Here is a 70,500-nt window from a genome sequence, read left to right on the forward strand (position 1 = left end):
TTGTTGACTAATTAGGCTCAAAACGTTTGTCTCGCAAAGTACAACCAAACTGTGCAATTAGTTTTTGATTTCGTCAATATTTAGTACTCCATGTATATACCGCAAGTTTGATGTGACGGAAAATTTTCTTTTTACATAGTATCAAAGTTTGTATTTTGGATAACTAAACACACCCTGAGCTCAGCTGCAGATAGGCCACTGACTGCACTAAAATTCAGATAACAGTGAACTGAACCGTAGTGGCGGTGCACCGAGTCCACGAGCGCCTATAAGCGGATAATAAAAGCGTCCCCCACCTTCAAGCTCCACACCTCGTCTTCCTCTCCTCCGCGCTCCCGTCCTCTCCACCTCTCGCTCCCACCTCCCACCGCCACCGCCACCACAGCCTCCCCCCTCGCCACGCGTTCCCTCCCCGTGCATGAAACCCTAACCCTAAACCCCACCTCACTCCCCGAGCCATCCCCTCCCCGCGGCGATGGCCAAGGCGCTGCTCTCCTCCTCGCTCCTCTCCGCGCTGCCCCGCGCCGCCGGGGGCGGCCGGAGCAGGCCGCTGCTGCTCCCGCCGCTCCGGCCGCGGCGCGCCGCCTCCGCGTGCGCGGTGAGGGCGGGCCTGCACGGGCTCGACTCCGTCGGCGGGCCCCACCTCCAGGCCGCGCTGGAGCGCGCCGAGGCGGCGCTCTACACGCTCGCCGACGCCACGGTCGCCGCGGTGGACGCCGCTGCGGGCGCGGGGGGCGACGCCGACCAGGCGGCTGCGGCGGTCCAGAAGAACGGCGGCTGGTTCGGCTTCATCTCCGAGGCCCTCGAGGTCGTGCTCAAGGTAATGATTGCCTAGTCAATGGACGGGCCCGCGGCTGCTGCCACTTACCAGATTCTTTCTGCGGAGAATTGAATCGCGCCCGAATTATGAGTTGTGGAAGTGGGACTTCCTGGAGAGTCGAGGGTGAGCACTGAGGGTGTGTACAGTGTACACTGCTAGTCTTGAGCTTCCATGCTCTTGTCTTTGTGAACTCGCCACAACATTGGTCAGTAGGCAGCAATGTTTGGTCCTTTTACCAATTGGTAGTGTTCATTAGGGCTTCTTAGAGATAGAAATGGGTGTTCAGGAAGCTTGTGCAGTTCTACATGGGTTTAGGGAGGCATTTTGCCTCCAAGGGTTTAAACTGGAAATGGTAGAGTTTCGGAGTTATATGGTGTCATACTCATAGTTCACTAGTTAGAATGCTAAGTTTCATAACACTGAAAGCATTGAAATGCTGATACTATCTGAGTCTCACCATACAGGTGCTCAAGGATGGTCTCTCTGCAGTCCATGTGCCATACGCCTACGGGTTTGCCATCATTCTGCTCACTATCATTGTTAAGGTGGTGACGTTGCCTCTAACCAAACAGCAGGTGAATGTTCCAAGATATTTGAATAAACCTGTCCCGTCTCTGGTTCCTGGTTATGGATTTGGTGGATTGATTGCTGTGCTTGTCATCTATTTTAGGTGGAATCAACTCTGGCAATGCAGAATTTACAGCCGCAGATTAAGGCAATCCAGCAGAGATATGCAGGCAACCAGGTTTGGATAGCTGTTGGCCATTTCAATCATCGATCATGCTCCTTACAAGCTTATTTTGGCCTTACCTTTTTTAAATTCTTTTCTTTTGTGTATTTTGATTTCCTGCTTCTATATAATTCTTATTAGGAAAGGATACAGCTAGAGACTGCTCGGTTATATAGGCAAGCTGGTGTCAACCCTTTAGCAGGTTGCTTGAATTTTTCCCTCCTAAACCATACTGACTATTTTATTTTGTGCTTGGTTTCTGAATAGGAATCCTTTCTTGTCATAGTTTTTTTCTTTCTGATATAGTCCTCTCTGCCTTGCAAAACCGTGCTTTTATGACAGCATCATCATGATATTATACTTTTTTTCTGACAGGATGTTTTCCAACATTGGCAACAATACCTGTATGGATTGGTCTTTACCAGGCACTTTCAAATGTAGCAAATGAGGTAAGTTTAGTCCAACTGCTTTAAGCTTGCTTGATTAAGGGTGGCTTTTTGGGCTGAGTGTCTTCTATGGCATGAAGGGGCTGTTCACAGAAGGATTTTTCTGGATTCCGTCACTGGGAGGTCCTACAACAATTGCAGCTCGGCAAAGTGGTTCTGGAATTTCGTGGCTCTTCCCATTTGTGGTATTGAAATTCATCTCATTAACATATAAATTTGTTGTTCAATTCCTGGTTCTGAAAAATAGTTTGATCTATTGCACTTGAGTGATCATACTAGCATGTTGCAACATTGTACTCAATTTAGATCATACTGATGTGTTGGAACAGTGGCATGTTTCTTTTCATAGTTAGATAGGAAGCACATTCGATGGCATTCAAACAAACAAAAGCTTTCCCATGTGACTAACAGTGTTATTAAGGTGTTGCTTAAGCGCCAAAGCACTGCACGCACGACGCCACAGCAGATGACTCGCCTTAGATCTGTGTGGCGTCCGCCTTACGGTTACAGACAAGGCGTCCAAAAAACGTCGGCATCCGAATCGTGCCAAATCGATTGTGGTGTGCGGCATTTGAGTGATCTGGGCGGGAAAAAAGTGAGATCCATGGAGAACGGCGGCAAAAATCAAGAGAGAGCGAGTGCGGGGGAGAAAGAGAACACGAGAGAGAGAGGGAGAGGGAGAGGGGGAGGGGGAGAGGGGGAGGGGGAGGGGGAGGGGGAGGGAGAGGGAGAGGGAGAGAGGCGGAGGGAAGGGGAGGGGGAGGGAGGGGGGGAGGGAGGGACACCTGTGCCGATGCATTCTGCCCCGCCGCCGGGAGATGTTGCCGCCCACCTGCTGCCGAGTGAGCGGGAGAGGAACAGGAAGCTGCAGCTCACCCGCGCCAACGCATTCCTCCCCGCCGCAGGGAGATGTTACCGCCCGCCTGCTGCCGAGCCGTGCGGCTGTGCCCTCTTCCCCCTCAAGAACGGCGGCAGCTGTCGATCTAAGAGCACTGAGCAGAGCAGTGCATCTGGAGAGGGGCGGAGGAAAGCAGAGCAGTGCATCCTGGCAGAAGCGGAATGGCACTGCAGGGATCGGGAGTTTGAGAGATGGAAAGCTTTCTAGATGAAGCCACGCCAGGAGGGGGAGGGGCACATGGGCTGCCTGATGGACTGGGCCAGCCCATTTCTTACTCCTATTTTATTTTCCTTTTTCCCTTCTTTTTTCTTCATCATCTACTGCTCTAACCTGCTATTTAAAGTTTTCCTTACATTCTTAAGGCGTCACCTTGCCTCACGCTTTAGTCGCTTAAGTGTAAGGCAGTAGTCAGTCGCCACGCCTCGCCTTACCGCCTTGATAACCATGGTGCATAATTTAAATTCCATTGCCTCTTTAGCACCATGGCTGAAATAGTTGGCCATGCAGCAATTTTATTATTATTGTATATCAGAGCCTGACTATACAAGGGTCTATAAGCTTTCATGATTGTGGTATGCAGATATGCTAAATGCCTAAAATATAGTTAACATCTCAACCAAATTATGCAGGATGGTCATCCTCCGCTAGGCTGGCATGACACGATATGCTACCTTGTATTGCCTGTGCTACTTGTTGCTTCTCAGTATGTCTCTATGGAGATCATGAAGCCACCTCAGGTGAATGCTTCCCTGTATATTCTTTCATTGGTTATAGTGGCAATTATACACTGCCATGGCTTAACTTGTGATCTATGGTCTGCCGCAGAGTGATGACCCATCACAGAAGAACACACTGCTCATTTTGAAATTTCTTCCATTTATGATTGGCTGGTTCTCTTTGTCAGTGCCATCAGGATTGTCTATTTATTGGTATGTGCATCAGTCTCTTTTATTGCTTCATACAAGATCATGAGTTCACAACCCCTTCCCTGCTCACTGAATTTTACAATCAAATTACCAATCAAATCCACGGTTATTTTGTATTGACTCCATGTTTTCCATTAGGCTTACAAACAATGTCCTCAGCACAGCCCAGCAAGTGTGGTTACGGAAAATGGGTGGAGCGAAGCCTGTAGTGAGTGAGGGAGGTAGTGGGATAATTACAGCAGGACGAGCAAAATGCTCTAATGCTCAACCAGCTGGAGAGAGGTGCCTTTGAACTTCATTTTGATGCTTAAACCTCTTCTGTCTTGGCTATAATTTTCACATACAATCTCACAAGCAGGTTTAGGCAGCTAAAAGAAGAAGAGAACAGGAGAAAACCCAGCAAAGCACTTGCTGCAGGAGATTCAAATGCATCGTCATCAACATATGACATGGAGGATGAAGAGTTAGATGATGAGACCACAGAAGAGGTACTCTTCACCCTTTTTTTCATTATTATAGTTGGGCGGTTGTGAGGCTAGTCATATTGAAAAACACTCCTTGTCCCTACAGCTCCTAAAAAAAATGTGAAATTCATCCTCTGTTACTCATGTAATCCTGACAGCAGGGAGGGCCTGTGGAGGAAGCATCGAGTACTGGCAGTGACAAGAAACTTCCAAGCTACTCAGGGAAGAAGGGCAAAAGATCGAAGAGGAAGCGCATGGTGCAGTAATCGTTACAGCCTAATTGGATGCAATTTTTGTCACAACTGGTAAGTGCTATTCCTCAGGTATTGTTCATGATAAATCTGTCACAAAGAACCAGGGTTGAACTTCTCTGTTCTGCAAAATTCATAGATGGTTCCTACTGTTCCTTTTTCAGTAAATTGAAATTTTCTTGAAACTCCTCTAAACAGAAAAGCAAAAACTTAACGGTCACTTCCAAATTATATAAAACTAACCAATAATTGAACTTTTTATTATTCTTCTTTTTGGAAGAAAGGGTACATAATAATAGTTTGCTATTGCAGGTTAATTCAGTTGACCAGTTAGGTGCCACAGTTGATCTCGGAGACAGTTTTGGTGGTCTGTTGGAGGCCTATATTTGAGGTGCAGACAGATAAACAATTTCCGGGGTCACAGGTATTTGCTGCTAAGCTATGCAATGAAAGTAGCTCAGTATATGACTATATGCTAGGCCTGAGGGTAATGGTCAGGAGAACAGGAGTCGGGTATATGCACAAGCAGAGAGACAGGAATCTGTAGAAGTAGATAAGATACTCTGGTGTATTCGTTACAAGTTGGGTTCCAAAATTGGGCAGAATCTGGATATCATTCATATGTGTTGTATTTGTTTTCCTCTTGTAACCTAATAAACCATTGTTTGGACTTTGGAGGGTATATTGCGCAAGCTGACAACCATCCAGTCATACAAATCAGTTTAATTCAACCTGTCAGAATTGTTTAGAAAATGAACTTGCGCAATACAGGCAGCAGTATGCATTTGGTTCTTTACAGTTATGATACCCTACTTTCTGTAGTGGGAGTGTTGTGTTGTGTCTGAGACAGCGAAGAGGCAGGCTTGGCTTGAGAGACCCCAGGGGTTGGTGTGCTCAACTGCAGCCGTCGCATCTGTTGCTCATAGGTGCAGAATAATCATAACCATTATTTCTACAGGATTTGCAAAAATAGTATAATGGTATGGCCACTTTAATCGGCGATGACGAAATTGTTGCGCAACCACGCACGCCCATCCGAGTTTGGAGTTCGGAGTTCCTCGTCTTTTGGCGATCAATTTTTGCTGCTAATTGTTATGCCATTTTTTTAAAAAAAAGTTTTCCTCAACAACTTGGTCCTAAGGTATTGTGTCGAATGAGGATGTCTGAATTCAACTTTGACACACGTTTGTACTTCTTTCATTCAAAGTTTGTTGCTAATACGTAACAACTTGGAGGAAATCTCGAACTTGAATTCGTACCCCAGGCATTCGCCTCCAGAGCGTTGAATGGTGTGTGTATCTCTGTACGTGTCATGCTCATAAGTCATAACATGGAGGTGACCATGTAGTTGCGAGCAGTAGCCATGAGCCCATGATGCATCTACACCGTTTTTTTTTTCTTTTCTTCGATTTGATCTCGCATCTAGACCGGTTCTGTGGCTCCATACAAAAGCTCCGACCAATGTACCTGCCCACTGTTCTCCCCTCTCCCGCCTCGATCGCTTCGGTTCGGTTACGCAGACAGTGACGCACGTCGAGCATGGAGGTGATTATGGTTGAACGGAAGCGGTTAATCCATCCTTTGCTTTTACTTTGACAATTTGCGTACAAAGTTAAATAAAAAAACGGAAAAATCGGAAACGGAACCGAATATGTGGGATCATGGGATGTTCCCATTTTTCACCCACAGAGGTGATCATGAGTCATTTTAATTTCTGCGAGGCTTGCTATCTTTCCAGACATGTGTTTTTGTAAATTTGTGTTGTGTTTGTTGCTGGTGATAAGTTACTCCTGTGACAGGACAGGATTGGGGAGGCTCCGTTCAACTCACCATTACCCTTTTTCTATACTTCCGTAAGGACAATGAGCAGGCAGCTGACGATCGCCGGCGACGGCGAGAGACGAGGCAACTGAAGCTATCATGCACGATGCATGGCTCCTCAACCTCAATGCTGAGCTGAGACAGAGACTGAGACCTCGAGAGGGAGACGGCGAGGCGTGCAAGAAAGATTAACGACGGTGCCGTGGTGTCTCGTCCCCGACACTGACCGCGGCAAAACCTTTTTTTTTTAACAGACGGGGGAGTCTCCTGGATACTCCTAAGAAAAAAGGTGAGGCGTCGTGCGGGAGCCGACGCTCGAACCGCGGGCGGGCAGCCTGAGCCCCTGCTCAGCTGACCTTCTCTGACCGCGGCAAAACTCGTCTCCTCCTTTCCGTCATAACGCGCGGCAATGACCGACGATGACGTCGTGCCATTGAGTTCAGCCGCCGCGCCTGAACGAACTACTCTTCGTCAGGTTGGGCACTTGTTTAAGTCGTTTTTAACATACAACAACTATGGCCCTGTTTAGTTTTCAAAAATTTTCAAGATTCTCCGTCACATCGAATCTTTGGACGCATGTATGAAGCATTAAATATAAATAAAAAATAAAACTAATTACACAGTTTAGACGAAATTCACGAGACGAATCTTTTAAGCCTAATTAGACTATGATTGGACACTAATTGCCAAATAATAACGAAAGTGCTACAGTACCATTTCCCAAAAAAAATCGCTAACTAAACACTACCTATATTCCCTTTCGTTGAATATAGAGCAACTTATTTATGTTGTTTTGCCCTCTTTAATTTTGCAATAATAATGTTTGCTGTTCAGCCGGTTCTAGGCAACTCTGCTCTGTTTCTTTCTCTCAAGTCTTTTTTTATTTGAGGGAAATCGGAGCTTCATTAATCATGATCAGGGTTACAATAACTGTTTATAATGTCCGTAAGACCAGATGGGGTTATAGGCCACTCCACCACCTGAGAGTTACGGGACACCAACCGAGCACATGCATGAGCTAAATTATTACAAGTTCTACTAAAGAAACATAGATTAAGGGAGTGTTTGGATCTGGTGACTAAATTTTAAGAGGTGTCACGTGAGGATGTGCAAGCTGTGCAATTAGTTTTGTATTTAGTCTATATTTAATACTCCATACAATCGATGGAACAGCAACTAAAGTTTAGGAGGAGAAACCAAACACCCCTTAAAACCATGGAAGCTCCGGCTAAGATCTTACATCTGTCCGATAAGAGGTTAAATCTCCGACTTCTGGTATGATCGATTGACCCACAGGTTGACAAGTACTTGGCAATCAGTTTCTAATTGAACACTCTGAATACACAGCTCTCGCACGAATTGCAGGCCAATGAACTCTCAAGTCTTTGCCAAGGAAATGAACTTGCGCACGACCATACGCTTTTCTACTATTTGGGTTGGGAGTATGACCTCGGATACCCACGGCAGATTACATGGACTGCGCCTCCAGGTGCAGCTCAGCCCACAAGACGAAGTCTTGCGGGGCACGACTCTGCTTGGCGCCTCCCGTAAGACACCGTGAAGATATCCTGAAGATACTACGAGATCTGTTAGCATACGTATGATCCCAAGATTCCTGTAATCTGTTATTACTTTCCGGTTATCTCTCAGATCTAACCGATCTGTAACCGTGCCCTCCGGACTATATAAGGCGGGCAGGGACCCCTTCCAAACTCATGTAATATCATACGATAGTTAATACAAACCAACAGACCACAGGAGTAGGGTATTACGTCATACTGACGGCCTGAACCTGTCTAACTCGTGTGTCTCTGTTGTCTTCTTGTTCTTGATTACACGCCTCTCTGCCGATCAATCTACCTTCGTGAGATACCCCTCGGAGAACTGCCGACGATATTCTGTCGATAGTTGGTGCGCCAGGTAGGGGTGTGCGTGCTGTTTCCTTGTCGAACAGATGGCTTTTTCTACAGGCTCTTCGTCCCTCCCACAGCCCGACCAGATCTTTACGGTCGGATTGATCTCATGGATCATCAACGCTGACGGAGTCGGAGAGCTCATCGAGTCGACACAGATCGATTCTGTACCGATCACCCCAACACCTGCGACTGTAGATCTGATCTCGAAACCGCCTCCGAGGTCGCCTTCATCGACAACTCGCCGTCTTCTTCCTCGCTACCAGAGGAGGCAAATCAACAATGACGATCTGATAGCATCCATCGATCAGGTTGGTCAGAAGCTCACCGATTGCCTCTCCATCGCCGAATTGGCTCTGGACACTCTGGTTCAGCGCCGACCACCCTCCGATCCAGATCTATCGGAGGCTGCTCGGGAAACTCCAAGGGTTACGGCCCTACCCTTTAGGTTCACCAACGCCGCCGCCGCTTACCAAGATGCCCTAAGAGGTAGATTCACCGACCAGGTTGGAGATGTCCATCCTCCCGCCGACCAGATCGTCGACCAGCCTTCGCCAGCCGTCAACATGCTGCATATCGGTCGATGCCCCGAAACATCCCTCCAAACCATCCTGGAGGAAAATCCGGACTCTAAGTCCCAAGGCTCTACGGAGACCGTCGTCGAAACCACCACTGAGCTACTTCCTCTCCCTCCTTTCCATGGCGACGCAATCTTCAACGTCAGAGTCGACAACCCCCCTTGGAACGGTGAAACCGAGGAGGAACGCGCCGCTCGCGAGAACCAAAACGTCAACCATGCGTAGCGCCGAGCAAACGAGGCTGCCCTTGCGAGGGTCGAGCAGCAGCTTGACTCACAAGGAAGGCCACTCCAGCGCAACCTCGACGATGAGTTGTCCGTGTTGATGGCCACGATGTCTACAAGACTCCAAGCGCCAATCTGGCAGTGGCCGCCAATGAGCTCGCCCGGCTCCCGTAGACACCAGAGGTCGCCAAGGTCGCCGCCATGCTTAAAGCGGCACACTTTAAAGCTCTAGTTTGGTTTTGGTTAATTGATAAAACTCTAAGTGCTAACCTAATTTATCAAGAATAATTATGAGATAGGTAGCACTACTCTAAGTGATGAAGCAATGGCAAAGATCATGACAATGGTGATGGCATGGTTATGGTCAAATGCTTAATCTTAGAAAAGAAGAAAGAGAAAAACAAAAGGCTCAAGGCAAAGGTATAAAATATAGGAGCCATTTTATTTTAGTGATCAAGACACTTAGTGAGTGTGATCACATTTAGAATAGATAGCCATACTATTAAGAGGAGTGAAACTCGTATCGAAATGCGGTTATCAAAGTGCTACTAGATGCTCTAATTCATTGCATATGTATTTAGGATCTAGTGGAGTGCTAACATCCTTGGAAATGTTTGTGAAAATACGCTAACACATGTGCACAAGGTGATACACTTGGTGGTTGGCACATTTGATCAAGGGTAGTGAAGTTTAGGTGCAAGAGTAAGAAACTCCACCGACGGAGTGTCCGCCCGTAGAGTGCGGACAGTTGAAAGCTCTAGTTTGGTTTTGGTGAATTGATGAAACCCTAAGTGCTAACCTAGTTTATCAAGTGATCATGACATAGGTAGCACACTTCAAGTAGAAGAAGCTAATGAAGATCATAGCATGACAATGGTGATGGCATGGCGATGATCAAGGGCTTAAACTTGAAATGAAGAAAGAGAAAAACAAAAAAGCTCAAGGCAAAGGTATAAACCATAGGAGCTATTTTGTTTTGGTGATCAAGACACTTAGAGAGTGTGATCACATTTAGGTTTGATAGCCGTACTATTAAGAGGGGTGAAACTCATATCGGAATGCGGTTATCAAAGTGCCACTAGATGCTCTAACTTATTGCATATGCATTTAGGATCTAGTGGAGTGCTAACACCCTTGATAACATTTGTGAAAATATGCTAACACATGTGCACAAGGTGTTTGCAGGGTTGAGATGGGTTTGGGTCCCTCTCTCCCTCCCGCCGAGCTTGCGAGGCGGGATTCGACGCTTTTGGAAAAATGAAATGCCTATTTTCTATTGCGCCGGATGCAAAATTTTTGGTGGTTGGCACAGTTGAGCAAGGGTGAAGAAGTTAGAGTTGAAATAGAGTTGGTTGAAATGATGCTGACGTCGGTCTACTGACCGGACGCTGGATCTGAATGCACCGGACGCTGGCAGGCTGCGTCCGGTCGCGCTGACGTACGGTGACACAGTAGCTGGAATGTGACCGGACGCTGGCTGCGTCCGATCGCATTCGACCGGACGCGTCCGGTCATGCTCGGGAGCTTACTGGAAACGACCGGACGCTGGGCCTTCAGCGTCCGGTCAGTTTTGATCGGAGCGTCCGGTCAGCTTCGTAGCCGTTGGAATCTGACGAACAGCGTTTGAAGGGGATGACACGTGGCGTCCATCGGACGACCGGACGCTGAGGGCCAGCGTCCGGTCAGTTTGACCGGAGCGTCCGGTCAGAGCGCGTTTTGCCCAGTGAAGGGGTATAACGGCTCTATTTGATGGGGGCTCTATTTATAGCCCCATGGCCGGCTCAAGGGCAGTCTCTTGCACATTTTTCATTGACATAGCAACCTTGTGAGCCTAGCCAAAGGACTCCCACTCATCTACATCATTGATTCATCATCATAGTGAGATTGGGAGTGATCCAAGTGCATTGCTTGAGTGATTGCATCTAGAGGCACTTAGTGATCGTGTTTCGCTGTAGATTTCGCTTGTTACTCTTGGTGGTTGCCGCCACCTAGACGGCTTGGAGCAGCGAGGATCGTCGAGCGGAGGTGGTGATTGTCTCCGGCTCCGATCGTGGTGATTATGAGGGGTTCTTGACCTTTCCCCGGCGGAGCGCCAAAAGGTACTCTAGTGGATTGCTCGTGGCTTGTGTGATCCTCATCTTGTGTTGGTTGTGCGGCACCCTATTGAGGGTTTGGCGTGTGAAGCCGATTAGCGCGTGAACCTCCAAGTGAGTGAATCGCCACAACGAGGACTAGCTTGCCGGCAAGCAAGTGAACCTCGGTAAAAAATCATTGTCTTCATCATTGATTCCGAGGTGATTGGTCATCATTGTTATTCATCTTCGTGATTGATTGGTTCATTCATCTACACGGCGGTATAACCCTCTTGATCACTCTCTTTACTTTACCGCAAACTAGTTGACAAGCTCTTTAGTGTAGCTAGTTGTGAGAGCTTGCATGCTTGGTTGGTGTGGCTCTTTAGTTAGCCTTTGAGAGCACACTAACATAGGGTAATGTCATTACTCTTGTGTGAATTGACACTATCTAAACTAGAATTGTGGTAGGTGGCTTGCATTTTGAGTAGGCTAGCGCAACACTCGCTTCGCCTCATAATTGTCTAACCATTTGGTTAAGTGGTATTGTAGAAATTTTTATTAGGCTATTCACCCCCCTCTAGCCATTAGGACCTTTCAACAGTCCGACGGTGCCACCGGCGCTCTAGACAGAAAAATTGGAGGTCACTGTGAGTGACCGGACGCTGGCCTTGGTTGGACCGGAGCGTCCGGTCAGTGGCAGCAGAGGGCGCGTGTTTTGGTCTTCGACTGGACGCTGGCGCTAAAAGCGACTGGACGCTGGCAGGGTGCGTCCGGTCAGTGCTGACGTACGCTGACGTAGGGCATACAGAAGAGAAGTTGAGTGACCGGACGCTGGGTGAGTCCGGTCGAGCATGACCGGACGCGTCCAGTCGTGAAATCTCACGTTTGGAACCTTACTGGAAACGACCGGACGCTGAGATTCAGCGTCCGATCACTTTGTAACTGACGCGTCCGGTCATGTCATGACCGTTGAGTTCAGACGACTCCTGTTGAACGCAGGATGACACGTGGCTTACATCGGTTGACTGGACGCTGGGTCTAGAGTCCGGTCAGTCTGACTGGAGCGTCCGGTCAGCCCGCAGTGTGCCTAGTAAAGGGGTACAACGGCTCTATTTCATGGGGGCTTCTATTTAAGCCCTATGGCTGGCTCAAGCTCACTCTCTTGCACATTTTTATTAACATAGCAACCTTGTGAGCTTAGCCAATGTCCTCCCACTCATCTCTATCATTGATTTATCATCTTTGTGACATTGGGAGAGAATCCAAGTGCATTGCTTGAGTGATTGCATCTAGAGGCACTTGGTATTCGTGTTGCGCTGTGTATTTTATTTGTTACTCTTGGTGGTTGCCACCATCTAGACGGCTCGGTGTAGTGGTGGAGGATCGGTATGAGCTGGTGATTGTTCATGGCCATCTCCGGTGATTGTGAGGGGAGTTGTACTTTCCTCGGCGGAGCGCCAAAAGTTAACTCTAGTAAATTGCTCGTGTCATTGAGTTACCTCACTTGTGGGTCGGTTCTTGCGGTGTCCTATTGTGTGGACAAGGTTTGTAAAACACCTTTTAGCCGCAGAACCACCAAGTGTTGGTCGATACAACGGGGACGTAGCGTGTTGGCAAGCACGTGAACCTCGGGAGAAAATCGATTGTCTCTTGTCTTTGGCATTCTCCCGGTGATTGGCTATATATTCATCTTGTGATTGGTTCATCCCCTACACGTCGATATAATCACCCTACTCACTTATTTACATTCTTGCAAACTAGTTGATACAAGCTTTTTAGTGTAATTAGAATTGAGAGCTTGCTTTATTATTTTCATTCATCTAGTTGAGCTCTTTAGAGTAGCAAGATTGAGAGCTCTTAGTGAGTATTTACATAGCAAGTTTGTGTGCCTAAGTAATCATTGCAACTAAAATTATTGGATAGGTGGCTTGCAACCCTTATAGAGCTAGAGCAAGTTTGCATTACGCTATTTGTCATACTAATCAAATTGCTCTAGCTGATTTGTAGATTTTTAAATAGGCTATTCACCCCCCTCTAGCCATATTAGGACCTTTCAGCACTGTCAGGTCAATGAGATCCGCCTGGATCAGAGACCTTCATGCTCCACAACCTCGATTCGCCGATCAGTCGCGCAAAGATCTGATCGCTGCCCAAGTCGCTTCACCGACCAGCACCACGATGACAGGCAACCCCTCTAGGGCGGAGCTAGGGGCAACCGCATCGAACATCACCGCCAACACGACCAGGAGGTCGACCAGGACGTCCAAGTGCACCTCAACAATCTTCGAGATGCACGACGACGTATCGACAAACGCCGCTTCGGTTGCCATGAAGAAGTACGTCGCCGTCAAGAGTACGAGCAAGAGTACGGTAACCCGAGCTTAGCTCTCGAGCCACTCAACGCCGGCAACACTGCAGACGATGGCGCCGACAACCTCGAAGGGCCCCCAGCATTCACGAAGGCGCTCCAAACACTTCAAGTGGCCCCGTGGTTTTAAAATCACTGAGGTCGAGCCCTACGAAGGAAGGATGAACCCAACACAGTGGCTACAGGCTTATGTCATTACCGTCCGCGCCGCCGGAGGAGACACCAGTGTCATGGCGAACTATCTTCCCGTCAGCTCACGCCAACCACCATGAACTAGTTCACAAGCCTTGCTCCGGACTCCATCGAATCCTGGGAAGAGCTGAAAAAGTATTCACCGACAATTATATGGCTACGTGTACTCGGCCGGGCACCAAGCATGATCTCAACCGCATCAACCAGAAGCCATCCGAGCTCCTCCGTAGCTATATCAGACGCTTTTTTGAGATGAGAAATTCTATTCCCAACATCACGGAAGCTGAGGTCATCACCGCCTTCATCCGAGGACTCCATCACCGCGAGCTTCGCTCCAAGTTCAATCGCAAGCCGCCGACAGGGATTGGCGAGATGATCACGACCGCTAACCAGTACGCCGACGCCGAGGAAGCCAATGTGCGCTTCAACGAGGATGCGGGCACTCATCGCCCAACACACCACTACGACGACCGCCCTGACGACCGACGTCACAACGACCGCCGCTACGACGACCGTAGTTACCATCGTGACAGCAGCCATGATCGACCAAAAGGACCAAAGTCTGGTCAAAATCGCCACCGCCGGCCAGACCACATCGTCGCCGCCGTTAATGAACCTCGTGCCAAGCGCAACTACGACGAGCAGTACAAGAAGATCCTCGACGGCCCGTGCCCTCTCCACAAGAACGCCAAGCATAAGATGAAGGACTGCCTCGGCTTGGCTAAGGAGTCCAGGACAAGAAGCTGGACGCCGACACCAACGACAGAGCCGGAGGCCGCCGACCACCTGGGAGCAATAACAATGCCTTCCAGGATCACGATAAGGTGGTCGCCACCATCTTCGGGGCCTCGCCTCCACCGAGAGCAGAAGAGAACGGAAGCTCGCCGCCCGCGCGGGTGCTCGCCGTCACTACGGAAGACGCCGCCGCCAACCCCAGCTATCGCCCAAGGTCCGAGGTTCCCATCACCTTCAGTAGAGTCGACCAGTGGACGGATATCCCCTACACTGGGCGTTTTCCCCTCGTCCTCGACGCGACCGTCCAGAAAGTGATTTTCAGAAAAGTGCTCGTCGACGGTGGGAGCGCTCTGAATCTCCTCTTCGCCGGAGCCCTAAAGTAGTTGGGCCTTGGTATAACAGATCTCACACCCTCAGACTCCTTCTGGGGTGTGGTACCTGGCAGGGCATCCAAACCGCTTGGAGAGAAAAACGGGTAAGTACCATGTTCGTTTGGCTGATAAGCCATGGCTGTAAGTATTGTTGACTGATTTATTGTGAGAGAAAAATATTGTTCATTGACTGAAAAAGTACGACTTATAAGCCAAGCGATCAGGGTGAAGATCATTCATACCGCATCAGTGGGTCATCACATCACAATCGATCCTGAATCGCGAAAAAATAAATCAGAATCCATCCTGTGGAACGATGTAAAGAGACATGTATGTATTTAAGTATCCAGCAACTTGTGGGTTAGCGAAATAAACAACGCAGCAGCTGCACGCCTGCACCTGTTCTTCAACAATATACTAGAAGTCTAGAACTGGTAAGAGCACAAGCAAAAGTTGCTTCTTCCATTAACTAACCCTCTTCGTCAGCAACATTTGCTTACTACTTGGCTATAAACAAAGCGCCAGCTTTAGGCATTTGAGAGCTAGAGCCAAGAGGGCAAGAGAGGGGGCAAAAAAAATCGGCGCCAACAGTTAGACGTCCCATTGGCCAGATGGCACTGTCCATATAATTGCAGCTTCCTCCGCCAATCACAAGGGACCGATCGAGCTCTCGCCATCCAAGAATCCCCCTCCTCTCCTCTCCTCTCCTCTCGCGTCCTGTCCTGTCCAAGGATCCGGGCGAGAATCTCCGGGGCGGCGGGCGGCGGGGCGCGCGAGCAGCCATGGCCGCGAACGGAGAGGATCTCCGGGGCCGGCTCCTCGGAGTCCGAGACGACGGAGGAACAGTCTGGTGGGACCGGGACGGCGACCCTCCGCGAGGCCGCCGGAGCATTCGCCCGTGGACGGCGCTGGCCATCGCCGCGGCGCTCCTCGCCCTGGCGGGCGTCGTGCTGTTCCTGAGCTCCGGTAGCGACAGGGCCGCCCGTCGTCCCGGTCCCGGCGTCCCCCGTGGCCCCGCGGGCGCCACGCGGCGGAGCCGGAGCTCGCCGCACGAGGTGGAGTCCGGCGTGGGCGCGGCGGCCGCGGACGACGCGCGGTGCTCGGAGGTGGGCGCCGCGGCGCTGCGCGCGGGCGGCCACGCGGTGGACGCCGCCGTGGCCGCCGCGCTCTGCCTCGGGGTCGTGCACCCCATGTCCAGCGGCCTCGGCGGGGGCGCCTTCGTCGTCGTCAGGGACGCCGCCTCCGGCGACGCCGTCGCCTTCGACGCCCGGGAGACCGCGCCGGCCGCCGCCACGACGGTACGTACTACGTGCGTGCGCTCCGCGCATTGCCTCTCTGTTCTGCTCGTCATTCACTCCTAGTTGGAACCAAGAGCAGGAGGAGAGGACACTGTGCCCTTCGTCCCGTACAGGTCCATGACATGTGGGGCCGCATGATACCTGGCCAGCACCAGTTGGGCGCCTGGGCCCCAAGTGTGTAGGGTTGTCCGCCTGTCGCTGTCTGGTGGGCCAGGTACGCTTACGGTACACACACTGAAGCCGATATTACCAGCCCCAGGCCACAAATTCCGCTGCATTTCGTTTTTGAATTTTTTTTTGGGGAAAGATTTCGTTTTTGATGAGAGGACAGATTCCGCTGCAATTGCCATTGCAAAGACACGCAACCTTAACATTTGCTAGTTTTTCATCTTATAAAGTTGACAAAGGCCCTGTTTGGCTTACCTATAATTGGCTTGTTTTTTTCATCGGAACAGTATTTTTTTCTCACAACGATTTAACTGGAACAGTGTTTTTCAGCCAAGATTCAGCCAGTCGAACATGCCAAAAATCATCACGTGCGTTTGACCACGATGTCACATGCAAACTGCAAGAAAGTTTTTGAATAGGGATGTTTCGTACACCTATCCTCAACTAAACGGCTCCAACAACTCAAAGGATCTTTAGGTGGTGTTTAAATTTACATGCTAAAGTTTAGAAGTATCACATCGGTATTAGCACATGTTTACCATAGCTTTACTGTAGCACCACGTTATCAAATTATAGATTAATTAAATTTAAAAAATTCATCTAAAAAAATAATCGTAATCTATACAATTAAATATTTTTTTAGTTTATATTTAATGCTCAATACATATATCAAACTTTTCATGCGACACTGAACGCTCGGTGGCCTACTCGGCTTTACAGTTCTTACTGTACTTGCTCAGATTTTAAAAAACGAAACAGATCTGGCATCGATTTCAATCTACCTTTTGTTATTAGCCACGCGGTCCAGGCACGGCAAAGATCTGAGCAGCACAGCCTCAAAGAGCGTGATCGGCTGGGGCGGGCTGGGCTGGTTGGCCAATCCTCTTACATGGATACTATTTATATAAATCAATCAGTAGTACTTTTTCTCACGTAAACGAACCAACAACGATACGAACCAATCAACCGAACAGGCAAAAACAATCCCATCAAAATGGTAGCCACGAGTACACGAGGGCTCGGAGAACGCGTGGTGCTTTTCTTTATTATTAGTGGAATGCTTCAACATTACACGTGCTAGTTTTTTATTTGCTATCTACAATCTGATCCAGAACTTGAGAGATCAGAGAGCGGCTGGTATGGTAACCCATCTTGTGTTCGGCTGGTAGATAATACCACCGTAGTTCGATTGATTTTGAACGATTCAATGATATTCTGTCAGAGAATAAGCTAAAAACAATCCAATACCATATCAGCCGAGCACGCCTGGCTGGTAGGTAATACCACTGTAGGTCAGTTGTTTCTCTGCCTGCCATCGTATTGTCGGACGGCCTCAGATTAGCTGCTACCACCAACCATCAATTACATGTGCTACTTTTTTCCTGTACATTTTGGAATGTGTTTTTTTTGGCTGTCGCACTGTAGAAAAAGCAATGCGTTTTTAATTTGTTCTAGACGAATTTCGGCTCTTTAATCACAGATTAAAAATAACTAAACGTTCAAAGTAAAACAATAATTACCGCCTTCAGTAATCTCCAGCAGTCTGGAAACGTGCACAGAATGTTTCCCCGCCCAAAGAGAAAATCTTGAACGAACTAAAAGAGCATGTTCTTACTGTGGCTCCGTTTTAAAATTTTGGAAATTCAAATTTTAAAATTTGCAAACAATCTCGAACGTCGACTTGGTCTATATAAAAGTTGTAGTTATCCATGTGATCTGTAACTTTGTAGATGGTAAATCACATTGATAACTGCAACTTTTGTATAGACTATGTCAACATTCGAGGTCGTTCAAAAAATTTAAACTGTAAAATTTTAAATGTAAGAAAGTTAAAAGAATTTTTGGTAAATAATTTCAAATAAAAATCTTATCAGTTATAAAGTTACAGATTGCATTGAGTTCTATAAGTTTTATATAAAGTTTGTATTTATCTGACTTCGTTCACAAAAGTTGTGAATCTCTTGGGGACAGCTACTAATGTCGGGTGCTTGCAAATATACCTGAGCAAAATGAGCCTGGCCTGACCCGGCCTACGGGCCTGACTTGAGCCCGATGGGTTTTAGCCTGCCCATGAACCTTACTAGATAGGGCCTGAGCAGAGATCCCGCTACCTAGAAAATTTTTTCTTCGCACCGAACCCAGACCAAAATACTTTTTTTTTTTTGCTATTTTGCACTATAAAATATGCAGGGACCCAACCTACCCAGTGGGACGGTCACCCACCATGTCACATACATTTGCAAGAAATAATTAGATAAGAATACAACTCAGATTTATTTTCCTATGAAATTGAACTGATTCTTACGAAATTCCAGTAAAATTCTTGTGCTGTAAACATGCCCTCCTAGGATCTTCAGTGACCTACTCGGCTTTACAGTTCAGATCGTACTCCCTCAAATTTTTAAAACGAAAGCAGAGTCGCCCCAAGATCGCATCGATTGCAATTTGTCTTTTGTTATTTTTTCTGTAGCCACATGGTTCAGGCACGCCCAAGATCTGAACAGCACAGCCTCAAACAAAATCCCATCAAAATGGCAGGTAGCAGTGGCACGAGGGATCGGAGAAAGCGTAGCATTTTTTTTATTAGTGGTCTGTTTTAAATTTGGCTTCAGATGAATTTTACTTCTTTAATTACAGGTTAAAAATAACTTAACGTCCAAAACAAAACAACAATTACCGCCTTTAGTAAGTTCCTGCAGTCTCGAAATGTGCACATAATGTTTTCCCGCCAAAAAGAGAAATTTGAACAAAGTAAAACAACATCTTCTTAAGGGCATTTGGCTCATAAACTTTAGTCGTTGTCCCATTGAATGTTTAACACATGCATGGAATTTTAAATATAGATTATTTACGAAACTAAATTCACATATTAAGACTATTTTGCGAGACGAATCTTTTAAGCCTAATTAGTTTATGATTTGACAATATGTTGCTACAGTAAACATATGCTAATGGCGGGTTAGTTCGACTTAATAAATTCGTCTCGCGGATTACTGACGGATTCTATAATTTGTTTTTTTATTAGTCTCTGAATACTCCATGGAACACCCTTATATGACACTTCCTAGATTTCAGTCACCGGATCCAGACACCTGTTACTGCAGCTTTGGTTTTGTGCAAACACCAGGACATGTACGCCGCGGACCCGACGACAAAGTACAGGGGCGCGCTCGCCATGGGCGTCCCGGGCGAGCTCGCTGGCCTCCACGCCACGTGGACGCGGTACGGGCGGCTGCCGTGGCGGGACCTCGTGGCGCCGGCGATCCGCCTGGCCCGGGAGGGCTACGAGGTGGTCGCGTACGTGGCCCGCGCGCTCAGGGAGAGCGAGGACGCCGTGCTCGCGGACCCCGGCCTGCGCGCCGTGTTCGCGCCGGCAGGGAAGGTGCTGGCGGCCGGGGAGACGTGCCGCAACCCGGCGCTCGCGGCCACGCTGGAGCGCGTGGCGGAGGAGGGCGCCGCGGCGCTCTACCACGGCGCCGTCGGGGAGGACTTGGTCCGCGACGTCAGGGCGGCCGGCGGGATCCTGACGGTGGACGACCTCAGAGGGTACGAGGGGGAGGTGAGCGAAGCCATGCGCGCCGACGCCATGGGGTACACCTTCCTCGGCATGCCGCCGCCGTCCAGCGGCACCGTCGGGATGGCGCTGGTCAGTGCTTGCTCCTGCTGCAACGATTCGATCGATTCAAATGCGAGAAGCGACGTGCATTTATTTTTTTTTCTTGGTTCATTCGTATGATCGATGCAGATTCTGAACATCTTGCGAGGGTACAAATCGCTCGAGTTCTTGAAGGGGTTCCTTGGCATCCACCGGATCATCGAATCCATCAAGCACATGCTAGCCATCCGGATGGACCTCGGCGACCCCGACTTCGTGAACGTGACCGGCGACGTCGCCGCGATGCTGTCGAGGCCATTCGCCGACAAAGTCCGGCAAAGGATCGTGGACAACACGACGTTCCCTCCCGGCTACTACTTCCCCAAGTATGCCTACCTAATTACATTGCTTCCGTCAATTGCAACGGTCATTAGAGAGATTAATGAACTCTGTAGTGGTTTGCGGCACTGGCATCAGATGGAGGCAGCTGGATGACCACGGCACCAGCCACCTGTGCGTGGTGGACGGCGACCGGAACGCGGTGGCGATGACGACGACCGTGAACGACTACTTCGGCGCCAAGGTGCTGTCGCCGTCGACGGGCATCGTGCTGAACAACGAGATGGACGACTTCTCCGTCCCCGCGAAGTGGACGCCGGACCACCTCCCGCCCGCGCCGGCCAACTTCATAGCGCCCGGGAAACGGCCGCTGTCCTCCATGACGCCGCTGATCATACTCAAGGTACAATTCGCGTGCCGCCGTCTGGCTTGCATCGCATGAGTCCGTCGTCGTTCTGACGGCACGAGCACGTCTCGCTTCATATACTGAAATGAAAGCCGTGGACCTGTCCGCAGAACGGCCAGCTCGCCGGCGTCCTCGGAGGCAGCGGGGGCACGAACATCATCGCCACGGTGACCCAGGTGTTCCTGAACCACTTCGTCGTCGGCATGGACCCTCTGGCCGCCGTGCAGCAGCCCAGGGTGTACCACAAGGTATCAATCAAACACAGTCAGGACGGCCATGGCAAGGCCCTGCTTCGCTCGACGAGTGAACAATGTGCTGTTCCTTTTTCCTGCAGCTGATCCCGAACGTGGTGACGTACGAGAACCTGACGGTGCCCGACGGCGAGGTGATCGCGCTGAGCGGCGCGGCGAGGGCGTTCCTGGAGGAGAGGGGGCACTGGCTGAGGAGCACGGAATCGGGCGCCGTATGCCAGTTCATCGTGCACGAGCTGGCGGAGCCGCCGGCCGCGCCGGGCCACGGCGTCTTCCGCGGGAGGCTCACCGCCGTGAGCGACCCCAGGAAGGGCGGCAGCCCTGCGGGGTTGTGATGGGGGCTGGTGCGCGTAGGCTAGCTGCACCTTCCATGCATGTGTATAGATCGTGTCATAGACATCATGCATTGTTATTGTCCATTCACACGGACTCACGGAGAATAGAGAAAGATGACATATTTTTTGTCTCTTTGGTTCATTTATATAGCACAGATGGGAATCCATCAAACTGCTTTTGTGTGAATAAAACTTTTGATGATTTTTCTCAAGCTCGATCGACTTAATTTAAACTTTCATCCATCTTGATCCCCCTGCACCCGCCTCCCAATCCCAAAGAAAAAACTGTTTTCTTCTGCTCTTGTTCTGATTTTGAATGTGATTATAGGATAATTTTAAATGGGCCAATCAATGAAGTCCGGCACACGAATCAGCCTGTCCCATCAGCAGCACAGGCCGGGAAACACACGTCTGGGTCTGGGCCTTACGGATTCATGGGCAGTCCAAAGTGCAGAGGCGCCGCGGCGGATCGCCGGCGAGCGGCTAGTCTTTCTCACGAATGCGCCAAAAGTAAATCGAAATTTCATCTGCTTGTTACGAGATTTTTTGTATGCATGCGCTTCTGTATGCGTGGTTCAATTTGTGAAAGAATTGCTAAATTCTACGCATTGCATTTTCAGTTACAGACTTGAATTCTTACAAACGCAAATTTGAAAAAAATAAATACTACCTCCGTTTCCGTTTACTCGTCACCGAATTTTTACTATAACAATTTGGTAAAATGGTGTTCTTGCCCCTCTCCAGCAGTCCAATTGTGATTTTACCCTTGTTTTTTCAACTTTGTGATTTTACCCCTGTTATTTTAAAACGAACCATCCGTTTGCCCCTGGTTTGGATGTCTGTTAGATGGACATGGAATAAATGAATTAAAAAAAATCAAAATCTCTGCAAACAGAGGCAAAAAGACCATGTTGCCCCTCATCTTATCTTCAACCTCCTGCTCGTCTAGCCACAGGCAAACCACACGGTGTCAGCTTAGCAAGCATGGCGGGGTGTCGGCCGGTCCCAGCCGCGGGGCGCGTTGTGCGGGGGACGGTGGCGCCTGGCTGCGGGGCGCGGCGCTCGCCCACGACCGCGGCGCGCGCAGGGCAGCAACGGTGCCCCGGTCGTGACGCTCAGGTCAAGGCACGTGGGCGTCGCGGCATGGCCGGTGGGCTTGAGGGAGAGGGAGGACCTCCTCGCCCAGATCCACGCCGCCGGAGAAGGAGACAGAGGAGCTCCTCGGTCCCCGTGCCGCGCCGTCGCTGGAGGGAGGAGATAGGGGGCTCCCCGCGCCGCCACCGGATCCGATGTCCCCGCGCCGAGCTGCCACCGGATTCATCGTCCACGCGCCGCACAATCACCGGAGGGAGGAGAGAGGGGGCTCGATCCCCTGCACCGCCACTAGATCTAGCCGGGGGAGCGGAGGAGCGTCGCCGGATCTCGCCTCCCGCCGCATCACCCGCCTCGAGCCGCGAGGGACGCGGCTGCGGCCCTCACCACCGCGCCACCACGAGCTCCAGCCACCGCGAGCTCCAGCCACCACGCCGCCGGGGGGAGGAACGCCGCTGGGAAGGGAGTGGTGAGGCGCCGCCGGGCTGGAGAAGGAGAGGGAGGGGGAGGAACGCCGCTGGGAGGTGAGGAGAGAGTGCGGCCGCCACCGCCGCCCCTTGTGTCGGGCTAGGGAGACGCAGAGCGAGAGGGAGGATAAAATCACAAGGGCATATTTGTCCTTTGGTATAAAAGTTAACACCGTTAGGGGTGGATGACGTAGCAGGGGCAAACCGGTGCTTCGTGAATGGCACAGTAGGGATAAATTCACAAAGTCAAAAAAATAGGGGCAAAATCACAATTTCAATACAAAACAAGGGTACAAACGCAAGAGCCCCTAACAATTTTGACCATACGTTTTTTCTACAAAAAAAATTAGATACATCAAGTTTTCACATATATGATTCTTTATTGAACATGCTTCATTAGTGTTATATACATTGAAGTATCTAAGATTTTTTATAAGAAAAAACAGATGGTCAAATTTGCTACAGTAAAAAGTTACTGACAAGTAAACACAGACGGGACGGAGCTTGGCCCTGTGTAAGGATGGCAACGGGGATGTACCCGTCGGGTATCGCCAGAACGTTCTCTTCCCCGCTACAGAGAATTCATCCTGTCCCCGTCCCCGTTAACTGTCTCGGGTATAGATTCTTGTCCATCCCCGTACCCATCGGACATCGGTCGGGTAACAGATACCCGACGGGTACTACATACCCGATAAACAAGGACACTTGGGGTCGTAGCTTTGCAATCGGAGACGTTTCTTCTTCACCCGGGTATAAAGTGTTGAAGTCTCGGAGATGCCGAGGAGAAGGTGCAAGGTTGCGAGGAGGACGAGCAAAGGTGGCAGAGAGACCGAACTGAGGAAGTGAGGGGCACGAGCGCTCGTGAGGCAGGCGTGCTTGTGCTGCTGGCGGAGATGGTGAGGAAAAATTGAACTAGAGTTCCTAGAACACATAAACTATATATATGATTGTTCAGATTTGGGCCAAAATACCTATGTTGAGCTTTTTTGGGCCTAATACTTGCATGGCAACTCAAATATATGACAGCTCAAATAGTCGGGTTCTCCAACGGGTAACGGGGACGGGTAAACAGGGAACGTTCCCGTACCCGCTATACCCGTCGGGATAGATTCTTGTCCATTTAAATGTCCATGGATAAAGATATAATCACATTCCCGTCTACCTAATGAATCAAATACCCGTCGGTATCGGGGCCGTTGCCATCTTTAGCCCTGTGGGCGTGGGGTCTGGACTCTGGATGCTTGGGCTCGTGGTCGGCAATCGGACAGCAGGGCGAGAGCAACCGGGCGTCGCAGGTCCGACGGGCGGCACGTGTCGGCGAGCCTGACAGCGGCGGCAGATCCGGGCCTCCACGTCCGTATCCATATCCATCCATCCATCCATCAAACACGGAGGAGACAGAGGAGAGAGGAGCGATTATTTTGGACTAGTTCCACCGCTTCTCTTAATTTGCAGGACCACCACCGCCGAACGGCCACCGCCCGCGGCGCCCGCCGATCACCCCCCGGCGTGCGCGGACATGGGGCGCCGCGGCTCCTCCGACCGCCTCGAGGCGCTCTCCCTCGAGATCGAGCGCAAGCTGCAGAAGGTAACCCACCGCTTCCCCGCGTGCGCAGGCTCGGCGCGCTCGCTGCTCTGATTTCGCGGTGCCTGTTGTTCCGGCGCCGGTGCTCGTATCGTAGGCTTGCTGAATATTCCGTCAATTTGTGTTCGTCGCGCTTAATCCGAGGCTCAATCTCTCCAGCGCGCATTCGCTCACGTCGCTTCGCGAGAAATTCGAGGGCGGGCGGGGTGATTGTGGCGGCCGTAGACTGTAGGTTAGGCGAGGTGGCTCCGCGCAAGCAGACAGGGTCGCGTCTGGGTGCACCGTGCTGTGGGCGGCGGCGATGGCGACGGCACACAGGAGGATAATGGACATTATTCTCACCTGCTCGGCTGCTCCTGTTACTCTCGCAGATTACCCCCAAACCACCTTTGTTGCAGCTTTTTTTTTTTTTGGTAGCATTGACTGTCCTTTCAAATATCCCTTTTTCGCTGCATATATTGTGGTTTTAATGTAAAAAAAGGCCAATATTATTATCTGAAACGATTTAGGCAACAAGAGTCGTTTCACTGATAGATGACACATCTGTGTAAGATATATATACTGTCTATATTCCGTTGTTGAGTGGTTGAGATCATAATGTCACCTTCTGAAACTTTGAGGGCTATGTACATCTTGATATGCAGAGGTTGGAAGTTATTTCAAATAACTGTATCACTTACTAGATGCAATAATCTTGTTTTCAATAAAGCTTCCTTAATGAAAAAAAGATCATAATGTCACCTGGTTGACTATCTTCCATGCAGGCTCTGATCTCCAACTCACAGCGTCTTCAGATACTTCAGCAATTGTTTGCTGACATTGCATTGAAGGTGGATGATCGTGCTCGAGGTGCCATATCTTTGCATACTTTTGGCTGCTAATTTCCTCGGTCTTTTCTTTCCATATATATTAGATGCTTAATGCTTGATAAGTTGCTATTGATAATATTGCTTGGAACTAGGAAGTACTCTGCAAGTTGCTTTTGCTACTGCAGAAGTTGTATGGGCTTGCAACTATGATGATATGGTAATCAAAAAGGAAATAATAGAACAGATGTTGTGAACATGCCATTTCCAAATTGTTATATTGAGATAGATACACTAGACTATCGATTCATTTCATGACAAAATGTATCTTTTGACAGAATAGTAAGTTCTTTGCATCTGTCTGCTGTTCTCATATTGGCTGCTTTGAACTGGTATAACATGCACTATTTCTGCTTCAGAAAGTGACAACCTGTATCATTATCTTATGTTTATGTGATGCTAATTACTAGGACTGAGCTCAGATTGTGTGCTCCATGGTTTCTATAGACATGTTCATCAGGCAATACATTCAGTTGGCACATTCACATTATCACATAGGATGAGCAGAGCAATTGAAAGGAATTTAACCAATTTCTCACTTACAACAATACTACAATAGTAACACATTTGTTGCATTTTGGATTTCCTTGAGTCGACAACGTACTATATTTTGTTGTTGTATAATCTCTTTACATTAAGTCACAACTTCCTCTTATGATAAATAAATTCTTTTAAGATTATGCGGTCTACATTCACTGCTGATTTTTATAGACCCTGAGGCACACTTGTGTGCCGTTTCTTGAATCCTAGAATAATGAACTGCATTATACTTCAACAGATGCGATTATGAGTGAGAATGATGATGGCATTGCTCCAGTAGATGAACGGGAAGATGGTTGGCTATGCTTCTATGAGATTCTTGCAAATCATTTTGTTAAAGTGCCTGAAAGTGGCAGGCGTATACTTGAGTTGATAGTGCAACTCTGGAGCCAGTCCTTCGCGTCCAACATATTTGCACTTCTTTTCCACAAATGGGTATGCTGTGTTACTCAGTTAACAAATGGTCGGAGGATGTATATACAGGCCCAATTACATTATTAACATACCATGGTTTCTATTTCGAGTTCATATCCTTTAAAGTAATCATTAAGTTATCAGAAAAGAAAACATGCAGTTTAGGTTGACATGTAACATCAACCATCAGTCAGAAAAGTTAATTTCAGGATGGAATAAAATATAATTTGATTTTCCATTGATTATTCCTTGAAAAGATATGGTTCTCCCAATATAGGTACATCGATATTTAAACTTTTTTTTTTTTACTAATTACAATTTTGTTATGTAGTTGTTCGAAGCCCCTCTTGATGAAAAGGAAATATCGCTACGATATAGCTCTGCTCTTGTTCAAGGTGCTACAAATGTATTTTGGTATGATTGCAAAAATAAAAAGCCATCATTATTATTAATGCTTTTTTAACCTCAGCTATTTTCTGCTACAGTTGAGAACATATCGTGGTTCTCTTTTATTCTTTTTTTTTCTGCTTGAAACTGCCACTGTCTAAATAATATTTTTTTGATAGGATTGACATACAGACAAATACAAGACATTTTCTCTCTTTGTATCATGTAAGTGCTGGCTTGATTCCTCATGATTTATCTCATTTCGAAATTACTCTCCACTCTCCATGTGTATTTGCACCACTTACGTTTTTTTCTTTTATTATTGAACAGTATCTCCTTGAGGATGTTGCTCTAGTCCCTGACCGACTTACTAAAATATCATTACAGGTTATTCTCTCTTCATAGTTCTACTGTACTTCTTTTCTCCTAACAATGTCCAAGGCTATGTTATCTCTTTTCTCCTAACAATTTTCATCATTACTCCATAGGCTGGTAGAGACCTTTTCCTTCTGCTCTCTAGATTCATATTCTTCTATGATCAAGGTAGGTGCCCTTTTTGTATCTTCTTAAGGCCGAATGCTTATTATGTACTACTAAAGTGTTGCAATTTTGGGTATGCAGATCCCTTGCTTTCTAGTTTCCTAGAGCATTTCCCCACTTTTCCAAATTCCTTCTTGGTTGGTGGACCAGCAGATTACTTTGTAATTGAACTCACTGATCTGGTTGGTCTCTTTGTGATACAGATGTGCTATTCTGTTCATCTGATGACGAGGTGTATCATCGTCAGCTAAAACTAACTTCTTTGGTCTTCACTGCAGCTTCAAAAGCTAAAAATTGAGCCAGTACTACTGCACTACCTCTCCCGCATGAGCATACTTCAAGGTACTAACTACCCTGGATATGTTTCCAAAGGAGTCAGGCACACACTAATGTTATGATTCCGTTCATCTGCTGCAAGGTCAATTTTATTTAAGCAATGACTTAATTCATGCAGGGCTGGAACTGAGATTGAGTACAAGCACCAGATTAAAGGCCTGCCTCTACAGCTTCACTTCTCCTGGTGGCCCTACGTACCCAACACGTGCGGTGCGGCATGCAGCCTGGAATACATTGGATTTGCTGTTCCCTGTGAGTACCGCATTTTCTCCAATCTTAGTACAGTTATGAATTCACAGTACTATTTGTTCCTATGGCAATTTGCCTTGAAAGTAAATATGGTTTTATTTGATACATCTATGTTGGTGATACATATTTTTTTCCAGTGGACGCATATGTAGCAAAAAATGCTGAAGTAGATGTCTAGATGATATACTGTGTTTTTGTGATACCAAACAGACCTGGTGATTAAGGCTAGTTATGTCATAGATTAATGGGCAGAGCCCTTTTGCAATCAACCAATCATTGCTTGCTTTCTCTATGTCGTTGCCTCTCCGTTGTTGTCAATAAACTGTCTTAGATTGATCCACATACTTCATTTATTCAATTCACCACTATAATTTGGTAAAAGGATAATATGATGCCTCTCCTGGTTGGTCATCATGGGGTTGTTGGTTGGCTACAGATCGGTCGTTACCCAAGGCATGTGATCAGCCTGTTCTTCCGGCTGCTGTATCCGTGGTACTGGCCTTCCTCTTGCTGGAACTTCGTGATGACCTGTGCCATGACTGTCTACTACTACATCCTAAACCTGCTGGTGTCTAGTTGGGAGAAACTGAGGCGGCCCAGTCACCGGAGAACGCATGGTGAATGAAGACGTGGCAGCCCAACTAGTAGCACCTTGTGTTGTTGTTCATTTTCTTTCGTTTGCGCAAGCAGTGTTGTAGTAAGTAGTAGCAGCTTATGCGTTTGTCCAAACAGCATGTCCTGTATAAGCTGCTGTGTTCGTTCAGTTGTTGATATAGGAAGAGGAACAAGTAAAATGGTAATGAAGGAGAGCATGTGCATTTCTGGCTTCGTTTCTCAGGAACTCATCTGCAGTGTCCTGCACCCATTCATCTCCAAAATCTTTGGACGGACTATGGACAGACTCCAGAAGGATTGCCCAGTAGTACTACTTGCTTTGTGTAGAACTGTAGATGGAAGTTGAGCTGCCTCCTGCTGCTTTTTGTTTACTTGGGTTGCTGGATACCAGTCACACTAATTGATCCAGGCCTTTGATTTATATTTTTTTGGACTGCGTTGAGCTTAACTTGAATGACTGTAAAGATCAAGAGATAAATCTTCTGTCATCCGTTTGGAGGACATGGTCTCCGTTGGGATTAAGTTGCTTGCTGCCAGTTTTTGCACTCCCTCCGTCCACAAAAGATGCAACAATGGTATCCGTGCCGGTTCATCTAACTAAAGTCTCATCAAGTTTATAGTAAATAAATAGTATTAGCATTTATATCTTAAATAAATTTATTGTGAAAATATATTCTATAACTAATCTAACAACACTTATTTTGTATCATAAATGTTTGTACTCTTTATATACATTCAGTCAAAGTATAAACTGTTTAACTCTTTGAAAAACAAGAATTGATTATTTTTTTTGAGTGGACGGAGGGAGTACCAAGGGAAGCAATCAATATATTGCTTGGTACTTTGTACTGTTACATTCCCTGGATAGTGGGATCAGTAGTTTGCACTCCTCATTCTCGCGTTCTGAGGGTCTTCATTCACTTCTTCATGCAGCATGGAATGCTTCATGCGAATACTTCATTTACAGCGACCCTTGTTTACATGTTCAGTACACCTGGTACAGATTCTGGGTTATAATCTTGATATACGGTGGTCATATTTTACTCCAAAGATCTGGCTGCAAAAGAATGAAGGCAGAGCTTGGTTCAGAAACACTGAAACACTGTAGTCAAGTACTGTGCTGTTGGCCCACATGCTCCTCCTTACTGGGGGCTTAGACTGACCTAATCTTGCTGACAGACACTAATGCACGCCCCCGTTTCAGTGCTTTATGAAGGTTCGACAGGTCACCTCAGCTTTGGCGTTCTACTTTTACCCAAAGCCCATGCATTTCTCTCTTTTGCGTTAATCTTCACCCAGAGTTTCTTGCAATGACTAGCTAGTTTGGTAATAACCACTGAAAGACAGCTCGAGATCTTATCTTCTGATCTTCGTTGGTCTGTTCGCTGGTTGGTTTCTAGGCTGATAAGCCCGGCTGGTGCTGATTTGTTGTGAGAGGAAAACACTGTTGGCTGGCTGATAAGCCTTGACTGAAACCAATAAGCGAACATGCTTATAACAAATACTCTTCTGTGTTGGCAGGTGAAAAGGTATAACTTCCATTATTCTTCACCCAAATTTTCATCCATTTATTTATTGGTTATTGATACTGGGCAAAGTCTGCACGGTTGTTCCCCTTTAGTATCCAGTCCTTTCTGGTAAGGCTCCTGCTCGTTGTGGCAACAAGGGTACCACATGTACAGCATGTAGGAGTACGTGTGATTAGTGTAGCTGTCAACAGTATGTCCATCTGAAGCCAGCGTTATTCTTGGAGTACCTTAGCTATCATTCTATTCAGGTTGTGTATGGCCTTGTTTAAATAGGGGTGTTCGGATACTAATAAAAAATTAAATTACAGAATCCTTCATCTCGTAAATTAATTGTAAACTGTGTAATTAGATATTTTTTAGTCTATATTTAATAGACATGTATCTAAATATTCGATAGAAAAGGAGTTAAAATTTTAAAGGGAGCAACTAAACAAGACCTATGTTTCTGATTTGGTGAGCCAGTTATGTTATTAGAGGGCAGAGGCTGGGGTACCCCTCCGGCTTGGCTTCAATTTGGAAGCTTAATTAGGGGACCAGATTCTAGTCTGGCAGGTGCCGTCCCTCACCTCACCCGGGGCTCGAACCCGGGACCTCCGTTTCCGGAGGTTGGTCACTTACCATCTGACCGAGCACCCTCCCCTGAGCCAGTTATGTTAAGCTCACTTTCGTTTCATTCCTCCACCCAACTTGGCAGGCTGCCATTTAATTCTGTGCTTGCTTCGGATTTAGCTGGGGTTATGCCTTGTTTAGTTCTTTCTCCCTAAAGTTTACTTTCTATCTTATCGAATGTTTGGACATATGCATGGAGTATTAAATATAGACTTACTAATTGCACAATTTGCGACTAATTTGCGAGACGAATCTTTTAAGCCTAATTAGTCCATGATTTGACAATATGTTGCTACAGTAACACATATGCTAATGACGAATTAATTAGGCTTAATAAATTCATCTCGCGGATTACTGACGGATTCTGTAATTTATTTTTTTTATTAGTATCCGAACACCCCACACGATATCTCGATGTGACACCCTAAATTTTACACTCTGAATTTAAACGAGGTATGGTTGCTCATAAGAGTCCCACAGTGATAGTGATAGGATAGGATCCACTTACCTTATTGCTGCTTTCAGCAGTGACACCATGGCTAGCTAGCTCGATTAGCTGGTGGTGATGGACCAGCACCATTTAAACCAGCAGGTTCCTGTTTTGGAGCAGTGAGCATCGATCAAGGAACTCCTTAATTAGAGCTTGGATCTGGGATCGTTCTCGTCCGGTCTCCAATCCGGACGCTCGCTCACCTGTCGCCTCCGCGCGTGTCCGTGCGATGAGCCGTGCAGCTAGCGTTAGCTTGCTGTGCTGTGCAGCCGTGGAGCCGTGCAGCTAGCGTAGCAGGCAGCAGCAGCTGCTGCACATGGATGGATGCCTCTATGTGGCGCCTTCAATTTGCCATGTTCCCCCGTGGGCCGTGCATGATGGGGAAGTGCGGCCAACGGAACCAACCATTCGAGACGACGACAGAAGCTCTGCCTTGGCCACTAACTGACTACAAGGAAAAAGAAACCAAAAGCTGAAACATCGCCATTTAATCAAAAACTCTATGGTGGTACACGTACAAATAGAAAAGGAACGGCCACGTCATTATCTGCAATGCAATGCAGGAGGCCGGGACTGACAGCAGCGCCTCGCTGAAGAGCTCCACGTCAATGCAGATGCAGATGCAGATGCAGATGCAGGTGCCATGCTACCTGCTGTCTGCTGAACTAGTGTCCGATCGAGCTCTGAAGGAAGACGCCGGCCGGAGCCGGACACATGGCACTGCAATTTGCATTGAAGCATCTGTCTCTGCCTCCTTTTTCCTCTCAAAATTCCAATCTCCCTGCTCGCTTGAAGTATTTCCAGCGTACTTTTCAACGAACGAACAATATTTTCATCTCACAACAAATCAGCATAAGCCAAATTTCAGCCAACCGTCCATACTGCTAGGCAGTGGCGGATCTACAGGGTATGCCGGGTATGCACCGGCATACTCTGCGGTCCAGCCAACACGAGTAATACATCTGTGTAGGCCTCGTTCGCTGGTCTGAAACTTGGCTGAAACTGACTGAAAATACTGTTCAGCTGAAAAAAAGCCGAACAAGCCGAATATAGGATAAGCCGAATAGGGCCATAATGTAAAAAGAAAAAGAAAAACACACACGATGCTTTGCCTGCCCCCGCTAAGTCCGCTGGGTGCGTTGCGAAGTCACGATCCCAATCCCCAACAGCCGCCGCCGCGCCGCTCTTGCTTCATCTATGGCCTGCCTCACGAACTCGCAAGGCGCGATCCGATGATCTCGTCCTGGCTGTGATTCTACCCATTTCATTCCTGGAAAAGAAGCCAGCGCGGACAGCGGTGCCTACGTTCTGCAGTTCTGGTCGGCTGGCCAACTGCTGCTGCCAGCGTTCTGGGCTTCTGGCCGGGAAAGCATTCAGCAGCTACCTGGACTACTGCTGCCACCGCTGTACTTGTAATTTGTAAAGTACGCAGACTCACAAAGACTTCAAGAATTCAACAGACGACTTGCACAGGTTTGCCAGATTTAATTATTTTATAATTTACTAATCTCTAAACATACATAATTAGTTACATTATTTTTTAGAATTGTTCAAGAAAAGAAACGGAGATATTATCTCTTTTCTAGAAACACGCAGCCAAAAAGGCCGCGACGGCTACTACTACCGCTTCAGATCATTGTAAATCACCTAAATAAGTCAAATAACTAGCATCGTAAGTATTTAACTCTCTTTTATGCCTATAATTTTAACTATATCTTTATCGCGTTTGAACTATTTATGTCATCACAGTTTGTGAAATAGTTTCTGAATTTTGATTTAATCTTTGAATTTAAGACTTGTCATATTGTTTAGTAGATGTATGTATAATTATTTTGCGGATTTGCAATTGTTTACAAATTTCAGTAAATGGTATTACCGAATTGTATAAGATTTTTTTTGTACGGCATACCCTACGATAAAATTCTAGATCCGCCAACTGCTGCTAGGACGAGCAAGGAGGATTTTGATGTCAGTCCAGACTCTAGAAGGCCAGATTGCCTAGTGGTGTACTACAAATGCTTTGTGTTAGATGGAAGTTGAGCTATTCCGCTGATGATTTCTACGTCTGATAAATCAGCTGAAGCTGATTTGTTATGAGAGAAAAATATTTTTCAATGACTGATAAGCCGGATAAGTTCAAACGAACATGACTGCGTTGCTGCCAGTTGAGGTCCTGATTCGGTGTAAAGGTCTAGAGATACAGATATTGGACCATGTTTGGATTCCATGGTTAGAGTTAGTTTGAGTTATTTGGAGCTCAAATAACCCTGAAATATCCAAACAAGTGTGTTAGAGTAGGGTTAAAAGCATCTAACCCATCTAAAAAAACTAGCTCCCCAAGGAGATGCTAATTGGGGTTATTTCTGATGGGGTCCATACTGGAAAGCAGTTTTCTCACCTCTCTAGCCCGCACCGGATCCCATCGCCCGATTTATCCCCTTCCTCGCGCCTCGCGCGACGACGGATGGAGCGCCGCCGCCGCCGGCCCTAGCGCTCTGCGCTGCCGCCCACCGCACCTCGCCCCCAGCGCTCGCTCCCCGCGCTCGCTCCCGGCGCTCGCCCCCGCGCTGGCCCCGGCGCTCGCCCCCAGCAAGCAGGAGCTGCGCCGCCACCAGAGCTAGCTCATGCTTTGTTTTATGGAGATAGTTCCATTTGATAGGCCATTTGATAAATTCATTTGTTGTAATCCGACCAGTATATTTTTCTTAAATTCAACGTGTTTTGGATGCGACATTTGTAAGGATGATTTGTTTGTGTCATTTGTGAGTGAGAGAAGGTCACACAAGAGATAGCCACACCAAATCCTACTGAAAAGGTACTTTAAATGAGCCAAATGATTGAAAAGTGCAATTATTGTCAATCTAAACTTGACATCCAAACACCACATGGGTTAGAGTTAGTTGAGGGCTAGAGTTAGAGTTAGAAACTCTAACTCTATCCAAAACAGGCCCATTAAAGATCTTGAGATACAAATCTTCCGTCATCCGTTTTGAGGTCATCAATTGTCACGGTCTGATGTAATTAAGTTGCTTGCTGCCAGTTTGTTCCTGCTACCAAGGCCGGGAAGCAATAGTATATTGCTTGGTACTATACTTTGTACTGTAACATTCCCTGGATAATAGCCCCGTTCGGTTTATCCTATGTTCGACTTATTTTTTTAATCGAAACAGTATTTTTCTCTCACAATAATTCAGCCATAACAGTATTTTTTTCAGCCAGTTTCAATCAAGATTCAGCGAGCCGAACGGGGTCAATGGACCAAAACTGTGAGGTGGCATCTCTTGAATTCTTCATTTGGACTTTGCACTACTCGTTCTCGCGTTCAGAGGTCGTTCTCGCGTTCAGAGGTTGTTCATGCAGGGTGGAATGAATATATATATATATATATATATATATATATATATATATATATATATATATATATATATATATATATATATATATATATATATATATATATATAAAACTACTACCCTGTAGCTGGCACTATCGGAGACCAGCTCTTTGCTGAGTGTCAAATGGTTTGCCGAGTGTTGTTTTTCGGGCACTCGGCAAAGACGCCTTTGCTGAGCGTTTTTTTTGACACTCAGCAAAGAAGCTCTTTGCCGAGTGTTTTTTTTATACTCGGCAAAGAAAATTTCAAAGCACATTTTGAAGCAGTAAATTAATTCAAATGAAAAAGGTTTTCAACTACAAAGTTGTATATCTCATCAAGATGTACAATGTTTGTTTTGGTCTTTTCTTCATATGACAATGTGAAAGTAAATTTGTTTACAAATCTAACATATCTCTCTTATAGTTTATGAAACTATAAGAGAGATATATAAGATTTGTGAATAATATTAGAACGACCATGTCGGATGAACAGATGACTAAACAACCAAAATAAACTTTGTATATCTCGAAAAGTTATGAAACTTTGTAATTGACAACTTTTTAATTTGAAATCATCTTGTCATGCAAAACTGTGTTTGAATTTTAATTAAATTCAAACTTTTCAAACGACCTCGGATGGAAAAAACAACCAAAATAAACTCTGTAGATCTCGAAAAGTTATGAAACATTGTAGTTGGCAACTTTTTGATTTGAAATCATCTTGTCATGCAAAACTGCGTTTGAATTTCAAAATTTTGAAATTCAAATTTTGTAAACGACCTCGGATGGAAAAACTTCCTAAACTAAAAGTGTAGATCTCAAAAAGTTATGAAACTTTGTAGTTAACAACAGCGTTATTTGAATTCGTTTAGGAGGTTCGCGCGCAGGGGGAGGTCGCGGGTTCGAATCCCGTCGGCCGCGTTGCTGCGAAATTTACTCGAAAAATACCGGAGATGGGCGGGTGCTGGCCGGTGGGAGATGGGCGGGCGCTGGCCGGTGGGGGCCTCCATCGATTAAATTTTTTTTTCATTTTCCCCATTTTCCCCATTTTCCCCCATTTTTTCAGTTTTTTTTCGGTTCCAACTTTGTCGAGTGTCGGGCACTCGGCAAAGACTTTGCCGAGTGTCCGATAAAAGGCACTCGGCAAAGAATTCTTTGCCGACGGATTTTTTACCGGAGGCTCTTTGCCGAGTGCTGCACTCGGCAAAGGCTTTGCCGAGGGCAAAGCGTCGGTCTCCGGTAGTGTGGCTATAAAATAACTTATTCTGTAGCCACTTTGAGTTACGATAATTACCATGTTAATTTACGAGATTATAGTAACTCCTTATTAAGTGGTTTACTGTAATGTTATGGTAAATATCCTCATGTGTTATAGTAACACAACTATCGTAAATATGTATTGACATTATCGTAAATTAGTATATAAAATTATCGTAAATGAAGGTGACTATAAAATAACTTATTTTGTAGCCGGCTACTGAATATACTCTTCATATATATATATATATATATATATATTTATTTTCTAAATGTTCTAAGCTAGCATTGTTCTTGGAAGTACCTTTATTAGCTATCCTATATATATCCAGGTGTGGGTGTGGGGTAATATCCAGCCAGTGAGCCGTGGCAGACACGTGCATGGTGCACAGCCCGGAGATGAGCAGCGTTAGGTTTGCTGTAGTGCAGCCGTGCAGCAGCAGCTGCACATGGCAATGGAGCCTTCAGCCTTGTGGTGTGTCCGCTGCCTTTGGCCGGCCTAGCTACCCCGTGGGGACTGGGCCCGGGGAGTGGGACGGAAGCACTCTGCATGTCTACGTTCCTAGAGGGTGAGTGCGTGCCTGCGTACATGGAATAAGCAAGAGTAAGAAAATGATATGGGGCCCCTCTCTGGCATGCATGCAAGAATTTACCACTTACGAGAACGTTTTCTTCACCATTTACGTCAAAAAATATATATACAGGATCAGAGATTCTTGTCTTCTGTAAGTTAGGACATGCAGTGCAACCTAGTACCTGGCATCCAACGAGGCAACGGCCGAACAGAAGATTCTAACTTGTACTATGTCAGGTCAATGCAACCAACGACACTGACAGAGCAGCCTGCCTCACAGAAATGGTCCACGTCAATGCAGAGGCAGAGGCAGGTGCCATGCTACCTGCCGAAGTAGCAGCGTCCGAGCTCTGAACGCATGCAAAGACGCCGGACATCGCAGATTCCGCAGCGTGTGTCCTTCCTCTAGATTCCAATGAATTCGGCCGCTAGGAGCAAACGTCGTCGTGGATGAGGTGGAGGCGTGGAGCTAGGCTAGGCAGATGGATGGATGCCACTCCAGGTCCAGGTCCAGCACATGCTTGTGGCCGGCCATGGCGGCCATGCCCTCCGAGTCGTCTCAGATTTGTTTGCATTGATCTCATCTCCCCACGCTGCCACGCAGCCCTGCCCAGCCGGCTCTTGAAAGCGACGAGACGACGCCTCTGCAACATAGTAGGAGTGTATATGTGCTCTCCCATGAGACCATGGCCATGAGTCATGAGTAAAGATGGGCGTGGTTCGGATCACCGGTCCATAAAATGTAACCAAATGGGCTACATTCTGACATCAGATAAAGGATTTGGATCGATGGATCAGGAACCGAAAGATCCAGCGGTTCGATCCTCCCCTGTCTGGCAGTACATAAGGCGCGACCTCTCGCTCAGACCTTGCCCAGACGCCGATGAGGGCGCCGCGGCCGGTGCAACAACCTTCCCCGCTAGCGCCCGTCCTCGCCGCCCTCCAATGCCCACTCTCGCTCGCAGCTGCTGCCGGAAGCTGCCCATCGCGAGGGACCCGTCGCGCGCGCTCCGCGAGGATGGCCTTCCACCTGGGGTCGCTGCAATTGTGCGGCTTCCCCCGTTGCCGCCGGTGCCGGAGCCAGTGCCGTCGCTGGCCGCGCTGCTGGTGACGCTGGTCTTGGCGCTCCGGCTGATGACGGTGCAGCTCGGCGCGATGCTGGTCACCGTGGCCGCGACGCCGGAGCTGTCAATGCTGCTGTGCGGGCTCGCCGCGCCGCTCGGTGGCGGGGACGCGTCCCACCTCCCACGAGATGACTGGCTTCGGGACTAGCTTATCCCGGCCGTCGACAGCGACGAAGGGACACAAGTCGGCGATGCAAAATGAGATGAGTATTAGAGTAATAATGGCCTACGGACGTTATGAGATGCTAATGGCTCATGATGTGCATGCACAAGTAGCTTCGCTTCGCCGCCATCCTCGATGCCACCGCCGCCGAGATCGCGAGTGAACCTGCTTCTTCCTCCTGCCGGCGTCCGGCCACCGCTTTGTGGCCACATTAATTAATTTCCCTCTCTGATGCATTGCAAAGCTTTGTTGCCTTGCCTGCGACCCGTAATATCCATTGGGACCCAAGGGATCAGCATGAAACGACGGTGCTCCGACGTTCATTAGATGGATCGATGGTTCTGCTACGGTTCGCACCACGGAGCAACCATCCCCATCTTGAGTCATGAGTGCACGCACACACACACGGAAGGACAGTTTGGTGCCTGCTGGGTGACTGACTGGTGTGGTGGCTACTGAAGCCACTATGCCGGCCGCCGAGTAGTGTGTGGGGGCTGGGGGCGTGGGGTGAGCTTCTGAGCTGCGACCGTGATCGCATTCGCATCGCCCCCGGCCTGGAACTGGATAAGATGCTGAGCTACTACTACTAGCTTTGCCTGCAGCCGCACATGGAACGGGTTCAATGCCTTGCCCTACCGGATTTTTTACTATTTAGCCTTTTTTTTTTAAGTTTCTCTCAAATAGATCCCTGACGGAAAGAATTTCGGAAATGGACCCTTGGCTCAGCGCCAGAGTGACTGGCATCGAGCTCGGCGCCACGGTCATTGGCGCCGAGGTCCCTGAGCACGGGGAAATGGCCTGCCAGGGGCTCAGCGCCATAGTGAATGGCGCCGAGACACCTGCATTTAACCCAGCCTGCACTTCTTCCCCGAGCGTTCTTCCTCTTATTTCTCCTCCGTCTCGGGTTTTTTTCTCGCCACTTCACCCTACCTCACGAATCGACATATTGGACCTTGAAAACCTTGATTTGATCCGTAGATCTTCGAGAGCAAGGTATACTCGCTCACCTCCTTGTTTTTCTCGCATCGATTCGGTACATATTAGTCGGATTTTTGAAACTAAGAATCGTCATCACTTAGGGTTTCATTGTATCCCTCAATATATGTATTATACAACCGTTGGTTGATTCCAAGGCGTGGAAAAAGCTAGCAAACCAAGCCACATGTAGTTATGTTATGGGTTCATTGTTGTGGATGAAATGAGAAACCCTAGGTTTAGGGTATAATGTTAACTGCTTTTGGTTCTTAGAACGAAATTGATTGTATTGTAGTTATGGTTCTCATTGATATTTTGTTGTGATGTTTTTATTTATGTTTGTTAAATTATATCCTTTTGTTAGATGCAAGAAATGTTTCGGGAGGAGTTTTGGCGAAAACGGGGTCGTCCTCGAGAATTATACCCCGACGCGTCTAGCAAAGATGCCCCCGTTCCTCCTGACCTGCTTGTCCCTAACTGTGACTATGGTTTCCCAGCCCATGTTTTTCAATCGAAACATCCGGACACAGCCGCGCGTTGCTTCTACACATGTAGTCGGTTTAATTTAAGAAATTATTTGTGCTATCCTTTTTCTTTATTTGTTTAAGTATGGTACTAATATTTTGTTGAATCTCGTTGTGTAGGACCATGAGAGGTGCTTTTTCTTTCAGTGGATCAATGGTGCAGACAAGTTTGATCCTAGATACCTCTTTTTCAACGATTGGTTTAGAGGGAGACATCCACGTGAGCACTTCAAGCGGTGGGTTCCACCCCCCTAACCCTCTGGTAATTATGGCTAAGGAGAAGCACCTAGCCATAGTTAGACGACTCGAGGAACCTTCTCTGTGCGATTGCGGAGATCGAGCTGTGATAAACCCTGAGAATACGTTGGAGTTTGTGTGTCCAAACAAGCATGAAGTAAGTGCAAAGTGTACGTGTTAAAATCTTGAGCTATATGTGTTCATGTACTAATGTCTTATTATTTAGGTGTATTCAATGACGAAGTGTCGTTTCAAGGAGTGGTTGTATGGTCCTAAGAACCAATGGACCAGAAGAACCGCGGAGGGTTAAGGAAAAGAAGAAAGAACGGGTAATCTACAAAGCACCGCCTGTCATGTGCGAATGTGGTGTAAAATCCAACTATGGCCTAGTCCCTTTGGAGCTTGGAATAGGTCATTATTACAGGCCATATGATTAAGTATAATGAGGTTCGTTATTTTTCTAGGTAAACATGAAATCGTATTTTGTTTGTTTTGCTAAGACATATATGATATAATATTTGTTTTGAACAGAGCACTAGGAAATGCAGTTGGGAATGTTATGATGGTCAAGCTAAGTTCTTGGATGAACTGAAGAAGAGGCAAGTAGTTGCACGGAAAGGGGATATGGACCTGACTACGTCAACCTATTCGTTAAACATTACAAAGAAAAGATGCATGAGTTTGCTAGACAACACGGTATTTGTAACCCGATTGATGTTGGGCTTAACAAATGGCGATTGGAGAGACGGACGACGTTAGAGGAGGAGAGGGCAAGGAATGAGGCAAGGGAGGAGACAAGAGTACAGATGCAGGTCTTGAACGAGCATGTTGCTACATTATGTGCCAGTGAGTGCTTGAAAACCTTTTTTTCATTGCGTGGTTTTAAATGTAATATTATCGCGTTGCTAACTGATTGCATTTTATACATGAAGGGATTAGGTTGCAGCGGGGAACATGCTGCAGAGGTGGCTCGTGCAAGGTATGAGGAGAAGAAGTTAGATGGCCATAGATCACGAGCTGGTCGCACCGTTCAATCACCGATTGTGTTGTGTGATGACGGAGACGAGGATGAGGACGACACTGGCAGACTGAGTGAGCCCATTGCTCTAGTAGAGGCGGGCATACAAGCGCAGGAGGCTAAGGACGACACTGGCAGACTGAGCGAGCTCATCTCTCTAGCAGAGGCGGACATTCAGGCGCAGTAGGCTAACGACGACACTAGCAGACTGAGTGAGCTCATCGCTCTAGCAGAGGTGGGCTTACAGGCAGAGGAGGATGATGACACGTTCTTCACTTAGGCCGCAGCGGCCGTAGATGAAGCGAAGGCTGCTTACTACAAGCGACAGGCAGGTCAGAGCAACGCAGTTGAGCCTAGCCACAGCAATAGGGTTGTAGTAGAGGACTGGTACTCGGATTATGAGTTGCTTACTCAGTACGTTTCAAATTGAGGATTTGGAAGTGCATTTGCCCCTATGTCTATTGTCGACACTTAGTTGTAGTATTAATATGTTGTGTAATGTGGCATAGTATCGAACTTTTTATTATGTGGTTGTTTTCATTATCAATGGTCTTAATATTCCGCTTAATGATACGGACGTATTTCCATTTGAACACGTGCTGCAAAAAACAGTTAACGACATACGGCATTATACAAATCAACACACGAAACACATTAAATGGCATGTGACTACATGTACCGAACCTGGGTATAGATTTTCTTTGACTAAACCTAACATGCCTTAGGTAATTAAACCATGCCTTCAGTAATTAAACCTAACATGCCTTAGGTAATTCAACCTGGGGTTCTCCACAAGAAAAAGATAAAGTCATCCTAGTAGTGTGGCCACATAGCAAATTATGTTGCACCTTCTCCATAGTAGCCTCCCGTTGTTGGTGGTGGTGGTGGCGGGGGTGATGGGGGAGGCCCCTTTTTCTTGTGGTTAGGGCAGGTGCAATATGGATCATTGCAGAGTGCCTCCTGTGAATCGGCACCATTGTTGTTGTCGTCCTGTTCGTCGTCCTTGTAACCGCTGCTAACTTCCCTTTCTAGATCGAAGATACGGTCTTGTAGGTAGTAGATGTACTCCATATGCAGATAAATAGGTCGAGGATCGACCCACCTACTGAACCCACAGTTTTCTTCGGCCAAGGAAGACTACAAAAAGTATGTCGTGTAAGTGATATACAAGACAAACATATTGAAGAAACAAATAGTAATAGCAATTACCCATGCTCGCGGGCATTTGAAGAAACGACGACCTCCATCTATTCCCTCGGTGAACATCTGCACTAGGCAGTTCCTCACCATGCATGCATTTTGGCCACTCTTCTTTTCTTTCATCGTATCCTCTCAGTGGTGCCTCTTTGGTGAAATCACTTTTGCTCTCAACTAGGAACCTCTCATAAAGAGCTTCCTCAAAGAAATCAGGACCAAGAGGACCCTCCCACCCCTAGGTAGTTTTCTTCCCCTTTCCTCTCCCTCTGGACGACCCTCCAGACATTGGTACTACAACGAAAGCAAATGCTGAGGAGTGTTCTTCTTCCTTGTTGTTTGTGTGAATGAGAGGGAGTGAGTGGTTATTTATAGGTTGAGAGGAGGAATGGAGGCCTGTCAATGTGCCATGTCAGCGATCCATGTGCCTCTTCACCTCAGCCCTTGGATCAAACAGTCATAAGATGGATGGTGGAGATAGAGTTTAGTTGTGCTTCCTTGCATGTTGTCCATGCATCTGAAAGGTCTATATCAGTGATGTGATAATTCGATGCTATCCGTGTATCTGAAAAGTCTATGTTTATTGTCTGAAAAGCATAGATTCATTCACTGTTGCTTGGTAATCCTAGATTCTTCTACACAGCGTATGTACAAATATTCCTAGATTATACATGTAATAAATTTATAGTTAATCTATGTACTACATTTGTGCCTTTGTACAAGTGTAGTATGATTAAAGGTTCACGCAAAAAATTCGCAAGATACGGTCTTGTATTAGGAGCATCCACAGTTACAAACAGAGACATCAATATATATTCTAAACATTTAATCATCCAACAAGCATAATGCAACCACAACGAATATCACAACCAACATAATATGTCATGCAAAGTCCAAATAGTCCACAATGTCCATACAGTCCCGAATAGTTAAAGAAAAGTAAATACAAAATTCACAATAGTTCATAGTAACACCTACCACGTCCCTCACTGTCTCCTACTCTTGCCCCTACCCTTGTGACCCAGAGCGCTGGTGCCTGGAGTGTAAGGGTCACGCGAATGGCTGTCGCCTAGTGCCTAGAGGCGGTAGTAGGATGAGTCGATGGAGCATCATGGAGCTGAGAGGGCCCAAGCTCATCGTGCCTCTTGTCCATGTCATCGTCGTCGGCCTCCTCGTCCTCCTCCCCGTCCCCTGTAGCTGCTTGACTAGAGGAACCCAAGGCTCCTCTTCCTGCTGGAAGGATCGTACACGTCATGCAGTCGTGTTTGTCCTGCAACCACAACGACCAGCCGCACGGCAGTAGACGACGTGACAGCCTCTATTGTACAAAACTATGTTAACTGAAAGAATATAATGTATTAATGATTTGTTTGAAAGAATATTTTTAATCTTACATCTAGGAAGCCAAGTATGTAGTCATCATTGACTCTCGGCCGAACGCGCTCGATCTCTTCAACTGAGCTTCTCAGTGTATTGCCCTGCAACAAAGTTTTCAATAATAAGACTTCTGAACAGATAGCATTTAGTTTTGTTTTCTTTTGTACAAGAATGTAACTTATTATAAGGGTTATACGGCTCGAAGGTTGCAATAACTACAATAGATAACTCCTAATGTCGGTCTAAGAACGCATAATGTATTGTTATGTAACTCAACGTAACAAAATAAGGCGATTGGCTTACCACTCTGTCCAAGATCGGTCCTGCCTTCCACCTACCTTCCTGCACGAGTGGACCGGTCGTACGTCATGTCATGTCTTCATCGTCGGAGGACTCGATGTCGGCGTAGTCAGTTTCGGTCCACTGTAGCCTAAGCCTGCACCTTGTCGAATGCTGGTACCAAGCTTGGTACCACCTGAACTCACAGTTTGTGTGCGGCTCATTGTTGTCGTCCAGGTTGTCGTGCATCTCCTCCCATTCCTCAATGTAGGACTGGTGGTGCCTCTCCCAGTCAAAAATCTTCTTGTTCCTCTGACGATCCAACCTGCACGTATGTCATCGTTACATTAATCCACGTACGTGGCACCATATTATAAGAAATGGACCATCATCATGAGACATTTGAAATATCAAAACACTTACTTGTGTAAGTCAACGCCAGTCGAGAACAGAGGCATAGGCCAAAGCTGTCTCACTCCAAATTGGCGTGCAACCCTATCTAGGCAGGTGGTACTCGACAGCATAGAAGCAGATTAGAGGGCACCTCATCCTATAGAAGTAGTCGTCGGCCCCACATACATTGCTCAGCTGAAAAGGAAGTGCGTCCTCTCCACCATACGGCTCCCACTCCACCTGCAATCATGTCCAAATAAGATGTTAGATGGTATACTAATCCTTTTAAAAGCAGCATGGAAAATAAAATTTACTTACACTAGACGCCGTCAGCGAATCTAGCTCGTTCGTGTACTCAATGTACGCCCGGTCTATCCTCGTGTGCGAAACCCTGACCTGGTCCCAAAGGTACGCCCACGTCGGCTGGCGACTTGGAGGCTGACCTTGGAACCACTCACGACGAGCTAGTACCTCTGGATGACCAACTAGAAAACGAAGCCCACATCCACAGCTGTAATAGGTACACGCATCCACCAAGTGATGGGTTCGTCCGTAGACCGACGACACCCCTCGCACAGCTGCCGGTATAGAAAACACAAGACTATAGAGCCCCAGCTGTACTGAACCCGCCTGGTCCCAGTCACTAAGGCAAGTGGATCCACATCTAGGACGCATTGTCACCCGTCGTGTCGGGAAAGAGAACGCAAGCAAAAAGGTGTAGGATCCACGCCCGGTAGTAGTACCCAACCGTCTCCTCATCTATCCTCCTCGGGGCACTATGCGAACTCTGTACGTAGCCATGAGATGGGAACTCTAGAAGTGCGAGCCCCTTGCTCGCCAAGCTCACGCCCAAGGAAGGCCTCCACTCGTGCTCTCCAGCTCTCTGACCTGCACTGCCCGGTGACTGGGTTCCCATGAATCCTTAGGCCTAGCATCTTCTGACAGTCCTGAAGTGAGACTGTCATCTCCCCGAAAGGTAGGTGGAAGCTGTGAGTCTCCGGCAGCCACCTATATTTAAGACCAAGCAAGATTACTTGTCAAAAAGTCAATCGCATGAACAAATGGCCATGAATGGAGGCAATGATTCACTTTAATACCTGTCTACCAACGCAGTTATCGCCGCTGAGTTGAACTTGGGCAACCCACGACGAACCTGAAAGGAGATGACATCTAGGCCAGCTCTTTGCAGGAAAGGAGTGTACCTATCGTCGTACCGAATGTCCAAGAACCCACTGTGGGTCCTAGAACGAAGGTGCGGAAGGTCCTGCATCGAATATAACATAGTCACATGTTACTTCACGAACACATGTATGAATAAAACTTATAGATTATTACCTACCCCAGCGCAACTGAGACGTCCTCGGTGGGTCTCCTCGTACGTCGGGTCGAGCAGGTGGAATTGCTCCATCCTACAAAAAAGTGAATGAATTAGAATTGCAATGTACAATGAAACATGAACTTATAAATGTATAAGTAATTGACACAAATACAAGCATAAATTGAGACATGCATAATTAAATATATGATAAGACAAATATAAAATAATACTATAAACCAATAGTCCTACCTCACTAATCTGCCAATGGCAACTTCGTGAGTTGTGGCCAAGTCTACCGCACTTGCCGCACTCGTACTGCTCAGGATCAGTAACAAATGGAGTTCCTCTCCCATGCCTAGTTCTTCTGGATATCTGATCCATAACCATCCTATGCCTCGTCCTCTGCCTTGATCCATGCTTGTTCCAACGGTAAGCTAGATCCGCAATGTACTTCGGCCCATCATATGGAGGCCACTCTCTAGGGTCCTGGAAAGGCACGAAGCGGGGGCTCCATGTGTTCACAAGCGTGTTGACACTGAACTCGTGAGGTATCCTCCTCTCTGATATTATAGTTGCGATGCCTAGCTGCTGCCACCAAATGCGAACATACAAAGTGGTATTGCCTTGGTTTACCATCAAGTGCACTTGAAATCTTAGAGGACAACCACATGTATCCTCGACTCTCGGACCTCACCGTCGGATGTTGTACCGCCCCTATGCTCGACCTGATAAGTCCCTGTGGCATGGTCAAAGCATGCAACCTCATGTGTGCCAGCCCTTTCTCTTGCCTTCTCTAGGTGTGCCTTTGGTTTCGGAGCCCATATCTCTCCATCACTCCTCAACTGCAATGCATGGGCAGTGTCTATCGTTGAACCAGGCAACAAGCTTATAGAAGGTGAATTGAACAATTGCATTCACGGGCATACCACGTATCCCCAATAGCAACTTATTGAATGACTCTGCCATGTTGCTGCACTGAAACTCGTACCTCCAGCCACCGTCGTCATGAGCTCTCGTCCATTTCTCCAAATCCCTCATCAAACCTGTGAGCCATTGTCTACCTTCTGCATTTGATGCGGTTCTGACCTGCTCCAACTTTTCCCTAAAGTACTTGTCCTCAAGCTATCGAGCAGCCTCCTGGAACAGATCAAAGTTTTTCTTGACACCGTCCTTCCAGTAGTAGATTCTCGACAAGGTGTCGAGTACACCAACGATGGTGCAAAGGTGCATACCCCTCTAACTACTCTCGCACAGCATTAAGTATGCCCTGATGCCTATCAGATATGATGCCAACCTCCCTGCCAGGGCCAACCACGTGTATCCGGACTAGCCTCAAGAACCATCCCCAACTGTCATTGTTCTCCTTCTCAACCAAAGCAAATGCCAAAGGAACCAACTTGTTGTTCGCGTCACAGGATATGGCTATAAGAAGTGTGCCCTGGTATTTGCCAATCAAGAACGTACCATCAATGGAGAAGATAGGACGACAGTGCCTAAAGGCCTCGACACACTGAGGAAAGCACCAGAAGGCACGGAAAAATATCTGCCTCCCATCCTTCCATGCATTAGGTTTTGGGATGTACTCATAATGCATGCCTGGATTCACCGCTTTGATTGCATTGAAAAGAACTGGCAGCTGCTCATACCCATCCTCCCTAGTCCCCATATATCATCTTCCACGCTCGCTGCTTAGCCTTCCATGCTTTACCATAAGTTATCACATATCCTCCATACAACGCCTCAACGGTCCTGATAATTGTTCTCACCTTCATGTTGGGTTCTCCCTGCAAAATTCCCATCAACCGCTTGGCAATGAGGGTAGATGTCAACTGCCGATGCCTCAGTGTCAGCTCATGGTCAGCACAATTGTGTGGCCCAACAACTTTTGTGATCTTCCATTTTCCGGTCACCTGTTGCTTCCTTGCACAAACCCTCCATGGGCAGCGTTCCTTGTCACACACAACTATGTAACGACGCTCCACATATGAATGCAATACCCTATAAGGCCTCTTTCGTATCACTGCAAAAGCCTGCAACCACCTCTTCAAAGCAGGGAGGTCATTGAACACCCTCCCCTCCTCAATTACCATGTTAGGACCGGCCTCAGGAGCTTCTAGGAGCTCATCATCACTGTCCTTCTACAAACGCCTAGATCAGAATGAGCAAGATCACTAAACTCATGAACTCTAGGATCACGGCGGTCGGGAAAGATACGCCTCATCATCTCAACATCACTCTCCGTCAGCTCTCCAACAGGACGATCATCATCAGAATCAAGAGCCCTAGCCATCTCATATGGCTCCGAATCATTCATAATTTCAACATTATTGGAGCCACGAAATCCATCTCCAAAGTGCACTTGCGCAGCAACATGGGGCACATCCATATTCTCAGGAATGTCTCCTGCAACGTCATTACAGAAATGAGGAAAGAATGAAAGAAATAGATGTAAGGAACGGGATAAGCTCCCAAAAACCATGCGGTTAAGACACTTACTCGGATGATTCTGTGTCAAAGGGATCTCATAAGGAGGATCTGCCACGAAAACATGAGTATGACAACCATCTCCAAATAACGCATTGGGGGCAGATTGAGCATCAGGAACCGTAGGCGCAATCTGCACATGCAGGTAAGGTTCCGGAACGGGAGGGTCGATGTGTGCCGGATGATCCATTGCTGGGGTAAACCCATGAGGGATTGGATCAACTAACACCCGACGAACAACCACGTCCAAACATTGCAGCTGGCTCTTCATAGCCGATCTCACATAGTTGTCCCACTGATCCGCACAACCAATTGAGATCATTCGCCTGAAGATGTTCGGAGGACAACCTAGGTGCAGTACACCATCAACTGCAATGTCATCATCTCCAAAGCAATGCAGCTCCTCCCGAGCCCTTGCAACCATCTCACTAAATGAAGGCCTATCATTGAATAGCACAGGCACGCTTTGCATGTCAAGAAACTCAACATATCCATAACGATCGCTTTCAACCGTGCCTCCATGATATATGGTCACTAGGTTGTCCATCTATTTAAAAACGTAACGAAACACATGTCCTTTAGTCCAAATTAGACGATAGATAGTACCTAACAAGTACTTTCTAACTACAAACTAAGTAATCATGATAATAACTACGTATATATTTATAGTGTACTCACTAAATAGCAAGATCATATGTAGTTAACTACAAATATAACTACATATCTAAGTAGCTATCTAACTATATCTATTTACTAATGTATCTATGTTTCTATCTATCTACATATATATCTCACTAAATCAACTAACTAAGTCATCACAGTATAACTAGTAAAATAACATACACCAACTAAATAGGTACATTGCATATTCATATTTTTTACCTTTTCGGGTCGACGGACGATGGGCGTAGGTCAAGGCGAAGATCCGGGCCTGTGGTGGCGCGGCCAACGACAGAGGTGGCGCGCGGCGGTCGCGGGGTGCCCGGCGCTCCGCGCGGACGAGACCGGCTCGACGGGCGCGGGAGGCGGGGCGAGGCGAGGGCGGCGGTGGACGTCGGCAAGGCGGGGTGAGGCCGGCGGTGGAGGGGGCAAGGCGGGGCGAGGCCGAGGCCACCGGTGGAGACAAAGGCGAGGACGACGGTGGAGGGCGTGGCGGCTCGGCGCTGCAGCCAACCAACAGGGCAACAGCGCGAGGGCACGGCGGCGCGGTGCGGGCTCGGGCGAGGGAGCGGCGGCGGCGGCGCGACGCGGCGAGGGCGCGGGCTCGGCCGGCGGAGCAGCAGCGGCGCGGGCGGGCTTGGCCGTGGCGTGGGCAGGCACGGCGCGGAGCGTGCTCGGCGCGGGCGGGCGCGAGCGCGGCGCGGCGGTGGAGCGGCGACGGCGCGGGCAGGAGCGGCTAGGGCGAGATGGAGAAGAAGAACGGCGGCCGGTAGATATTTAGGGGCTCGGCGCCAGAGTGACTGGCGCCGAGCTCGACGCCAAGATCTACGGCGCCGAGCTCGGCGCTAGTCACTCTGGCGCCGAGCCCCTGGCAGGCCATTTCCCCGTGCCCAAGACCTCGGCGCCAGTGACCGTGACACTGAGCTCGGCGCCAGTCACTCTGGCGCCGAGCCAAGGGTCAATTTCCGGAATTCTTTCCGCCAGGGGTCTATTTGAGAGAAACTTTCGAAAAAGAGCCAAATAGTAAAAAATTCGGCCTTGCCCTATCGCCCCTGTGGATTAGAAATGGGCCCCGTTCATTTGAACTTATCAGCCGGCTTATCAGTTAGAATCTACAATATTTTTCTCTCACAATAAAATAGCTTCAGCTTATGCATCAGGCCAACAGAGCCCATACATGCCTGGTGCCTCTCTCTCTCTCTCTCCACGATGATGGGATGAAATCTAGTGACCACAGGTAATACGTGTGTTCCCTCGTTGTTGCTCCTTTGCGATTCTATATATTCAAAAGTTTTTCTCTCTCCCACCACCTCCCTCCTTTCTTTTTTTAGAGTATTCAGAATTATACTATAACACTTGATGTTCATTCTTTTGTTTCTCTAAGCTGAATTAGAAATTTCATTTGCTATGATTCTATCTTCTCCTTAGTGAAGTGTGCTACATACGCATACATACATGTATACGTAATTCATTTTCTTTTGTCATGTTCGACCGGAGCAGACAATTCATCATTTAACCAAAGACATAAATCAGAAACATAATCCATGATCCAAAACGTGAGATGCACGCAACGTAGCCTAAAACAATGGAGAATTATCTGAAAATAATATCCATACTGTTCTCTCTAAACTACTAGCGACCAAAACAATGGCAAACCCAGTACCACGTATGTGTTTATACGGCTGATAGTCTAAAACGGTTGTTTAGCCCATTTATACATAATTTAAACATCATAAAGTGGTACATCGTTTTCATTTAATCAGTTGTTTAGCCCGTTTAAACAACAGTTTTATCTATCTGAGTGTCTATTTAGGCCGAATGATGGCTAAACAACAAGTGACCAACCGTTTACCGTTGAACACTTATGATAACACTAGTTTATAAGTTTATATTTCCTCTGTCATAAAATAACTATACATATCAAAAGTCAACATTAATATGTTCTAATATAGGCAAAGGAGAACTAATACAACACCTTAGGGTACGTTTAAGAGGGATTCAATATATCTAAGAAACATTTTCGGAGAGAGGTAACTGCTTCTCAAGTGAAAAATAGTGTTTTCTGTTTCTGTAAGAGCTAGAGTGGTTTTGCAGGGATTACGGCTCGGAGAATCGTTATTACCAACCAAACACGCCATTAATATAATTGATCGGTTTATTACTCTGTACATTGTTTCTCTATAGATCATGTATCCACTACGTTGTTCAAATAGGAACCAAGTGAGAAAAAGATTATGACCGACTTATAAATCTTAATGCGTGACTTCAATCCGTGTTTAAAAAATGTGCTTATCCCTAATCATCTGTTTAAATAAACTCTTCTTAGGCTGTCTCTAATAGGAGATCCAAATTCAAAATAGGTCTCCAACAGAATACCAATATAGAAGACTTATTTTGTTAGGAGAGGTATAACCCAAATCTGAATATCCTCTTTCTTAGAGACTCATTTGTAGAAAGAGTTCTCTTTTAGGTCTTGTGGTTGAAAAAGACTAAAAATAGACATTAAACCCTTTACGTATAGCGCTCCCCAAATATGAAATATGTGTCGTTGGAGGATAGTGTCGTTGGAGACAGGATAACAACTCACACGGAGCGAGGAGTCACGTGATTCATGAACAGCTCCTCCCGCTGTAAGGCCCTGGTTGGTTTCCATAAGTCAGGTGACTTATTAAGTTAGGTGACTGAAAACCAGTGATTTATAAGTCATGCATGTTTGGTTGTAGATGACTTATAAGCTCAAGCCTGTTAAATCAAAGGTGTGGGCTCCACGTGAAAAAAGGGTGGCTTATAAGTTTTAAGCAGGGGTGAACCAGCTTATTTCTTATAAGCAGAGGTGACTTATAAGTTGATGGTATTTGACAAAATCAGTCACTTATTTCACTTTTTAACTTATAAGTAGATAAACCAACAGGCCCAACGAAAGGAATTCTCATGTGGTGGTTCTCGGTCTGAACTCTGAAACTCTTTTCTTTTCTTTCACGGTGAAACAAAAAATCGAAGACATTTCATTATCCTCTCTGTTCCTAGAGAGCTCTCTGTCCCCTGGTGTCCCAGACAAGCAGCCTATTCGGTTCATATTTTTGCTGGTTTGTAAAATTCATATGGTTGCTGATTTGTAAAAAAAATACTGCTGCTAGTTCATGTGAGAGAGGCAGGGCCAGCTCGCACCAGCAGATCGGAGTCCAATCCCTTTCCGGCCGGCCGCCTCCGTGCTCTCCGTCTCCCTCCCCTCCCCTCCCCGCCCCGCGCCCGCGTTGGCGTTGCGCTCACTCCCCAACCAAACTGTTACCCGCGTCCCCCAACCATAAATAACATCACCCCTCTCCCTCTGCCCTCTTCCCATGCACGCCCGCTCCCGTTTCCGCCCTCCGCTCCACTTCCCGCCGCAATAAACAAGTCGAGGTGCGGCGGTGGTGCCGGCATTGCCGAGATTTCTGTGATTCTTGCACTTCTTGGTTGTCTATCTATATCTACTACGGCTTCGTTGGCTCACCTCTTGTTTTCGTTCTCTTCTTGGCTTGCTTCGGTTGGGCCGGGGGTTCGGATCGTTCTTTACTGGAGTAGAGAACGAGAATTCAGTCGGCGGCGATGGGTATCCTCTCGCTCATCACCGGCAAGGCGGGCGCCAGCGGGTTCGGGTCCGCGTCCACGGCGGAGCAGGTCACCGACGGCGTCGATGCCAGCCGCCTCACCGTCGTTATCACAGGTAATCCGTTAAACCACCGGCAGATTCGTAGAAAAGAAGATTCCTCTTCTATAATGATGATGATGCTAGAACATACTGTTTCTTGCGTTGGTGAATGTGTGGTGCTTCCTGCTGTTATGTTGCTTGACTTGATGAAATTGAAATTAGCCGGTTTTATTTCCTCTGTGATTGCCGCTGCTTTAGATTCTCGACAACTTCCCTTTTTGGGCGCTTGATAAGGAGGTGTGGGTAGATCTTCACCTGCCACTACTAATTTGCGTCGCAGGTCAGATGCGCACCCCTGATTTAATTGCTGGTTACATGTTGTCACTGGGTTTTCTCGCAACTGTACTGGTCGTTGTTTTTTGTGAACTATTCGATGGTCGAGTTTACAGTTTAGATTTATGAGTTTGCAGTGATATCTTAGTGTACGAAATTGACTGTCAACAACTTGTTGCCACTAGCTTTCTCACAACTGCACTAGTGAATGTTGAGATGTACGCCAAGTTTTCCTGTGAACTATAACTAACAACTAACATCTCCAGTCTAGTTCGAGAAAAAAGAGAGTAAAAGCTATTATATTAGATGATGGTTTCCTATTCAACACTCTGGTTACATTACAGTGGGATGATGGATTTATCTTTTTACTTTTTTCTGATAGATGGATATTTCTTCCTTTCTGTGTGCAAAAGGAGAGTTTGAGCTTGGGCCCACGTGGTCCTTTGGCACAATCATTTTTGTGTGGCCTTGAATCATTTGTCCATAGTGTAATGTTGTCTGTTCTTTTTCGAAGAACCTACTGGCAACTGTACCTGCTTTTGTTGCAATGGATCTTTTGTTTTCATGGTTGTTTGATATATTTTTATCAGAATTGCCTACCCCAACTTGTTTGGGACTTAAAGGCTTTGTTGTTGTTGTTGTTGTTGCCCGTGTCTCACCAGTGGTAATATAAAATCAACATTATATTGAACTAGTTTGTTGACTTCCTATATAAGTCTTAAGTACCTTGTTTTCAGTATATATTCTCTATGTGCAAAAAAAAAGTTGTTGGGAACTGAGATGACGTGGCAGCAACAACCTGCACCAATGTCTCTATCATTATTCTGATGAAACCACAATTTGTGAACTGGAGCACATTTCCATCTCTTCTTTTCTGGCACATAATTTCTCACTTCAATGTTGTTTCATATAGTGGGAAGTATAATGAAGTCAACAATGCAGGATCCTTTCAGTTAGATGGCTATCATCTTCTATCTTTTTTCATTTCACTATAGTATTTTGAGGGCTCAGTTGTTCGCTTAACTTCACAAAAAAGTTGGAACGCCTATTCCTTTTCCCTTAGTTGTGCGTTGATTATTTGCATTTATTAAAAATCAATCCCAGTAATGTTCATTCTTGCATGGAAAATTTCCTAAAAGACTTCAGATTAGTGTGTTGATTTTCAAATAAAAGGTCAATACACACATATATTTAGTTGACAAGGATTCATTTACTGATTTCAAAATTGATAATGAAATTGTTGGTAGAGAAGGAGAGACATGAAGCTTTGTTGGGATTTTTTTATAGTGGAGTAAATTTGATGCCATTACCACTTATGTTTGTTGGGAACTTGGAATGTATGAAAGTAGAGTTGTCGGTGCAGAAAGTGACAAACTAGTGAATATTTGTAGTTTTGCTGTACGTTGTGATCGGAGGTGGCCTAGCACTCAATGACACAGGATTTATACTGGTTCAGGCAACGTGCCCTACGTCCAGTCAGGGTCGGTCGGTGACTTTATTCCTGAGCCCAGGTGCTCGAAATTTGCTATGGAGTTACAAACAAGAAGGAGAAAGATGGGGTGAACCAGAGGCCCGGTTGGTTCTGGTCGGAAGGGCCGAGAGCGATGGGGACTCCACTATGAGCTTGAGATTTGAACTTGGCGGTTCAGTGGTTGTGAGCTATTGGACTAATGAATCTAAAGGAACTGAGTTTGGATCGATCGGTCTCTTTTGTTGGAGGAAGCGCACCCCCTTTTATAGATGAAGGGGACGGCTTTACAAGTGAGAGGGAAATGGTGCGTATGCTACCGAGCCTTGTTGTCCACGCTTACTGAGCCTTGTTGCCCACACCGGCGGCTACCAGATAATGGTGGGCGCCTACAATACTGTTGATGTCGCTGTAGAATGTCAGATGCACACGGGAGGTCGTGCTGCCTTTTTCAGGGATGGTGGACGTCGATACCTGTAAATACTGTTTGATGCCTAGAGGCATGTGAGGAGTCTCGCTATGTTCACCCGGTACGGTAAATCCTGGTGCCCATACCGCTATCGATGTCCAGAGATGCGTGGGGGGTCTTACCGTATGGGAGTTTTAGCGGCCCCTACAATACTGTAGAGGGAGATGCCGACGCCTACAATACTGTTTGTGTCAGGGTGGCTGTAGAGTACTGTTCCGTGCATGGTATGATCCCTGGTATAGTGGTTTTGACTTGTGAGCCTTGTCTTGCCTTTCTCCACACGCCTTCTGGTTCCTACCGAACGGGCGTCCCCGGTCGGATGGCTCCAGTCGGCTCTGAGTGCACCGGTCGGAGAAGAGCGGTGAGCAGGGTTCTTACGAGCCCCGGTCGGAGGGACGCGGGGTCGGAGTCAGAAGTAGGGCTTGGGGCAGGCCTTCCGATCGGAGAGGCTGTCCGGAGACGGCTGGAGCCTGAATCGAGCGCTCCGGTCGGATAGGTGGGCCGAAGTAGCTGACGAGCGGGCGTTGCTCTTCTTGGGCCTGGCCTTCCGGTCGGTTGCTGGACCGTTCCTTTGCCCTGTTGTTTTTAGACTCTTGGGCCGAGCCTTGGTGCAGAAGTCGGTCCCCGAGGGACCCCGGGTTTATGAACCCGACAAGAGTAGTTCTGAATTTTTGGTCAAGGGTGTATGAATGCTCAGGAAGCCCAAGGTTGGATTAAAAGGGAGGTCGCATTGGGATTTTACCATTACAGCAGTTTCTGCACTATTTTCTTATCGTTTGTGTTATTTTAGCAGCTTTAGCCCTTATTATTTCCCCTGTTGGTTTTGTTTTATGATTTTGGCTACAGTTGCTGTTTGGTGTTATGCTTCAGTTCATGAGCCCCTTCATTTATCTTAAATCAAAACGAAAATGGCTAATGCATTGTTAAACTGACTCCTTATAAGTGGCCTTATTGGATTAGGGGTTAGAGGAAATATGTATTAGCAGTGATTAATATTTCTTATTCATGAACTGTGGGTTTTTGTTTCTTATTCATGTGGCTTAGGATATTTCATTTCTTTTCCTCAAGTTTGTAAGCATTCCTTTTACAGTTTTTACTGCCATCATTTATAGTTAAGTAAAATTAAAGTCAATCACAACAAGCACTCATTTCCAAGATGTCAAAAATCTATTGATTTCCTAATTCTATTGAAACTTGTATTTTTTTGACATATATCAGGAGGAGCTAGTGGCATTGGTCTGGAGACCTCAAGAGTCTTCGCCCTGAGAGGAGCCCATGTGGTCATTGCTGCTAGAAACACAGAAGCTGCATCAGAAGCAAGGAAGACCATCATGGAGAAGAACCCAACAGCACGCATTGATGTTCTGAAGCTTGACCTCAGCTCCCTCAAGTCTGTCAGGGCTTTCGCGGACCAGTTCAACTCGATGAAACTTCCTCTGGACATCCTGATGTAACCCTCTTCACCTCTTGTTATGCTTGTTTTTCTTTGATATACATGAAGTTTGCTTTGCTTTGGTTAAATTTATCTCCAGCTTATATGCATATTCGCCAATTTTAGTGCTTTCCTCTTTGCACTGAATGAGGAATCCTTTTCTGTTCCACAGAAATAATGCAGGTGTGATGTTCTGCCCTTTCCAGCTGTCTAAAGATGGGGTTGAGATGCAATTTGCGACCAATCATCTTGGTATTCTCTCACTAACAACATGTCTTACTTAAAACAGCTAAAATGAGTCTCATTGTCCGGTACTGACTTTTGTTTTATCAGGACACTTTCTGCTTACAAATCTCCTCCTTGATACTATGAAAGCCACTGCCAAGTCTACGGGTATTGAGGGTCGCATTGTGAACTTGTCATCAGTTGCCCACCACCATACTTATCCAAAGGGAATTGACTTTGATAAACTCAACGATGAGAAAATGTATGTGTATTTATGGTTCTTTGTAGGAATTGACTGTTGATTGAACTGCAAGTAATGATCTTTTATTGGCAGATACAACGACAAAATGGCTTATGGACAGTCTAAGCTGGCAAACTTACTGCATGCGAAGGAGCTCTCTAGAAGGCTGAAGGTAATTTTTTGTGGTACCTAACATTATCCATGTTTATTACTCTTTCGGGAAGGATACAAACCTGAAGAGAAACAATTTGTCCATCATGGCCCTGATGCTTTGGCCTGCTTCACTATCATGAGGCCCTAACTGTAAGGGGCAACTAGTAAGCAATAGCCATTGCAAACTTTGGGATTTAGATAACTTCAGATCCTTAGGGATCTTGATACATATCAACATGACGTCCATAAATTATATGATATCGTTCCCTTTTACCTATGTATCAAAATTCATGGTTGTGATGTAGGCTTACACTGGTTAAAACTCTGAAACTTACTCCTGTTTCTCAAAGTATGAGCCATCCTTCAGGATCCTGTTCTGACGCATCATTATTTATATGTTTGTAAACAGGAAGAAGGAGCAAACATCACAGTTAACAGTGTCCATCCTGGATTGATCATGACCAATTTGATGAGGCACTCCTTTGTTCTCATGAGTATGCTCTCTTTTTCTTGTTTTGTCACAGAGAATATATGTTCTCAGGTCTAGGAGCACTTATCTTCTGATAATGTTCTGAAGCACCTTGTTTTCTCTTGCAGAGGTGCTTCAGGTTGCCACTTACATACTGTGGAAGAATGTACCCCAGGTTTGGAACCAGATCTTTGCATTTCATGTTTGTAGCCAGTTTGTTGATAGCGACAACATTAAAAAAAACATCGTCACATGGTGAAAGTAATGAATCTAATATTATTTCGCAACTTGTGTTCTGAAATTTTGTATTATGCATTTTTCAGGGAGCCGCAACTACTTGTTATGCTGGACTGAACCCACAACTCAAGGGAGTGACAGGAAAATACTTTGCTGACTGCAACGTGGAGAAGACGAGCAAACTGGCGAGGAGCGAGGAGTTGGCGAAGCAACTCTGGGACTTCAGCGAGGAGCTGATCAAGTCTGCGAAATGAGAGCCAAAAAGAGCTGGATCAGAGAAATGTTCTGTTCCTACTTGGCATCTGGTGGTGTGAGTGATGACTGGTTAATATGTAGCAGTGGTTATTAGGAACCTGAGCGATGGCTGGACCTCGTGGTGTTCAGAAATAAAGTCTGCTTGCTTTCCTAGATTAATTAGTCTGGTGTGGCAAAGATCAACTTGTAGCGCTGTTAATATCTGTTCGATATACATGCAGCTCAGTTCTGGCTTGAAATTCAGAGTTGTGCCTGCCTGAAACGTTCGGTTCCCATCAGTGTTTGGTTCCTTTTTGTTATTTGGTTCAGCATCTGAATTGTGAATACAGCTCTTGTGTTGTTACATTCTGAACATCCCTGCTGTCTTGCCATTGACACTAGAAGAAAAGATTCAAGATTCATATCATCATATATACACCACAAAAATTACTGCTTCATGTATGTAAACAGATCGAGAATCACACAGACACAGCCTATACTTGTTCAAGAAAAACCGCCGGAGAAGATGGCTCGTCGTCATGTTCATCCTTCCCACACCCCAACGGCCGTGGTGAACCAGACGGCGCCGGTTACCACGACGACGGCGAACACGAGGGGCACGATGACGTCGGGCTTTGCCCGTCCGAACATGCCGGCGGGCACGCACACGGCGTCCCGTCGAGCGGCAGGCCGACGGTGAACACGCCGCCGTCGCCGCCGGTGGTGGTGCCCGGGCACGCCCGGGAGAGCGGCCGCCCCGGGCCCGACCGCCCAGACGAAGGCGAGCTCCGGCGCGAACGCCGCCACGGCCACGGCCGTGGTGGCCACTGCCGTCCACGTGGCAGCGTAGAGCAGCAGCGCGCGCCGCGCGAGGAGGCCCGCGAGGGAGAGGGAGGGGAACGGGAACGCCATGGAGGTGCCCGTCCGACCGGTAGCGAGGATCGTCGGAGAGCTCGCGCGCGCGGTGCGAGGTTTATTACCGGAGCGGGAGCGGCTGGGTTCTGGTTCCGTGGTTTGGGTGGGTGAAGAAGAGGATTTGGCGGGAGAGCAGGTGACCGGTGGCACTTGCCTGCTCCGGCTCCGCAGGCAGGCTACGTGGGCCCCACCGTCTCTGGACCTCTAGTGGGCTGTGTACGTAACAGTTCAGCATGCGAGCTCGCCTGCCGCGGGCCGGCCCATTCTCTACACAGAAATCTTGGACAGGGGGCCCGAGCCAGATAGCCGAGCAAAGCGAGAGCACTTACTTTTGTAAGTACAAATGTGATTTTACCTCTATTTTGCCATGAAATATTAGGATACAGCCTGTTCGTTCGGGGCTGAAACGATCATATACGATCGTGGATTATTACTGTTGGTTGGTTTGGTGTGAGAGAAAAATACTGTTCTGGCTGGAAATTTATGATCGTTTACGACCAAGTGAACATACTGATAGCTTGTGACAGATTTCAAAATATTTTGGACAACAAAATTTGCATATTTTTAAAATCTGTACAAACGTTGACAAAATTTTAACATGGCATCGCCAATGTGGAGGATTTTGCCGCCTTTAGCACTAACATAACAAATAATCGTCCACACCAGTCCCTGGCAATTATGCCTAAAATTGGCTGAGGTGCTACTGCTATGGTGGACGGCATTTGACTGGTCTGTGTTGTTATTCTGTGGGTTTTGTAATTTCTAACCATAAAAAGATTTCTCCACCCACATGAATATTCCGGTTTCAAATAGTGTTATCATTGTCATAAACAACATAACAACTGAGCTATGACCTTCACAAAAAAGAAACTGAGTTCATGAATATGACAGAGCAGTAGTCAAATAGAAGCCGACATAAATTAAAATTGTAAAATCACCGATCCATAAAAGCTTCCACACCTAGAACCTTTTGTCCTCGCTGATCACGTACATCATCAGTCTACATCATAACAACAGATATTACAGAAGAGAAACATCAACCACATCAGTTGAGCAAAAGGAGATTCTTCATTCAGCTGAGCTTCCTACAGTCGTCCATCGGTATTGTGATCACCAACACCATCCTCCAGCAGCTTTTTGCAAACCCAACTCGGCAACAATTCCTGAAATGTGCACACCAAAGGCTGAGGCAGGTAAGCATAGCCCTAAACAAGGGAATAACAATGGAGTAAAATTTGCAATCATATGCAGACATTTCAAAAACTAATGGGCCTGTTCGGCAGGACTGAAAAATACTGTTCCGGCTGATTGTTGTGAGAGGAAAATACTGTTCTGGCAGGACGTGAACAGTGCCCCGCTGAGTGGCCCAGCCAGCCCCAGCCAGCCGAATAAGCCAGCCGAACACAACCAATGACATTCATATGTGTAATTATAATACAAGTTTCTTTCCTTTTTCAAACAGAAAAGTGCAAAAATGCAAAAGGAAACTAGAACATACATGAAACAAACAAATAAAAACAAATTATGTGCGGGCATGAAGTTTCTAGCGAACTAGGGCTACAAGCCTGTACACACAAGTAAAAGCACTCACAGAATAAATACTGTGCGTCATCAGAACAGCTGAAGAATGCCATTAATTAAGCAAAGAAAAATAAAATTTATGCCCACATGCAAACAGACGAGTTCAATTCTTCCCGATTCCAGCTTGAAATATTCCCAACACTTTTAAGTTTCCAGATATCAGTTGATAAAATATGCAAGTGCATCTGGTCAGATTATATAGCATAAGTGATCAATGAAAAATCCGGCAGAACTAGGATAAGGCTGCTCAAATATAGGAGTTAAGTTATGAAAAAAATACATATATAGCAATTAGCAAAATTAAAGTTAGCCTCCATGCGCTAGGTGATAAGAAAGGAACTTTCCTGTCAGCAGCAATGTGCCAAAAACTTTTTTTTATGTTAGAATAGAAAGTATCTAATTATATACTAACAGAAAACAAACCACTTGCAAATGAGTTAAAAAAGCAGGGCAAAAAGACACTATTGAGTATTCACAAAATCCCAATCATTACATGAAGTCCCAAATGATTTAAACACTTAATTTTCCTGATTGAATATTCACCACACAGTGGGCAGGCAGTAACAACCAAGGCAACCATGCTAAATAGCATAAGGCTAATATCACCCAAAAAATAGTTAGCACTTCCACTGAAGAATAGTGTAGTAAATCAAAAAAATTAGGAGTTGGCATCTTACCTTAATCCCAAGTGTTCTTCTCATCCGATGGGCAGCCATCCTCCATCCTTCACCCAGCAACTTGTACCGAAAATAGACCTCCGATCAGCATAGATATTGAGCATCTCCCCGACCCTGAAATGGAACATTATCAATTCTACTACTAAAAAGCCTCAAAGGGTATCGTTGCCGGGAAAAAATTGGACTGCTCAGTCACCCCGCTGGCCAATCCTGCATGCGATAGCAAGTAATCCATCCGGCGCCGACAAGTGGACCCTTCTGTTCCCTCAGAACCGCTGCCCTTTGAGTGAATGAAATGCACTAGACATGATGTAATAGTACAACATATGTTAAGTTCAAAGTCAGGGCATTATTTTTCCCCGTTGCAAAGCACGGGCACTCACTTAGTCAAACTAGAAAGAAATGGACGCACACAAAAGAGTTCTGGTACAAAACACTTACATGTCATATCTGGATGCGATACAAAATAGTTCAACAAGAAATGTGGACAGAAATTCTCCAAAGTAATATGCGATGATAAGATCCAGCTCCTCTAATTCAACTCCATACCACTAAATGATTTAAAAAAACATGTGTAAGTAATTAATTATAAGTATTATTTAGACAATACCAAAATTACTAAAGGTTTTGAACTGTTACATACCAGTGCCTCTTCAGGGCCATGGGGAAAAATCTAAATTATTAAAAAAACAGATGTTAGTAATTAATTATAAGTATTATTTAGGCAATAACAGAATTAATTAAATGCTAAAAGGTTTGAACTGTTACATACTAGTGCCTCCTCTGGGCCATGAACAAGAAGATGCCACAACAACACAACGAAATAACCATGTGCACTCGTAAAAGGAAAAACATCAGGATTTTCCTCATCCTCGAACAGATTTTCAACGAAATAACCATGTGCACTCGTAAAAGGAAAAACATCAGGATTTTCCTCATCCTCAAACATATTTTCAACGTAATTTCTCTGAAAATGATCTTTTGGACACCGCCCTTCCCTCCCACTTGATACTAAGTTAGGAGTTGGCTGTGTCCAAAAAATTTAGGATTCGGCGATGCAGTCCATGTAGCCTGTACATCAGCGGGTCCTGCTCCATCTTGCCCTCGGTTTGCTCGGCGAAGCTCGGGCAGTATCTCAGCGGGTCATGCGCCATCTTCCCCTCGGTCTCGGTGATGCAGTACATGTAGGCTGAGGTTTAATTACGAATCGGTTTGGCCTAGATAAGGTTTGGTTTCCAAACCTTAGCTGGTGTTAAGGGTTAATTAGAGAAGGAAAAAAAGTAGAGAAGCATCGGATTTGGAAATAATTTAGGATTCCTAATACAAAATTAGGGTAGGTACCTTATCTAAATTCCTTTTTTTGCTATCATACATCATGACAAATACTAAGTTTTGTAGATGTGTTTTACTTTTTAGAACACCAATATATCATTTTCTTTTCCTGTGTATAAGAATAGCCCTTTCTACACACTTCCCTCACTCTCTTCCTAATTTGTACTACTACTTTTAGAGCAGGGCTTCTCCTATCTAAAGTGAGAGTAGATCCTCCTCTGTGGTCATGACATGAGAGTGAGGGAGAAGGGGTATTTATAGCACTTTAGTGTGGGCCCATGGATCCATGTGCTCTCTATCCTCCATCCTTCGATCAAACTGTCTTAAAATGCATGGTCAAGATCTTCTAATGTTGTGTTTGTTTACATGCAGGAAGGTGGAAGGCGGTGGAGAAGGTGGGGTGGTTACCCGACCATCTAAGGGGTCAGCCGAACCCCCTATGACAGGTGGGGCCAAACAAGGTGCTTCGCTCCTACAGCGCACCAGGTGCGAGCCTCCTCCTTGATTTTGGTTTGCAGTGAGGGAATTGACAAGTGTTGTTTTTTTAAAAAAATCGTGCGTTACGCTCCTTCTAGATTTCCCACGTGACTAACAACAAAAGAGAGAGAAAGCCCTTTAACAGGAAGCCTTGTTGACTGGCCATCTCCGTCCACTAATCCTTTACCTTGGAGTAGTGCTGCCATTGGCTGCTGCTGATGGTAAGTGTTGGGAAACCATGCAAAGATGAGATTCCCAAATCTAAATAGAGTATTAGCAATGAACAACCAAGTGAACAACATTTTTAGTTGTGGCATGACATAGGGACATGTTCCTTGATTTGGCCAACCACACTTTACGAGACAATCTGCGGTCCTAGATTCGGTTTTGGAGGACCAGCCAAGCGAAGAATTTACATTTCAGGTGGTGCCCAATTGCGCCACACAAGCCTTGGCATATCTGACTTCGCAAGGAATTCACCTTCCATGCAATGTTGGAAAGCAGGATACTGGTTTCTTTTATTTAAGATTATCCTGAAAATCTTGAGCACTGCATAGTGCATATTATAAGATTCCTCCAAATATATAATATCTATTGCATAGATAAAAAAAACTTCAAATTACATTTCAAACATCTATCTTTGTAATAGTTTTCCACGGGAACTGTACTTCAATAGTGGACATTTGAATTACTATAACAGTATAACTTAATGCGTTGCCCATTCTATAGTATAATAAAGAGTCTTCAGAGGAAGAATCTTTTGATATTTATGTTTATTTGTGTGCTAACCATTTCTCTAGTTGCTGCACAATGGAACACAAAACTTTTGTAGGGTTTCAGCTCCATTGTACTACTAGGGACAATATTGTGCTTGTTGGTTTTGGAGGGAGCAAAAAGGAACCATCTGACAAGGTGAAGAACTGAACTTCATTGCTAAATGGAAGCTTCATTTTTGTGACATTAGTTCACATGATCATATTTTTGTGAATGAAACGCCACAGACACTTCTATGATCAATTTCAGTATTCATAAATTGACAGTACTTTGTGTTTTTTTTCTCTCTTGATCACGCAAATAATTTGCGCTTCTTTGTATTAAGATAGAAATTGTTTGGATTACAAGACTGGGCTTTACAAGGTTTTCAAATCTGCTCATGCTCGCCCAGCGCTGATTCTAGCTAATGGATTACTCGGCGTAACAGACAACCAAGATTCTAGGGCTCCAGCTTGGAAGTTCCAGTACACTGTGGATATAAATGATCTTTTGGAGCAATAAGCACCTCCCACCTCGCATATAGCCTACCGCTTATCTCTTTGAAAAGTTCGGCTGCTGCTTCAGGATCTATTGTTTTGTAGAACTTGTAGAAATCTTCGATCACCAATCTACGCTTTCCTGACTGAACAAAAAGAGGGTGATTCTTGATGATCCATCGACAGTGCGTGCCACTGCCCAGGTATTGCCTTTGAACGTAGATTCTTTACATTAGCAACAAAATCCTCAACCTATGCAGGTCTGTTACCATCTACTGCCATATCTTGGCATCACTAGACTATCCACAACCTTCTCCAAGTCCTTGCATATATTCAACTCTGTAGCTGACTTGCTTGCCTTCTTCTTAATTATTACATGATACGGAGCTTGTTCTGACACAAAGATATCATTAGGATCAAAATCGCCTCCAAAACTTGTATCCACTGCATGTGCTCCAAACAAAAACTCGAAACAACCATCCAAAACATGTGCTCCAATGGCTGTTGTCTTCGTTCTTTCAACTTTTGGGATATCACCGAAAGAAGAACCCATCTTGAAGTGATATGGCTTAGTTGGTGGATGCAAAGCAAAGAAATCCAATACAGGAATGTATATCACCAGCCCTGTTCGGTTCATAAACCCAGGGTCCCTCGCGGATCGGCTTCCCAACAAAGGCTCGGCCCAAGCAGACAACGCGCAACTCATGGGCCGGCCCAAGTATCTAAACAAAAGGCCAGAAGGGTGATCCAGTCGCCGACCAGAAGGTCTGGCTGAGGAGGAGCGACGTCCATTTTCTAACTTTGGCCCACCTCTTCGACCGGAGCGCTCACTTCGGTCTCTAGCCCACCTCCGGACGGCCTCTCCTACCGAAAGCCTGGCCAAAGCACTACTTCTGACTCCGACCCCATGTCTCTGACCGGGGGATGCCAAAACCCTGCTTACTGCTCTTCTTCGACTGGCGCAATCAGAGCCGACTGGGACCAACCGACCGGGGACGCCCGCTCGGTAAGGACCAAGAAACAAACAGAGAAAGTAAGGCAGGGCGCACAAGTCAAACCATGATACCAGGGACCGTACTCTGTACACCTATAGAAACAAGGGTTTTTTTGGATTGGCAACATTACAATTTTTGGTTATTAGAGATATACCATTATAATTCGACTAATTCAAACCATACCATTACAATTGCGTGATACTCGGACCAACGCCATGGGATACGCTCGTGATGTCTTGGGGCCACCTACAACGTATAAGCTGCCTCCGTATTTGCGTATGGACACCCATGCCCTTGGGTCATTTGGATAAGGTGCCTCCGTATCCCACCCAGGCTGACTGCTCTCTTCCTCCTCACGCTCTGTCTCCTCTCACTCACCCTCACCCCGATGATGGTGGCGACCAGGACGGCGGCGACTTTGTCTTCGGCGGCATAGACTGCAACGACTAGAAGCACCCAGCTTGCGTGCGTGCTGCGATGCACCCTATTGTGTGTAATGGGTGAGACGCAGCCGCGTGGCACGGTGGAGATGGCAGACAACGAGGGCGGGTATTTATCCTTTGCCTCTTTTTCTTCCCTCTATAGTGAATGAGCTCGTCCCCGGTAGATTTCGTTGAGGCTATTGATAGGGATTCATTGGATTTGGGGTTGATTTTGTTTGTTGCTAGGGTTTCGTTGTTCTCGCTAGTGATGAAAATAGAAGGATTCTGTACCAGAAATAGCACTAGTAGAAAAGCATACACAAAGGGACGCTTGATTAAGTGGCATGTTGAAGTAGCTTCATTTTCCTTTAATTTGCCATTGACAAGCCTGCGCAATGAGTTCTAGTGGTCCAGTAGCCAGTCTCCTAGTGTGTGGTTCTTTGACAAAAGGCTATGTGAAGATGTGAGAATAGAAAATGATTTTCAGATGCATGACTTGTTTGAAATGTATAAGGATCAGATGCGCTGTGAAGTTCTTGTGTTTGACAGTTGTCTTAGACAGTCTGATGAGTTTACAAACCTAGACCCAATATGTGTGATTCCACCTGAGTTTTCTATTCATGGCAACCTCAGTAGCAAAGACATTCCACCAGCGGATGGGAATACCATCAGCCCCATTAGCCCTAATGACAACTATGCAGCCCAACCTTCTGATAATGATGAGTATCCATTAGAGCCTAAGCCTGATAGGGAACCTGACATGTTTGACAATGATGAGGAGTATGTCGGTGTTGACGATGAAGGACTGTACATGCCTGTGCAGGCAGCTAACAATGCAGAACCTTGTAACAACCATGCTCATACTGCTGATGATGATGATGACTATGTTCATGTTGCTGATCAGTTTGATGATGTTGGTGCTGCTGAAGGAGGTGTTCCTCTTGAGGCAGAGGTAAATGATGCAGATCTAGAGGAGGTTCAAGTTATCTATGATCCTAAAAACCCCAAGATAGAGAAGGGAGAAAGATTTCCTGACATTGTTGCATTTAGGAAGGCAGTGAGACATCATGCAGTGGTGAAAGGGTTTGAATTTGGTAAAATCATTACAGATAAGACTAGGTTTATTACTACGTGTAAAGCTGAAGGGTGTCCTTGGCGTATACATGCTTCAAGGATCTTTGATGGCAAGACAATAGAGGTGAATTGAAGTTATGACATCTCTTTCATTTTGTTACCAGTTTTCCACCTTATAATTTAACAATTTTCTGTCTATGTGTGTAGATCAAAACACTATATGCAGAACATAAATGTGCTACTACTAAACTCCAAGAAACCAAAATGGCAACCCAAGGCTGGGCTGCAGAAAGGTTAGGTGATTGGTTGAAGAGGCATCCTACTAAGACTCCAATAGATTGCAAGGACAAATTAGAGGATGACTATGGTATCAAGCTCAAGTACTCCAAAGCATGGTCTGGCATGAAGGTAGCACTAGAGCAGATCCATGGAAAGTATGAGGAGAGTTTTTAGCTTCTATTCAATTGGGCAGCTCAGATTGCCAAATCATCACCTGACAGTCATGTGCAGATAGAGGTAGAGATGGTTGAGGGCAAGCAGAGATTTAGGAGGATTTTTGTAGCTCTTAAGCCATGTATTGATGGCTTTCTAGAGGGATGCAGACCATTTATAGGGATTGATGCTTCATGTTTGTATGGCAAGTACAGAGGACAGTTGGCATCTGCAACTGGTATAGATGGGCACAATTGGTTGTATCACATTGCATATGCAATTTTTGACATTGAGAATGAGGACAACTAGACATGGTTCATGCAACAGCTGCACATAGCCATTAGTGATGTTCCAAACCTTGTTATTTGTACAGATGCTTGTAAAGGTTTGGAGAAGGCTGTTGGAGTTGTATTCCCAAACGCTGAAAATAGGGAATGCATGAGACACCTTTACCAGAATTTCATGAAGCACTATACAGGTGATGTTTTCGCTGATCACCTATACCCAGTAGCTAGGAGCTACACAAAAGGAATGTTCAAATGGCACATGAAGAAAATATTTGATTTTGCACCTGGAACAATTGAGTATCTTGACACGCACCATAGTAGGTTATGGTATAGGAGTTCTTTTTCTGAAAACAGCAAGTGTGATGCCTTGACTAATAATGTGTCAGAGAGTTTTAATGCACAAGTGAAGAAATTCAAGGGTCTATTGCTGCATGAACTGGTAGACAAGTTGCGGGAGTTGATAATGGAGAAGAGATACTTGAGGAAGAAACTGGCTAGATAGTGGCATGACAGGATTCTCCCTAATGTTATTAAGGAACTTAATCTGATTAGCAATCACCTGACGGTCCTCAAAGTATCTGTAAGTGATAATGACATTGCTGAAGTTACCATTGTGGACCAATGGAACAACTAGAAGCACGAAACAGTAGACCTACAAAATCACAATTGTTCTTGTAGGGTGTGGCAAGTCACCGGAAAGCCTTGTAGACATGCTTTGGCCTAGATATTGTCCAATAGAGGGATGAAAATAGAAGATTATGTGCATGCGTACTACTCAGTGGCTAAATTCAAGAAAGCTTATGAGGCAAGAGTTGAACCTATACCTGATAGATCCCAGTGGCCTAACGTTGATCTTGGGTTCAAAGTGCACCAACCATTATTAGGTAGAGGACCAGGGAGGCCAAAGGTGCAAAGGATTAGAGGATGCATGGAGAAAAGGGCTACCAAGAAAAAGGTGAGATGCAAAAGATGTGGAGGACTTGGCCACTTCCAAAAAAGCTACAAAGAGCCAAAGGTTGGTCAAGATGGTGAAAGAGGTCCATGCAGGAACCATTGTAGAAAGAGGACCATAGAAGATGATGCAGGTACCTCACAACCATAGGTGAACAAAAAGAAGAAAAAGAAGACAACCATAGCCAAGAAAAAAACACCTGTGAAGAAGAAGCTAAAAAGGGCAAAGGCAAACCCACCTCCCACTGCTGTGACTAGTATCACAAAGCATGTCTTCGATCCATAGTCTACTTGACAAGGCTCAAAATGTTCTCTGATGCTTTTGGCAAAAAAAAACTTGTAATGTCATGTAATGCTTTTGGGCACAAAAACTTCTCTGTGCCTCTGATCATTTTGGGCACATGAACTTGTAATGGTAGTCTATGTAGTGAATGCTGATGGCCTAGGTAATACTTTTATGAGATGCACTTGACTGATGGCATCAAACACTTATCTAATATATTTCTGTGAACTAGTCTATGTTAAATTAGGCATTATTTCTGGGGTTTATTTCTGTGATAGTTCTTTGGTGAAATTATTTTAATAGTAACTTACTATGCTACCCGGGCAACTATTGTTCTAAAATTTTCAACTGTGGTTCCATTTCAGTTGGGTCATTGGTTAATTATCTTTTGTTCACTTTGTTTTTTTCTTTAAATCTAGGCTACTGATTATAATGGACTAATATGTACTTTCTTTACTGTGTTGCTCTGGCTAACATGATGAAGAAGAAAGCAGGCACGCTGCCTTTCAGCTGGGTATATGGTAGGGAAGTCCAACTGTGAAATCAGAAACCCATTGTGACTGTTGAGTTCCAGCAAAATCTATCATGCATCCTGAGACGCATCGTGAAGACAAGACCTGGTGTGTCGCGTTACATAGTTGTTCAGGTTTTGACCAAATGGTCTGGGAGCATTCTGTTTGCTTGTGTCGTCTCATAGAGTGATAAGAGAATGTTCGGCTGTGTTCTAGCTTTGTTTTTTCTGCTTTTTTGTACAACCCTTTGTACAGCCTGTGGCCGCATGAACTGGGCGTGGACATGGAGTGAACATGCTGTACGTTGTTTGTCGCTGGCGTTGTGTTTCGGTATGTTATTCTGTTGTTTAGACCTGTTAAAAAATTATGAGCTATGAAGTTCAGTTATGTTGCTGTTTTGTTCATCAGATGCCTAATGTTTCTTCGTGGCTTCAATTCTGTAGTGTCAAAAATAACGTAGAGCTCTAATTGAAGGGTACTAGAGTACTGATGCAGCCAACATATATCTTTCAAAAAAGATTGAAAAATCTTGCAAACAATGAGCTCCAACCGACGAAAGAGCAACTATCTTTCTGCCTGAAGATAAGCGGCATATGATTCATCACTCAGTTCATTGAGTGGCATTTTTGTACTACACAAACATGCTGTAGAAACTTGTTCATAAATTGCAAACAAACATAGCTCCAAGTACAGACCAAATGCTTACATTACCCACTCATCATGAGAGTGCACAAAAGCTACCCAAATTCTAAGCTAACACTATCTAACACAGGCTACATTACATGAGAATTCATTTGATCCATACAATAGCCACCAGGTCAGTTACAAAGATTGTCAAGAAAACAACAGTTGCATTGTCCAAGACAATTGGACTCTTTTCCTTCTTAACCTCATCTTTTAGTTCTTTCACTTCAGTCTTCAGGCTGCCAATCTCCAATTTGATGTCACTGAGCAGCAACTTCAAATCAAGTGCCACCATCTTGAACCCTCCAACAGTAGTAGCAGTAGGCTGCTGGACAACTTGAACAACACCAGCTGGATTGTGCCCAGAAATAAAAGAACTCTCCAATAGATTGGCAGGATTATTGTGCAAATAGAGCTCATATGCATCCTCAAACCACCATTTACCACACCTATTTGAGCACTTGTAGTAGAAGTTGTTGTTCTTGCTCTTGCACTTGACGACGGGCACCAAGCACTGGGGGCAGTCCATGAGAGGGAGAGTCCTCCCCTGCTATGACGAGCTAGAAGCCATGGTGTCCATGGGCAAACGACAGCGGTGGATGGGACGGCAGAGCCGGTGGCTACAGCACCTAACCCTAGCGGACGAGAAGGGAGGAGGCGAACAGAGCGTGGCGAGGAGGACGAACAGAGCATGGCGAGGAGGAAAGGGAGAGCCGGCGCCTGGTAGGCCTTATCCAATTGACCCGAGGGCATGGACGTCCATACGAAAATAGTGAGACAGTGTACACACCTATAGGTGGCCCCAAGACGTCGCTGAGCGTATCCCATGGCGTTGGTCCGAGTATCACACAATTGTAATGGTATGGTTTGAATTAGTCGAATTGTAATGGTATATCTCCAATAACCGAAAATTGTAATGTTGCCAATCCAAAAATCCCTAGAAACAATACTCTACAACCTCCCTGGCACAACAGAGCCCAAACAGTGTTGTAGGCGCTGACATTTTCCCTATAGTATTATGGGTGCCATTAACTCCCATACGATGAGGCCCCACATATGCCTCTGGGCATCGACAGTATTGTGGGCGCTGGCTTTTACCGTATCGGACGAACACGGCAAAACCCCTTACATGCCTTCAGGTATCAACAGTGTGGCAGGCGCCGATGTCTGCCATACTCGAAGAAGACAACACCACCTCCCACGTGCATCTGACATTCAACGTATTGTAGGCGCCTACCATCATCCTGTACCCGCCGACATGGGCAACAAGGCCTAGTAGCATATGTATTCTCTCCCTCTCACTTGTAAGGTCATCCCCTTCATCTATAAAAGAGGATACACTCTCTCCCAACAAGGGGGTAGATTCAAGTCATTCCAGATTCATTAGATCGATCAAGTTCACTAGCATACAACAGCAGAACCACCAGGTTCAAACCACGAGCACACGCTCGAACACTTAGCTCATAGTGGAGCTCTTGTCACTCTCGGCCCTTCTGACCAGAGTCCCACCAGACCTCTTGTATCCCCATCTTTCTCCTTCTCATTTGTAACCCCACTGCAAACTTCGAGCACCTGGGCTCAGGAATAAAGTCACCGACTGACTCAAACTGGACGTAGGGCATGTTGCCTGAACCAATATAAACCCTGTGTCATTGAGTGCTAGACCACCTCTGATCACAACGTACAACAAAACTACAAGTATTTACTTGTTGGTCACTTTTTGCACCGACAAGCCCTGTCACCCTTTTGATCCTTTCAGAATCTAAAGGCTCTGGGTCTTCCAGACACCGCTTCCCACGTGGCAATGGCGGCGACGGTGGGGGAAGCGGGGAGGAATGACACCAGGCGGTGGGGGAGGCGG

General features: G+C 46.3%; 4 protein-coding genes, 1 long non-coding RNA gene and 1 pseudogene across 6 annotated transcripts; 4 read left to right on the forward strand and 2 right to left on the reverse strand.

Moving 5' to 3' along the window:
• Positions 1-317: 317 nt before the first annotated feature.
• Positions 318-5,326, forward strand: LOC136451627 (inner membrane protein ALBINO3, chloroplastic-like). Of its 2 annotated transcripts, none has more exons than XM_066452319.1 (12): positions 318-820; positions 1,285-1,395; positions 1,491-1,565; positions 1,692-1,752; positions 1,926-1,999; positions 2,077-2,181; positions 3,524-3,631; positions 3,720-3,823; positions 3,959-4,102; positions 4,179-4,308; positions 4,443-4,589; positions 4,848-5,326. In XM_066452319.1, exons 1-11 carry the CDS (start codon positions 476-478, stop codon positions 4,548-4,550), a joined length of 1,365 nt encoding a protein of 454 aa, XP_066308416.1. In that variant the 5' UTR covers positions 318-475; the 3' UTR covers positions 4,551-4,589; positions 4,848-5,326. The 2 variants fall into 2 exon arrangements, with proteins under 2 accessions (XP_066308416.1, XP_066308417.1); XM_066452320.1 differs by having other exon boundaries at positions 4,446-4,589.
• Positions 5,327-15,217: 9,891 nt separating this feature from the next.
• Positions 15,218-21,412, forward strand: LOC136449587 (glutathione hydrolase 3-like). The gene is made up of 6 exons (XM_066449645.1): positions 15,218-16,110; positions 19,406-19,924; positions 20,024-20,259; positions 20,351-20,615; positions 20,729-20,866; positions 20,953-21,412. Exons 1-6 carry the CDS (start codon positions 15,595-15,597, stop codon positions 21,202-21,204), a joined length of 1,926 nt encoding a protein of 641 aa, XP_066305742.1. The 5' UTR covers positions 15,218-15,594; the 3' UTR covers positions 21,205-21,412.
• Positions 21,413-24,133: 2,721 nt separating this feature from the next.
• LOC136449588 (uncharacterized) lies at positions 24,134-28,512 on the forward strand. Its single transcript, XM_066449646.1, has 11 exons — positions 24,134-24,351; positions 25,113-25,197; positions 25,993-26,189; positions 26,500-26,582; positions 26,735-26,780; positions 26,886-26,942; positions 27,044-27,098; positions 27,177-27,277; positions 27,374-27,437; positions 27,550-27,683; positions 28,117-28,512. The coding sequence occupies exons 1-11, from the start codon at positions 24,283-24,285 to the stop codon at positions 28,303-28,305; spliced, it is 1,080 nt and encodes a 359-aa protein (XP_066305743.1). The 5' UTR covers positions 24,134-24,282; the 3' UTR covers positions 28,306-28,512.
• A 14,733-nt stretch (positions 28,513-43,245) lies between these two features.
• LOC136451629 (uncharacterized) lies at positions 43,246-43,903 on the reverse strand. Its single transcript, XR_010758619.1, has 3 exons — positions 43,732-43,903; positions 43,444-43,653; positions 43,246-43,345 (listed from the first exon to the last, which is right to left on the reverse strand). It is a non-coding gene; the product is annotated as an uncharacterized lncRNA (long non-coding RNA).
• Positions 43,904-50,972: 7,069 nt separating this feature from the next.
• LOC136451630 (short-chain dehydrogenase TIC 32 B, chloroplastic-like) lies at positions 50,973-57,136 on the forward strand. The gene is made up of 9 exons (XM_066452321.1): positions 50,973-51,277; positions 51,440-51,581; positions 54,995-55,226; positions 55,381-55,460; positions 55,542-55,695; positions 55,768-55,846; positions 56,237-56,321; positions 56,425-56,471; positions 56,620-57,136. The coding sequence occupies exons 2-9, from the start codon at positions 51,464-51,466 to the stop codon at positions 56,785-56,787; spliced, it is 963 nt and encodes a 320-aa protein (XP_066308418.1). The 5' UTR covers positions 50,973-51,277; positions 51,440-51,463; the 3' UTR covers positions 56,788-57,136.
• Positions 57,137-57,158: 22 nt separating this feature from the next.
• LOC136451631 (uncharacterized) lies at positions 57,159-57,679 on the reverse strand (annotated as a pseudogene).
• Positions 57,680-70,500: the final 12,821 nt, after the last annotated feature.

The sequence above is a fragment of the Miscanthus floridulus genome, chromosome 5 (genome assembly GCF_019320115.1).
Source record: "Miscanthus floridulus cultivar M001 chromosome 5, ASM1932011v1, whole genome shotgun sequence".
NCBI classification, from domain to species: domain Eukaryota; kingdom Viridiplantae; phylum Streptophyta; class Magnoliopsida; order Poales; family Poaceae; genus Miscanthus; species Miscanthus floridulus.

Bases quoted from the DNA above. Each gene is read 5' to 3' on its own strand.
- LOC136449588 (XM_066449646.1), top strand. From the start codon at position 24,283: ATGGGGCGCCGCGGCTCCTCCGACCGCCTCGAGGCGCTCTCCCTCGAG. The intron at 24,352-25,112 runs GTAACCCACCGC...TCTTCCATGCAG, and splicing joins TCGAGCGCAAGCTGCAGAAG to GCTCTGATCTCCAACTCACA. The intron at 26,190-26,499 runs GTATGCTGTGTT...TTTGTTATGTAG, and splicing joins CACTTCTTTTCCACAAATGG to TTGTTCGAAGCCCCTCTTGA.
- LOC136451630 (XM_066452321.1), top strand. From the start codon at position 51,464: ATGGGTATCCTCTCGCTCATCACCGGCAAGGCGGGCGCCAGCGGGTTC. The intron at 55,696-55,767 runs GTATGTGTATTT...TTTTATTGGCAG, and splicing joins AAACTCAACGATGAGAAAAT to ATACAACGACAAAATGGCTT. The intron at 56,322-56,424 runs GTATGCTCTCTT...TTTCTCTTGCAG, and splicing joins GCACTCCTTTGTTCTCATGA to AGGTGCTTCAGGTTGCCACT.
- LOC136449587 (XM_066449645.1), top strand. From the start codon at position 15,595: ATGGCCGCGAACGGAGAGGATCTCCGGGGCCGGCTCCTCGGAGTCCGA. The intron at 16,111-19,405 runs GTACGTACTACG...TGCAAACACCAG, and splicing joins CGCCGGCCGCCGCCACGACG to GACATGTACGCCGCGGACCC. The intron at 20,867-20,952 runs GTATCAATCAAA...TTTTTCCTGCAG, and splicing joins AGCCCAGGGTGTACCACAAG to CTGATCCCGAACGTGGTGAC.
- LOC136451627 (XM_066452319.1), top strand. From the start codon at position 476: ATGGCCAAGGCGCTGCTCTCCTCCTCGCTCCTCTCCGCGCTGCCCCGC. The intron at 1,396-1,490 runs GTGAATGTTCCA...CATCTATTTTAG, and splicing joins TGCCTCTAACCAAACAGCAG to GTGGAATCAACTCTGGCAAT. The intron at 1,566-1,691 runs GTTTGGATAGCT...AATTCTTATTAG, and splicing joins AGAGATATGCAGGCAACCAG to GAAAGGATACAGCTAGAGAC.